Here is a 72,089-nt window from a genome sequence, read left to right as displayed (position 1 = left end):
CCATTTCTGTAACACCCCCAGATCCGGGGTCGGGGATCCGGGTTGTCACGGTCTTTCTTTCCACAATATCACTTCACTTAATTAATAATAAATAACCTCATGCTGTGACCCCATACTAACACACACCACAACCCGTTATAGTCTCAGAGATGAAATTGAAATAAGTACAAGTCTTTGAATCCACAATTTAAAATTATTACAACCCAAAATGATTACTTGATAATTTACAGTTAATTGCCATTATCTGCCACAAGTTATAATTATACATAATTTGATTCTCAAAAGTAGATGGTCTGAACTACAATGGATCTACCTCTGCAGCTATAGCAGCTACAACATCATCGGGAAGACGCGAGGCGCTTCCCACGCGCTTGCGCTGGGTCTGCTGGAGTCTGGCCATCTCTCCTAACTGTTGTTGTGTGATGAAGAAATAAAGCAAGAGTGAGCCTTACAGCTCGCAAGATAATACATAGTGATAACAATAATATAAGTATCTAAATGGATACTCACTAGAATCTTTATCGTGTGTAAGATAATTACTTACTAGATATAATGTAAAAACAAGGAATGAAGTTACCAATACTTCACCACACTTATATCATTTATAAAGCTACTTGAACTACCACCGTTCAAAGTATTATAAGTTTTAAGAAAAACATCCCATAGATGAGACCACAAGTTAAGACTTGAATAGATTCAATCTTTGAAATATTATTGAATGAAAAAGTTATGAGATACTTTATTTAGTCCCGATATATATATATCCACATATATATATCTCTAAAACATTTCCTGGAACCTCTGTTATGTAAAGTATGAACAGAGTTGCAATATCCAATAAATTTGGAAGGAAAAGAAAACCTTTGGCATAAACCAGATATCTTGCTGATCAGGCAAAGATACCCATAAGTAACCTTTTCTACTAGTAGATGGACGAATTCCCCACTGGTCATCACCCTGGTCATAATTAGGACCTTATGCTGGACTGCCACTCAGCCACTTATGCATTTGATGGACTCCCACTGAGCCACTTACACTATCATGGACGCCCACTGAGCCCATGTTGCTTATGCCGACTCAATAGATGGACTTACTTCCCGAACGATGGGCAAGTAATCAAGATGTTTTCTCAAAACAGCAACCTCGTTGCGAATGTAAAATACACCACTGAGCCGGATTCCTCAAGTTTTGAACGAGTATTTAAATCCCCTTTAAAAGGAAGATCTTAAATATAAAAATGAGTTTTGGGATCCGCTCTATCTTTTAAAAATCATTTTGAAGACTCGAAAACACTTTATAGAGTGTTTGGAGTAAAGCTGATTTAATGAAGTAAATCAGTCCCCAGAATATTTAGAAAATGACTGAATATTATTAATTAAATAATATTCCCATAAAGAATAATCTTTATAAAAATAATTGAAGTAGAAGTATTAAAATTTATACTTGAAACGATTATTAAATAACCAAAGATATACTTATATGAAAGTATTATCTTCATTTGAATAATCGAAAATAAGTTTGATTATTTACACCTTATTCTTTAATAAAATAAAGAATATATTTCAGCAAATAATCGGAGTCATAGATCCTCAAATGAATATTCAAAAATATTCATTAAATAATATAAACTGAGTCATAAGCCCTCGAATGAATATTCAAATAATATTCAATAAATAATATAAAAGAGTCATAAGTCCTCGAATGAATATTCAAAATAATATTCATTAAATAATATAAAAGAGTCATAAGTCCTCGAATGAATATTCAAAATAATATTCATTTAATATAAAGGAGTCATACGCCTTCGAATAATATTCGAAATAATACTCAATAATAAAATAAAGTTTAAAGTTATCGAATAAACCTTATTCGATTAATAGTTTGGAAAAACTATAACCATATATATATATAAATATATATATATATATATATATATCCATATCCATATATACAAAATGTACTCGGGATCCTCGACTCCCGATTTTAGAAAATATTTTCACCTTTGGGTCCCTATACTAAGGGTATATGCAAGTTACCGCTATCCTCTAGCATAGGTATTATCAACTGAACCAACAGATATATATTCCAAGAATATGAAACAGGCATGCATATATACCATATCACATGCTACAATATATCGCATCATTTGCTAATTATCCAACATGCATCTATCGCAAGATAATGCAAATACATATATTCATCACAACAACAGTATAACGGATAGAATACTTGCCTGAGCGACTTGGGGGTGAGAAAGGCTCGGGACGAGTCTGATAACCTATAAACAACAAGTAAGTTGGAATTAAACCAAAATCACTTGTAAACCTATACTTTAACTAACTTAGACTCTAACGCTTGTTTTGCGCTCACCGATTCGCTTAAGTCACTCGGGTACCCTCGGCTCCACCATTTTTAATAATTTAACCTTTACGAGTTTTAAAGCGATTCCTTCGCGAATGTCTTACCAACTGCCTAACACACTTACCATAAATGTTTCATACATTAATTAACCCTTTTTGGTCTTTAACCTATGTTTCAAAGTAAGGCGAGGGAAAAAGTTTCGTTCGCGAAACGCCGTTACTTGAAACGGTCGTTTCTCCTAAACCGTGCATCGGAATCGAACGAACTACATATCAAAACGAAGCTCGTAACATAAGCTATCTAAACATGGCAGTGGTCATAATCTAGCAGGGGGTTCTCGGGTCCTAATGCTATGCACAAAAACAGTCCAAAGAAAATCGGACGTTACGACGGCTATGTTTACGCGATTTCCAAATTTTAAACCATACAAAACCAACCACAAACCAACCTCAAATCCAACATACAACCAACATCCATCCTTATCACATCATAACAACCCCAACCAATTCAATTTAATCATTCATACTTATGCTTAAACTTAACTTTAATCATACTTAAGTTCCTTTAAATCAAAACCACAACAATTACCATTCCATTTCACTACCATTCCAAATCCCAAACTCTAAATCATAACAACAAGCTACAATATCAACCCACTAATCAAAATCATCTTATAATATATAGGAATCTAGGGTTTGGAGATGGTATACCTTCCTTGAAGTGGTGGGTGGAGCTAGGAAGCCTTAAGAAGCTTGGAGAAGTCTTAAGAATGCTTGGATCTTCAAGAAAACCAAGAAAAGTTTAAAAAACTTGAAAACACTATTCATTGTCTTCTTCTTTGATTAAATGAAGAAGATTGAGAAAGAATTAATGGCCTAAACTCATGATATAGTCCTAACTAAGCATGAAGATGATTAGGGAATTATCTTACCAATTTAGGAAGCTTGGATCTTTGATTTTGAAATTCTTGCCTTTAAAAAAAACAAGAAAGCCGAGAGCAATGAAGAACTAAGGCCTTGGTTGCTTTTGATTTTTGATGGAAATGATTTTTACTTGGCTTGGTTGACTTGTTTTGTATTTGATTTAGTCAATTACTTTCTTGCCCTTGAAATTGTGTGGTTACAAAGCTACCACACCTCCTTCCTTCCCATGTCATGCTTATGTCATCCTCATGATGTCATCCTCCCTTTCTTGTCCTCATTCTATTGGTTGGATGACATCCTTCCCACTAATCCCTTTGATTAACTTCCTAATCGTTTGCCTAATGACCGCTGATCTGTTATATGGTTCGCTTAACTTTCGTTCTCGTTTATCGTTTGAAGGATCATACCCGGGATCTTATTACTTAGGTTCCCTTAACCTTTCTCAATACATTATATTCCTTTTTATGATCCTCTATTATAATCCTTTAATTTAAATCCTTTTTATCCTGTTACCTTATACTCAATTCTCTCCGTATCTTGTGGATTTCCGGGAAAAACCAAAGTGTTCGGAATTGGATTCTGACGATCTTTACATACACTTATATACTTCATAGAGTACTAATAATATCCCAGAATGTCCATAACAGAACCCCTACATAGTGTGGCGTGAAAAGTTTTCTCATTCAGCTAAAACACTATTCACAAGGGTTACAAAAAGTTGAAAATTTTTGGGGTTATTACAGGATCCTTCAGAATTTAAATTTTTAGAACTATCAAAACTTGGCTTATCACAACTTGATGAATCAGAACTTGATGAATCAGAACTTGAAGAGCCCGTTGTATGTTCTGATGCTTCTTGAGATGTGGTTGTATCTTCAGTATGCTCCCCCTGCACATGTGCATTCTCCTTTGACGTAGTCACCACAGTTTCAATGACATCAGAGTTTAATCCATCAGAGTTTGCAGTATCAGGACTTAGACTGTCAGGATTTTTAGTATCAGAATTTAATTCTTCATTTTCAAATCTCAGCTGATCATGATCATTGAAATCTTCAATTCTAGTAATCTTCTTATCATCAAAAGAGACATTGATAGATTCCATGACCACCCTTGTTCTCAAGTTGTCCACTCTGAAGGCTTTTATGGAAAGTGGATATCCAACAAAGATTCAGCTTTTAGATCAAATTTGGATAGCTGTTCAGGATGAGTCTTAAGAACAAAACACTTGCATCCAAATACATGAAAATACTTCAGATTTGGCTTCTTTTTCTTCACCATCTCATATGGTGTCTTTCCATGCTTGTTAATGAGTGTTGCATTCTGAGTAAAACATGCAGTCTGCACAGCTTCAGATAGGTTGGAAGATTTGCTTCATCAAGCATAGTTCGTGCAGCTTCAATAAGAGTTCTATTCTTTCTTTCAACAACTCCATTTTGCTGTGGAGTTCCAGGAGCAGAAAATTCCTGCTTGATTCCATGGTCTTTGCAGAACTCTTCCATTGTAAAATTCTTGAACTCAGTGCCATTATCACTTCTTATTATTTTCACAGAGTCTTTAACCAATTTATCCAGTTGCTTGACATGATCAATCAAAATATATGCAGTTTCACTTTTTGTGTGCAAGAAATACACCCATGTGTATCTGGCGAACTCATCCACTATGACCATAGCATATTTCTTCTTTGCAATAGACATGACATTTACTGGACCAAATAGATCAACATGTAGTAGGTGATAAGGCTCAAGAATTGATGATCCAGTCTTGCACTTGAATAAAGATTTCCTTTGTTTAGCCTTCTGACATGAATCACAAAGACCATCAGGAGCAAATACTGACTTTGGCAGTCCTCTCACAAGATCTTTCTTGAATAGTTAATTTATATTGTTGAAATTTAAGTGAGAGAGTTTATTATGCCAGTTCCAGCTTTCTTCAATTGATGCTCTACTCATCAGATAGATTGCAGAACCATCAGTTTTGTTGAAAGCTTGGCTTTATAAATGTTACCATGCCTGTATCCTTTCAGAACAACTTTGCCTATAGATTTACTTACAACTTCATAGTGTTCTTCAAAGAAATCCATATGATAACCTCTGTCCTGAGACCAGAGCTACTTCTTTAATGATGACATTCCCAAGATTGATATTGCCATAGCCCAATGTTTTTCCAATGTTACCATCTCCATAAGAAACACTTGGGTCAGCCTTCTCCAGAAAATATGATAGCAGGGCTTTATTTCCAATCATATGTCCTGAACATCCACTGTCCAGAAGTAGGATGTTTTTCCTGTTGCCCTGCAATCACAAAGACCACTAATGATTAGTTTTCAGAACCCAGACTTGTTGGGATCCTTTGGCCTTGTTAAGTTTGTTAACATTTGCAGCGGATTTAGCATCAGAGTTTATGTTAACATTTTTCTTATCAGAATTTACACTATCAGACTTTGAATCAGAACTTACACTAGAAGGAACAATGCTAACTTTCTTTAAAGAAGGTTTTATTTGATAATAATCATATTACAAACTATGATAATAACCATATCAGCATTTGCCATCAAGGCATAGTTTTCCTCACTTTCAGAATCTGAGGTGTATGTCTAGCTTTTCTTCTTTGTGACAAGAGCATTGCCTTTGTCACTCTTCACTTTCTTGCAATCAGGAGATATGTGGTCTTTCTCACCACAGTTGTAGCATTTGACATTTGTGTAATCTCCTCTGTTAGACTTCCCTCCTTTGCCTTCAGATTTTCTGAAATTCTTCTTATCAGAACTTGCACCTTTCCTGAAAAACTTCTTTCCCTTCCAGAATATCCTGTATGCAATCTTTGTGATTCCTTTCACCATAAGAGCACACAGCTTCATCATCTCTTCATCAGCATCCATCTCAGGAGAGCTTTCAGTTTCTAAGTCACCATCACTATCAGAACTTGATGACTCGGTATCAGACTTTGTGAAGAGCACTTTACCCTTGCCTTTCCTTGAGGTGGCTGCCTTGGGAGATTCTTCTTCAGCCTTAAGAGCAACTGTCCTTGACTCTCCTCCTTTCCTATTGCTTCTTTGTTCCATCTCAAGTTTATGAGTCTTGAGCATCCCATAGATTTCATCAAGAGTCGTTTCATCAAGATTATAGTTGTCTCTTATAGTTGTTGCCTTCAAATCCCACCTTTCAGGAAGAGCTAACAGGAATTTAAGGTTTGAATCTTCAAGATCATACTCCTTATCAACCAGTGACAAATCATTCAAGAGTTTGACAAATCTATCATATAAGTCAGTCAATGACTCATTAGCCTTTGAGTCAAAGTGTTCATACTCTTGAGTGAGTATTGTCTTCCTGTTCTTCTTAATCGAATCAGTTCCCTGACATCTTGTTTCCAAGGCATCCCATATCTCCTTTGCAGTTTTACAGTTTATTACCCTATTTGATATTACATTATCAATGGCACTATGCAGTAAGTGTCGTACCTTAGCATCCTTAGCAATTGATGCGATATCTTCAGCAGTGTAATCACTCTTCTCTTTTGGTACAGACTTTGCTGCTTCACCTGCAACTGCAACAGCGAGTTTTGTTGGATTGTGAGGTCCTTCCTTGATTCTATCAAGATATTCTGGATCTGTAGCTTCCAGAAACATAGTCATCCTCACCTACCATATGGGATATTCAGATGGTTTCAATATGGGAACTCTAATAGCCTCATATCGACTATGGATTTGTGTCTTTGGAGGTTCTTCAGTTTTGGTGGGCTTAGTTGGAGTTTCTATTTCAGACATGATTGTTTTTGGATCTTAAATTGTTTGTGTGTTAACAGATCGGCTCTGATACCACTTGTTAGGTCACACACACTATAGAAGGGGGTTGAATACAGTGTATAGCACAATCAAATCGAATTTTAATAACACAAGTAACAAAAAACAGACTTTATTCAAAGCAATAAACTCTGTTACAATATGGAACTGTCCTCTCTCAGTGATGAACAAATATCACGAGAGCTGCTAGGGTTACAATGAATAATATTCTTGATAATGATAACACTTCTAGTGTAAACCCTATGTCTGTGTTTATATACTACACAGTTACAAGATAATCGCTAATTGATATGGAATATAATTCTGCTTCCTAAAATATATCAATCAGATATCTTTTCTTCCAAGTATTCTATTCTTCATAGAATTCCTTCTTTATGCATATCCCTTCTTACATTTGTCTCGATCTTCTCTTCATTCAATCAGCCGCCTTCCGTATCTGAACGTTTCCTTTAAGTCCTGTTATTATCTTCTGATAAATATCTCCTGAACCTTAAGTACTGATGACTTAAGTTCTGACTTCAGTATAAGTGCTGATTTCAATTAAGTACTGATTTGTCCTGTTTAAGTAAGATCTGAAAACTAAACATAAATCATATTAGTCATGACATTATCAAATATATCTAACAGATTATTTATTGTAATTATTTGAAATTTTAATCGGTAGAATTTAGCGTTGGAACCCGTATTAATCGGGTACCCGCGGATTTTACCGCCGTCTGCGATGAATTTCGACGAGCGGACGGTGGACGTTGATGATGTCTATCTGAGTCCTATGATTTAAAAATATAAAATATGAATTAAAACATTAAAAAAATGCGAGTATTAATTGATATTTATTTCTAATTGGTAATTGAGAATTTTGGACTAATATTGATGGTTGAAATCGGTGGTTGGGAATTGGATTGTGATTGGTTGTAATTGACTTGTTTGACGTCGGGATGTTCGACGGGTTAGCCGATAATTAAAGGAGGTGCTACCCAATTTCCGAAAAATTAAATTTCGGAAATGGGAGGTCGTAAATCAGCTTCATTCCTTAACTGAAAGTCTTCCCACACTTAAGTACTGATATGTATCTTAAATTCTGATATTAAGCTCTGACTTCAGTAAGTCCTGATTTCAATAAGTCCTGATATGTCCTGTTGTAAAGTTCTGAAAACTAAACACAAATCATACTAGACATGACATCTCAAATATATCTAACAATCTCCCCCAACTTGTAAATTATGCAAAATATACAAGTTAATAGATTTGATGATGTCAAAAAAAATTTAAGTACAAATGTGATAAGAGTTTAACTAGATAACTAACTACAACTTACAGTCCTTGTAGCTTTTACCAATCTCACTGAGTTAACCTGAATCCATAATGATTCTTGACAAAGCTTGATATCAGCTTTTCTTCTTTAATCCTCAGGACTTGAGAGAGTGTAGTCTTGACTTGCTTCATCTCTTCATTCTGACTTCCAATCTGGTAGATTGCATTCCTTAAAGTAGAGATATGGTTTCTTTCTAAACCATCATTCAGTCTTATTACCCTAGGATGAGAAGAATCTTCATTGTAGCACAAGCATTTCTCATTCATTAACAATTCAAGCTTAGCAGAATCCTTCTTCGTTGGAGTTTCACTTCCATCATTTTCAACAATACTAAGAATGAATTCTATAACTCTTGAACTAGAAATTCTTGCTTTATCTCTGATGGTCTTAATATGAAGTTTGACCATCTCCTGGTAATATCAAACTTTACCTCTAAAAGGTAATGAAAGAATTGAAGTTCTTTCAATGATTGGTTCAGCACATCTGATTCTGACATCTGATATGTCCTTTCATCTTCAAGAAATAGAATCAGATTTTCCTTGACATTGTGCTTGTCATGAGCATCCAGTACCACTTGAACAGAGATTACCTTATCAAGATGTTTATGTGTAACATCTTCAAGAGGTCTGTCAGTCAATAAAAAATGGATCTCTAGTAGCAACTTTAACTCCTGTTTTAATCTTTGCTTCATCAGAATCTAGTCCAGCCCTGTCTCTTGGTTCTCTAGCATTTAACCCAATAGTCATGAAGGTAGACAACAATTGGCTTTGCTTTGGATCTGATGGTTTGACATTTTCCCACAGAAGTTTCTTTTTATCAGCTACTTCCATCTTGTCCAAATCAACTTGAGCACTATCAGAGGTTGACTTGATGACTTTATCAGAACTTGTTGTTTCTGTTATAGCTTGCTGTTCTTGACTTTGAACAACTTGAGTCTTGTCAGAGGTTGTCTTGAATTCTTCAGAAATCTTCTTTCTTTTCAGAGTTTGAACATCTTCATCTTCAGCAAGATTATTATCAGTAACTTGAACCATTTTGCACACTGGCTTTATCGGAATTTGAGGAATTTTCATCTCCAGTGGCTTGATTGGTTCATCAACTTTTCCTTTCCTTTTGTCTTTGGGATCAATCTCAGATTGTGATCTTGTTTTGGGCTTTGATGCCTCAGTTTGTGACTTCTCCTTGATCACAATGCCTTTTACCTTAGGCCTTGGAGGTTTCTTTGCAACAGAAACTTTTGGCTTTAGATTTTTCTTTTCAACTTTAAATCTAGCTTCTTCCTCCTTGAGATTTTCCAAATCCATTCCTGGATTATGTTTCAGAAACAATCTTCTAGCAATTTCCTCATCAAGTGTCTGAATCTTGGGATCCTTGTAGTAGACAGCAGTCTGCTTTCCCTTGAGCTTCAGAGTTTGCATGAACTTTTGAGAATCTTGACTTCCACCTTGTATCAGAACATCAGGCTTTGTCATCAGATTTTGCTCATCAGAACTTGATATCAGATTTTGAGTTTGAGTACTTGCTATCAGATTTTGAGTTTGAGCAGCTTCAGAATTTGTCTTCTTTTGAGTAGAAGATTTGCTTGCATCAGTAATTAGTTTCCTTGAAGATACCTTGTTGCTCTGCTCTTTTCCTTGAACTTGACCTTTACCCTTGCTAGGGTTTCCCTGGTCATCAGCTTCATCATCTTTCTTCTTCAGTATTTGATCATTAGAGCATTTGGACTTAACTATCTTCTCCCCCTTTTTGGCATCATCTGATAGTAGGAGTGAGAGAAGAAGTTCCACTGAAGATTAAATATCATTCATTTGAGCCTGTTGAGAAGTTTGATCAGCCAGAACCTCGGAGATTTGGGTCTGTTGCTTCTCTTGAGTTTTCTCAATTGCTTCTACTTTCTCAAGTGTAACTCAGGATATATCGATTCAAATTCAACATTTGTTTGTCAAATCAGCACAAATTATTAGTAACCACAATTTTAATCAAAACATTCATCAAGAAATACAGTTCAAGTAGATGAATTAAAGATTAACAGGCTTCAATGAGAACATTCACATACACATAATACGAGATAAACAAAGACTAAATCTTGAAATCAAAAGAAATTTCATTAAAATATCAAAAGAGTACATTTTATGAAATTTGTAGATTACATGCAAAAGATTACAAGATAATCCTAGTCTAAGATGGTGAACATTAACAGCCTTGGTCTCAGAAGGAAAGCTATCGATTAGTTCCTCCTGCTGCTGACAACTAGCACTGCAAGACAGATGATTCGTTCTTGCTGAAGAAGAGCCTCTCTCTGTTCTTCTTCCAAGCGATCAAGATGGAGTTGATAGTCCATCTGAAAGAACAAGAGATTTGTCCGAACCTCTTGTGGAACCAAGTTCCATATCTCATCAGGAATGGCAGTGACGTGCCATTCATGTTCCCAGTCACCACAACTGAACTCGACGTTGAAGTTTTCATAGTTCATAAACATGTTTACAAGAACCATTTTTGTGAAGAAGGAAAATGGAGAGAAAAGAGAGAGAATGATTTTGTGTGAGAATAGAAGATGATTAATCTGAGATGAAATATCGGATAAATAGCCAATGGAATACCAAGGGACTAGAAGACTGATTAATGACTAAGTGTAGAGTTAACTTAATGAGCATCTCCCTAGACCGATGTGTAATAATTTAGGCAATATGTGAACAGCCAATAGTTAAAGCAGGAGTTGATGGGCACATGAAATAAGTAATATTACTTTACGCATGCAGTTTTTCAAGACAAACATATTTACCACTAACCCAAATGAATATGACTGTTTTAACTCACCTAATTATATTCTGATTTAATATGACCGTTACAGTATTTACCAAATATAAGTCAGGTAAAAATTAATGCCACGTAAGCATCAGAGTTTCCATCAGGATTTAATATCAGATCTTGACTATTATCAGATTTTAACAGTCATCAGAACATGGCTTCTTAAACTCAAAAAGTGAATGTTTGTATATGTGATTCTTCATACAAATACTGACTTGTTTCTTCAGAGTTTAATCATCAGAACTTCCATCAGAACTTGTCCTCAAAATTTATGCAAATGACACTTAACTTTTTATCTGAAATAACTTAATCACCACAGTAATTTTTATCATTCATATGGAGTAATAGTGTGTGCATTAGCATAATATCAGATAAAGATTAAAGTCTGATAAACTTCAGTACATCTTAGAAATAAGGCATAACTAAGAAAAGTTCTTAAAATCTGTCATTAATAATGAAGTCTACTATAGGATAAATTTGTGCATGAGTCCACCTCAACTGTTTGTGCTCATTTTATGCATCTTTTAGAATTCTTTTTCGCAGTGGCTTCTCAGTGTAAATGAGTCACAACTGTTATCAGAATTTATGTTATTATCAGAGTATTTTCCCAGTAATCAGAGAATGTGAAAAGTCACCAAGAAAAAATTATTTGCTTTTCTAATGCATATTACTTAATACCAGCAATGCACTTGGGTCTTCCCTTCCACATATTTACTCTAGATCTCAAATGAGTACCTTATTTTAATTTTCTTTTCTTTTCTTTAGATAAGTGAGGCTTATAAGCATTTAGTTTCATCCTTAAGATTTACTGACATTAGAATTTGACAGATAAGAAGCAAGAATCTAGTTTGTGACTTAGTAATAAGATACACAAAGGAAATTTGACTAAGCTCAAAATCAGAATTTGCTTGTGTTAATGAGTTTCCACATAAACAACTAATTCAAACATGGGATTTCTAGTATGTTAAAGACTACTAGGTCAGCACCTAGAACAGTAATCCTCATTGGATTGAATAGTCACAGAACACTCAAATCACTATCAGAGTATATAGATCCACATCAGATAACAATCAGCATTTAATGTATTTCAATTTAAGCACAGATTATATGAAGATAAGACAATCTGTAAACACTGATCATAAAGTCTGATGTATGAGAACAAAAACTTAAGCAGATTAAGAGAAAGAACCTGAAACCATTCCAAGTTCATTTACCAGTCTAGTAAAAGTAGCTTCACATAGTGGTTTATGAAGATATCTGCTACTTGTTGATTTGTTGGAACAAAATGCAATTCTACTGTACCTTCCATCACATGTTCCCTTATGAAATGATACCTAATGCTGAGGTGCTTTGTCATTGAGTGTTGAACTGGATTACCTGTCATAGCAATAGCACTTTGATTATCACAGTAGATAGGTATTTTAGAGAATTCTAACCCATAATCCAGTAACTGATTTTTCATCCAAAGAATCTGTGCACAACAGCTTGCTGCAGCAATATATTCTGCTTCTGTGGTTGATGTTGAAATTGATTTATATTTCTTGCTAAACCAAGAAACCAATCTGCCTCCAAGAAATTGGCAGCTTCCACTAGTGCTTTTCCTGTCTATTTTGCATCCTGCAAAATCTGCATCCGAGTAACCTATTAGCTTAAAATCTGATTCTCTAGGATACCATAATCCTAGATCAGCTATACCCTTGAGTTACTTGAAAATTCTTTTCACAACTATTAAATGAGGTTCTCTTGGATCAGCCTGAAATCTTGCACAAAGACAGGTAGCATACATTATATCAGGTCTACTAGCAGTTAAATAGAGTAAAGAGCCAATCATACCTTTGTAGTTAGAAATATCTACTGATGAACCAGTATATTTATCTAACTTGGTTGCAGTGGCCATGGGAGTGGATGCAGTTGAACTATCTTGCATTCCAAATTTCTTGAGTAAATTTTTGGTGTACTTAGATTGACAGATAAAAGTACCTTCTTCATTTTGCTTGACTTGAAGTCCCATAAAATAACTAAGTTCTCCCATCATACTCATTTGATATCTTGACTTCATTAGCTTTGCAAACCTTTCACAGAGCTTGGCATTTATAGAACCAAATATGATATCATCAACATATATCTGTACCAAAAGTAAGTCCTTTCCATGGTTGAGGTAGAACAGTGTTTTACCAATTGTACCTCTGTGAAATCCACTTTCCAGAAGAAATTGAGCTAAAATCTCATACCATGCTCTAGGAGCTTGCTTAAGGCCATAAAGTGCTTTGTCAAGCCTGTAGACATGATTTGGAAATTTTGAATCTACAAAGCATGGAGGTTGTTTAACATACATCTCTTCTTCCAATTCTACATTGAGAAAAGCACTTTTCACATCCATTGAAAGATTTTAAACTTTTTGTGAGCAGCATAAGCCAAAAATATTCTTATGGCTTCCAATCTAGCAACTGGTGCAAATGTTTCATCATAAACAATACCCTCATGTTGAGAGTCGCCTTTAGCAACCAGCCTTGCTTTGTTCCTTGTAATTATGTCATCACTGTCAGTTTTGTTTCTGAACACCCATTTTGTGCCAACAACTGATCTGTTCTTTGGTCTTGGCACTAGGGTCCAGACTTTATTTCTTTCAAATTCATTTAACTCTTCCTGCATTGCTTGCACCCAATCAGCATCTTAAAGAGCTTCTTCCACTTTCTTTGGTTCAGTTTGAGATAGAAAAGAATGATATAGACATTCATTTGATGTTGCAATTCTAGTTCTGACACTTGCTTCAGGATCTCCAATTATTAAGTCAGGTGTATGTGATTTGGTCCACTTCCTTGCAGATGGAAGTTGATTTCTGGAACTGGATCCTCCCCCATGATCCATGCTGTCTCCATCAGTATTTTCTGATGCTCCCCCTGTAGTTATGCTCTCTGACGCTTCAGTATTCGAGTTGAATCCATCAGGATTTGAAGTATCAGGGTTTCCAAAATTATCAAAACTTGGCTCATCAAACTTGATGAGTCAGAACTTGAAGAGCCTATGACAGGTTCTGATGCTTCCTGAGAGTCTTGAGTTGCGATAGGATCTTCAGCTTGCTCCCCCTGGACATGTGCATTTCCCTTTGGAGTTGTTACCACAGTTTCAATGACATCAGAACTTAACCTGTCAGAACTTACATGATCAGAGTTTAAGTCATCAGAATTTACAGAATCAGAATTTAAATCCTCATTTTCAAATCTCAGCTGATCATGATCATTGAAATCTTCAAGTCCCGTAATCTTCTTATCATCAAAAGATACATTGATAGATTCCATGACAACCCTTGTTCTTAGATTGTAGACTCTGAAGGCTTTTGTGGAAAGTGGATATCCAACAAAAATTCCTTCATCAGCTTTTAGATCAAATTTTGACAGCTGTTCAGGATGAGTCTTAAGAACAAAACATCTACATCTAAATACATGAAAGTATTTCAGATTTGGCTTTTTTTTTCTTCACCATCTCATATGGTGTTTTTCCATGCTTGTTTATGAGTGTAGCATTCTGTGTAAAACAAGCATTCTGCACAGCTTCAGCCCAAAAGTAGGTTGGTAGCCTTGCTTCATCAAGCATAGTTCGTGCAACTTCAATGAAAGTCGTGTTCTTTCTTTCTACAACTCCATTTTGCTGTGGAGTTCCAGGTGCAGAAATTCCTGCTTTATTCCATGCTCTTTGGAGAACTCTTCCATGATTGAATTCTTGAACTCAGTGCCATTATCACTTCTTATTATTTTAACAGAATCTTTGACCAACTTATCCAGCTGTTTGACATGATCAGTTAGAGTAGATGCAAATTCGTTCTTCTTGTGCAAGAAATACACCCAAGTGTAACTTGTGACCTCATCCACTATAACCATAGCATATTTCTTCTTTGCAATAGACATGACATTGACTGGACCAAATAGATCAACATGTAGTAGGTGATAAGGCTCAAGAATTGAGGATTCAGTTTTGCTCTTGAATAAAGATTTTCTTTGTTTTGCCTTTTGACATGAATCACAAAGGCCATCAGGAGCAAATACTGATTTTGGCAGTCCTCTCACAAGATCTTTCTTTACTAGCTCATTTATGTTGTTGAAATTTAAATGAGAGAGTCTTTTGTGCCAATTTCAGCTTTCTTCAATTGATGCTCTACTCAACAGACAGATTGCAGAACCATTAGAACTTGTTGAAAGCCTGGCTTCATAAATGTTACCATGCCTGTAACCTTTCAGAACCACTTTGCCTGTATAATTGCTTATAACTTCACAGTGTTCTTCAAAGAAATCCACATGATAACCTCTATCACATATTTGACTTACACTTAGCATATTATGTTTAAGTCATGAGACAAGAGCTACTGTTTCAATGATGACATTCTTAAGATTTATATTGCCATATCCCAGAGTTCTTCCCATATTTCCATCTCCATAAGAAACTCCTAGGCCAGCTTTTTCCACAAAGTCTGATAGCAGGGCTTTATTTCCAGTCATATGTCTTGAACATCCACTGTCCAGCACTAGGATATTTTTCTTGTTGCCCTGCAATCGCAAAGACCACTAATGGTTAGTTTTAAGGACCCAGACTTGTTTGGATCCTTTGGCCTTTTTAAGTTTGTTAGCATTTGCAGCGGATTTAATTTCAGAGTTTATGCTAACACCCTATTTATCAGAGTTTATATCAGACTTTGCATCATACTTTACACTAGAAGGAATAATACTAACTTTCTTTAAAGAAGGTTTTATTTGATAATAATCATAGTACAGACTATGATATTTCTTACAAGTATAAATGGAATGCCATAAACTACCACAATGAAAACAAGGATTTTGTGGTTTAAACCTAACAGACTGACTCTTAACTCCTGATCTAGGAGGTAAAAAGTTTATATCTTTATTCTTCCTGCAAAAAGAAGCAAGATGGTTAGAGTTCCCAAAGTTATAACATTTCTTTCTAGGAGCATTAAGAACAGGCATATAATTATTGTTTTTGTTCACACCTTCCTTTCCATTCCTATTTTTCCTAGCTTCCTTTACCTTGTTGACATTCCTAATCTCTTTTAGCTTATGCTTAAGCTGCTTCTTTGTCATTAAGCCTATGTTGACTTCAGCTGGTTTATCCTGTTTTAATTTGTCAAAAGTTGACTTATCTTTGACTTCTGTCACAGACTCTTTCATCTTTTCAGAATCAGACTTTACAGTTTTTGCTACAAACTTAACAAGATTTACCTTTGGCTTAGTAGTCTGTTTAATAACAATTGGCTCAATTTGTTCAATTCCTTCTTCACTTTTATCATCTCCATAATCTAAGCCCTCTTTCCAGTTTCCACTACTTAATAAATTCTGAGTTGTTCTGCTAGAGTTAGTCCAAGTTCTGATAATCTCTCTTTCCTTTTCTAAGTCAGCTTTTAGAGATTCATTCAATTTTAACACTTCATCTCTAACATATAAAGCATTATCTTTTTCTTTCTTAGTTTGATGAAGAAAAACTAACTCCTTTTCTAAATAATCATTTCTCTTTTTATATGCAAGATTGAAAGGCATATGGCATAGCCTATTTGTATATTCGAGGATATAACTCAACTCAAATAAGAATGTAATAAGTAAATAGTGGATCTATCGTCAGAGAGATCTCACAAAGTAACATCTGTCAAAGGGTTAAGAAATATTATTCATCTACAGACTTGAAGACTTAATTCACTGGAAGAAGCTCAAGAAATTGATCAAGCCTCAGTGATATAAATCAAGATTATGGATTTAATCAAGTGACAGAGATCTCGTCAGGGTATCAATTAATTACAAGGATTTAATCTGAAGAAAATCAAGAGTATCAAGGTCAAGGCTTGAAGAAACGTCACGGAAGTTAGTCACTCATGAACCAGACAGTACATCGAGTGTCAATATTGAAGTGGTGGAATTGATTCATAATTGACAGTAATTTTCAGAAGATTTTCAGAAGGATGGTTGCTGCTCAAGATTAGTATTAATTCTCTATTAATTAATTAAGTCAAATAATTTAATTAAGAAAATAAATTAAATCTGCAAAGATTAATTTATTGATTAATTGAATTAATTGATTAATTGATTAATTGATTAATTAATTCAGAATTAATATTAAGGATTTTCAGAATTATTATTAGATTAAAAACTATTAATAATTCAGTAAGACAATGTGATTTGAACTACTATGACAATCGGTATGACAATTGATAGTCATACCGAAAGTCTTGCTAGTTCATTCTGATTGTCTTGCTAGCTATTGGGATTGTCTTGCTAGTTCAAGAGGATAGTCTCACCGAAAGTCCTACCAGTTCAAATGGATTGTCATACCAGTTCATTTGATTGTCTTGCCGAATGTCTTGCTGAGTGAACTGGATTGTTCTGTTTACTTAAACAACAAAAACACAGTAGAAGATATTCATGCAATAATTCAACAGAAAATACAAGTCAAGAAATCAGCAGAAAACAAAGGCTCAACATTTTATTTTTCATCTGCTTTATTCAAGATCAAAATTCTAGATTGAAAAGTTAAATCCAATCCACTAGAATTATTTATCTTGTTCTTGTGTATCAATCTAGCGGATTAAAATCCCTAGAACTTAATCTCAAATCGCATTTAGCATTTGATCTTTTAATTGCAAAAATAGAAAAAGTTCATGTCGAATTTATTCTAGATTTGTAATAATTGATTTGAGATTAATCCCTTGTAACCGATACCGTAGTTGTAACACCTTTCAAGTTTAATAAAAGTTTTATTTAACTTGAATTTTGTTTCACATTTTTATTCCGCATTTTATTCGATTAAACGGTATTGTTTGCATTCAACCCCCCCTTCTACAAACAAATTGGGACCTAACAATTGGTATCAGAGCCTTCTGATTAACGTACAAATCTAGATCCTAGACTTTTGTGTTTCTTTCACTTCTTGAATTTTTTATTCACTCAAAAAAATTCATAATGACTACACAAAAAGTTGGAACCGTTAAAATTCCACTTTTCGATAAAGAAAATTATGTTATGTGGAAGAAGAAGATGCTACTGTTTTTACAAGTGGCTAATCCCAAATATTTGCAAGTGTTAAAGAAGGGTCCAAAAATTCCTATGGTTATTGAACCAGAGGTAATAGAAAATGATGTGGTGATCACCAAAGCGAGAACTTATGTGAAAGATCCTGAGGATTTCTCTCCTGCTGAAATAGAAGAAGCCTCCCTGGATGCTAGCCTTCAATTAATTTTAGTAGATTCCCTTAATCCCTTGATGAATAGACATGTGATGAATTGTAAAGATTCCAAACATATCTGGGAAACTATTGAGATTATTAATGAAGGCACAGAGGAAGTTAGGGAGAACAAGCTAGAAATCCTGTTATTCCTAGTGGACTAACAATGAGATTTACAGAAGGGGGGTTGAATGTAAATCTCAAAACTTTTTCAAGTTTTGAGCAGTTTATGAAAGTTGTGTGTTCAAGAAGAACAAGTGTGTGAATTGCTTTAAGCTAATACAGACAGATATATATTCAAGCACAAATGTAAAGAACACAACAGACCTTAAAAACTTTTCTGGTGGATTTGTTGTTCCACCAGAGATGGTATTTTAGAAAATCTGTGATTAAACAATGTTGATCACAGCTGCATCCTAGTACAAACTAGATGAATTTTCTCTCAATATTTTTCTAAACAGCTCTGGAAAATCTCTCTTCTAATTACTAGCTTCTACTTGGTTTATATATTACCAAGTGTACAAGTGAAGAACAATATAAAATTCAGTAATAAAATAAGATCTTCACTTGCTTCTTTTCCTGTTCACTCCAGTACTTTGTTGACTATTGCATCTTTGTACTAAAGAAGAACGGCTGCTTTTTCTGTTGTTCCTGAAATTCGGCTACCACATCTCAGTTGTCTCTATCAACCCATGTGCCTCTGTTTGTAGGTACAACTACCCCTTATCAACGGCTAATCATCAGAACATCCGTTGAAGCTTTCATCCGTTGATGCACTCATCCGTTGAAGGATGTTATCCGTTGAAGCTTTCATCCGTTGATGCACTCATCCGTTGAAGGATGTTATCCGTTGAAGCTTTAGAGACATCCGTTGAAGCTTAGCTTCTCATCCGTTGAAGGTCTTTAAGTCATCCGTTGATACCACTTCACTTATACAAAATTACAAGGCATGAAGTATTTACAATTGGCCTTCCTATCTGCATATCATCTAGTAGTCAACATGACTCATAGTTTCTCTCAACTTCCAAGAATTACATTTTAAATGCAGAGACTGAAACATGCTACAACACTAGACTTATTTCTAAGTAAAGCTACACCATCAACGGATAGCCAAAGTGGTCTTATCCGTTGAGGCTACAGACACTAAATTTCTACTTAAGTATTTTGTTAAACATATCATCAAACTAATGCACATACATTCCTAACAATCTCCCCCTATTTATGTCTATAAGAATTGTAGGCATAAATTCAGGGTTAACTTGATGATAACAAAACACTTAACAGATATATGAATTGAAACTAAGTAGAAATTTAAAAATGCTGCAAAAGTGTATGTACTAGGAGATAATTGAAGATTTACAGTGTTTCCAAGGACACTCCTTTAGTCTGAGCAAATCATCTTTTTCTTCTTTGTTCCCTGGTTTTCTTTCCTAGCCTTTTGTCATTTTCCTCAATTTGGAGTTGGAGTTGTCTGAAGAATTCAGCTTCATCTTCAACACTGACATCCAACTTAGATTGCATTTCTTTGAGAGTTTCATTGCTGGCAATCTTGAGTTGGTCTTCAAGTCTGAAAAATCTTCTGACTCCTTTATCATCTCTAAATTCCATCAACCAATGAGGTGATTTGTGAATTTTCATTTCCCTTTCTTGAATGAGTAAAGTCCTGGGTAAAGCATTGGGCTCCCTCCAAGTTTTCCTTATATTGGCTATCTTGTTGAGAATTTCAGTCTTGGCAGTTCTGGTAAAGCCAGAATCCTTTTGTATAGCTGAAAAGACTCTAATCAAGGTAGAGTAGCCTTCATCCAGAATCCTGTGGAGAGGCCATGTTCTTTCCCCAGCTCCTTTATATCTGAACACTAATCTCTCTGGTAGCTGTCTGTAGGCAGCTATTCCCCTTACATCCTCCAGCTCATCCAGATAGAGTTCAATGTCTGAAATTTCTTTTATGTCACAGATGTGAACATAATCATCTTTAGAAATGGGTGACTTAGGCTTAGGTTTTTGTTTTTGAGTGAATTTCTTAGAGGTTATGGGAGGTGTAGATTTTGGTTTTCTTTTCTGTTTCTTTGGTAGTGGAAGAGTGGTTAGAAAGGTAGGCAATTTGATAGTGTCCCAATCAATAGGTTCCTCTTTTGGAATGATTGGTTCACCATGGATGTTTATTGTGGGATCAGCAACAAGGGGTTCAGGTATGGAAGGTAGTGGTTTAGATATAGATTTGGTTACTTCAGTGTTATCTCCACTCCTTCTATGTGCCTTGGCCTTTCTTCTGTTTCCCTTCTGCCATTCCTCTCTTTCTTCCACACTCTCACCAAATATACTCCCTAAAACCTCATCTAGGTTTGTAGTCTTGTCTTCACCCCTGACTTCAATCCCTTTTTCTTTTTCAACTAGACTTGACTTTAGCTGTTGTTCAAGCTTTGCTTGTGCTCTTTTGTCAGCCTTTAATTGCTTGTCTTCTTCCTTCTTGGCTATTGAGAATTTGGGATGTCCTTGCATCACACATATGCTCTTTCCCTCTCTAATGATAATAGCTCTATTTCTCCTTACAGCCTCATCCATGGTCTTTTTGAGATAAGCAATACTCCTGCCTAAAATCTTGTTCTCATCAGCTTTTGGAGGAGGAAAGTCCACTTCTTTTAAAGGATTCTTTGTTGAGTCCTTATTGGATCTTTCATTGGGCTTGAGAATTATAGCTTGTAGTTCTTTGGAAGAAGCTTCTCCATCCTTATGACTCCCTACTGGCATGAGCTCCATGTTGATTGGTTCAATTTTTGTGCTGTATTTCACAGATGTTGATTTGTCTTGTGTAGAACCAAACAACAGTTGCAACCTTTCATCAATTCTCCTCCTTTGCTCTTTCACTTGAATTTCAGCTGCTGCTAGCTGAATCAAATCAATTCCATCAGGCTTGCCCTTGATTTGAATGATTGGAGAAGTAGTGATGGCAGGAACTAGCACTTTAGATATGTTGACTTTTGTAGATGGCTCTCCTTCCCCTTCCCTTTTACTCTCCCCCTTTTTGTTATCATCAAGGAGAGGGGTCAAGCCTTGTGCTTTTGCCAGCTGCATTAGGAGACTGGTTTGAGATTGTTGATTGTGAAGAATGGTGGCCACAGAATCTTCAATAACTTGAACTCTGTCTTCTAACTTGGCCAACCGTTTTTCAGTAACAGATTCTTTCTTCAATCTCAAAACCAAGTCCTGCAATGTACCATAGGGCATGACTGAATCCAATTTGTCTGAAGTATAGGTTTTCAAGTCAGCAATATCCTTCCTGAGATCATCCATACCCAGATTCTGCTTCACTTGCTGCAGCTTCATGAGATGCAGTGAGTCCAGGTGAGCTTGAAGGATAGCCTTGATACTTGCATATGAAGTATTCTGAATGGCCTGTTGAATAGTGTTGATTTGTTTGACTAAAGAGACATTGAATTCCCCTGATCTATACTCCTTAGTCAAGGCCCATTCAGGTAGATTTGGAATTGAACTAGGGCCTTCATCTCCCCCTAAGTTCATGCTTCCATCAAAAGAAATAGAGTCATCATCATCAGAATTTGCTCCAAATTCCTCAGATGGCTCACCAGCTGTAGAAGGCATTTTGTTAATGGCAGCTTTATCCCTTTGAAGAGATTCTGTTGTGTGCACTAGATGTAGTGACCTTTCTGCCTTCTCATTGCCCTGAGCAGCCAACAGTTGATAGGCTGTCACAGGATGAGTAAAAGTGTCAGCATCCAAGGAAATGTTATCAATTACAGCTTTGTAATGTTGCTGAAATTGTCTTTCCTTTTCAGCATCATCCACAATCATTGACTCATTAGCAATGGCTGGTTCCACCCTTGTATCTACTGTACCTGCTTTTCTCTCTTTTTCTCTATGTTCTTGCATCAGGGGCTCCCCCTGGCTCACACATCTCACTCCCTCACCTTCACCTACTAAGGTGGTACTCCACTCACTTACTTTTGCCATGCTGGAAGAAATAGCATGCATTTTTGAGCTCTCAATCTCTCCTTTTGCCTGGGAGCAACCCAGCCTCTCACTCAAATTGTCACTCCCTTCCCTCAATCCTAAGAGTGATTGCACAGTATTCATGTCTTCTACACTTGGGATTAATTCAGTTATTTGTGTAGAGACTGTCAACGGATATGGAATATCCGTTGAAGGTGAAACTGATGTTATCAACGGATAACTGCTGTTAAGCTTATCCGTTGAAGAGCAACCACTTGTCAACGGATGAGTGATATCCGTTGAAGAAGGAAAAGAAGTTGAAATTGAAAGTGATATAACTGTTGAATCTGTGTAGATTGATTTGAGATGTGGTGACACAGATCCTTCAATTATATCTGAAAGAATTTGCGGGTGATCCAACAAATCATCTAAGAGATGATGATCACCTGTATTTGAGTGGGGCTTCTCCCTGAGTTGTAAAGAGGGAGAATCAGGAATTGATGGGAATAACATATCCACATCCAGAGATGGTGATGAAGTGTTTGGTGATTGATGTGTGATTATTGTGAGAGAATGGGGCTGTGACTCCACATTTATTGGAGTCACATCAAACTGAGTTTGAGAAGGCATAGATACAGATGGATGTATCTGTGCAGTGTGTGCACCCTGTGTAGAAGATTGGGTTCTGGCCTTCTTTCTTCTAATAAAGGCTTTTGTTGGTGAGTGTTTGGCTTTAATGTCCCTCCCTCTTTTGTTCTGTGTTCCTGGTTTGGAACTATTTTCAATAGTAACATCCTTTTGGGAGGATGCTACTAGGGATGTGCTAGATACCTTTTCAACCACCACAGCTTTTTGAGAAACTGTGGCTTGGCTAGCTTGGGAAGCACTCAATTTTCCTTCCTTATCCTGGGGGTTTCTTTGATGTTCACCCCTCCCCTCACCACTCACACCCTGTTCACTCACCTCAGGGTTAATAGTTGGTGTTACAACTGTTGTCTTTTGAGAAACAACAGAGGTGGATTTCTTTGTCTTGGATTTTGAAAGTTTAGTTTTGGTGACCTTGGTAGAAATCTGTTGGGGCATCACAGATTTCATGGCCACACTAGAAGATAAAGAAATAGAGAGGTTGGAAGAAGTAGGAGTTGTAGAAGCAATTACCTCACCTACCTGAGGTGCATTCATGATTGGTAAATATACCAATGGCACACTGCTGTTAAGATCCATTCTCTTCAAGTCTGCAAGAACTCTTTTCTCTTGTGCCCAGCACTTGAGTTTATTATTCTCATTGATTATGACTAAACCTTCAGCAACATGGTTAGCCAATAACATAAAGAATCTAGCATAATAGATGTTATTAGGTCTATTAGCTTTGTTACCCAATCTAGTACCTAATTCTAGCATCACATAGTTGCTAAAGTTAAAATACCTATCAGAAACAAGCATATAGAGCATATTAACCAGAGATGAAGTTATGGCATCAAAATTACTAATTTTCCCAGAGAAAACCTTTATAAAGGCATCCCCAAGGAAACTCCATTCTTTCCTAAGGCCTTTTCTTCTAATGCTCCCTAAATTAGCAGAGTTAAGAGAATAACCTATGGAATCTAACATGCTGGATACATCACTATCAGTGTGTGGTGTCATGGCATTGTTCTCAGGCAATTTAAAACATGCTTGTAAATCATCACAGTTAATACAGTGAGTTTTACCTTTGAGAGTGAAGGAGATAGTCATATCCATGGAGTTGAACTCAGCAGTTGTCCAAATCTCCTCAACTACTTCACAGAAAATTGTTGGGGCTTCCAGCATTGCATAGCTAAGTTTACAGTTTTTGATGAAGTCCATCATTTTGTGATAGTCTGAGTGGGCTTCATTCTTTTCTACCAAAGCTATGAAATTGTTCTTTTCATAGATGAACCCAGATTGAGACATAATCTTCACGACTGGTGCCATTGTTGTGAGTAGAAATTGCAGAGAATAACTTGAAGTTTTTGCAGAGAGAAAATGGTAAATGCTTGAAATTTCAAGAAAGCGTAAAGTAAAAATGAACAATCAGAAGGACTTATATGCTTTCTCAAATTAATAAACAAAAATATAAAATAAAGATTTATCAATAAATATGCGTTAGTGAATTTCAGCCGTTTAAGAATAAACTGTAAGTATTCTAAAAACTACCTTTAAAACCAATACATACAGATGTATGTATGAGTATCAACGGTTAAGAGAATAGAATCAACGGCTGTTAAACACCTGAATCGATTGATGTGACATTTCAACGGATAAGGCAAATTGTCATCCGTTGAAAGGTACTTCAGTTTTATCCGTTGACGGATAAAAATTCCAGAAATGTATTTGTCTTTCAACGGATAATGACTATCCGTTGATAGAGCAATTTTGACTTTCAACGGATAGGGAACATCCGTTGATGGAATAAACTATGTTAAAAGTCAAATTTGTTCTTAGCAACTAATATATTTCAGGCTTCAATTCAAATTGCAATAAAGACATGAATTTTAAGAGTAATTAAGCATACCTAGCTCACTTACCAATCTTGTGAATGTTGATTCATCAAGTGGCTTGGTAAATATGTCAGCAATTTGTTGTTCACTTGGAACAAAATGTAGTTCCACTGTACCATTCATGACATGCTCCCTAATGAAGTGGTACTTGATATCAATGTGCTTGGTCCTTGAGTGCTGCACAGGATTCTCTGTTATGGCTATGGCACTTGTGTTGTCACAAAAGATAGGAATTCTATCAACATGAAGTCCATAGTCAAGGAGTTGGTTCCTCATCCATAACACTTGAGAACAGCAACTTCCAGCAGCAATGTATTCAGCCTCAGCTGTAGAAGTAGAGACTGAATTTTGCTTTTTGCTAAACCATGATACAAGCTTGTTTCCCAGGAATTGGCAGGAGCCTGTTGTACTTTTCCTATCTATTTTGCAACCTGCATAGTCTGCATCTGAATAACCAATTAGATCAAAGCCAGATTCTCTAGGATACCAAATACCTAAATTTGGTGTACCCTTGAGATATCTGAAAATCCTTTTGATAGCAATTAAGTGAGACTCCCTAGGATCAGCTTGGAATCTAGCACATAGACATGTAGCAAACATTATATCTGGTCTGCTAGCAGTTAAATATAAAAGTGAACCAACCATGCCTCTATAACTTGTAATATCCACAGACCTTTCAGTCTTATTTAATTCAAGTTTGGTGGCAGTGGCCATGGGAGTTTTTGCAGATGAACATTCCATTAAGTCAAACTTCTTTAAAAGATCATAAATATATTTAGTTTGACTAATGAAAATTCCATCACTAACTTGTTTAACTTGTAAACCAAGAAAATAGGTTAGTTCTCCCATTAGGCTCATTTCATAATTACTTTGCATTAGCTTTGCAAACTTTTTGCAAAGTTTATCATCTATAGAGCCAAATATTATGTCATCTACATAAATTTGAACAAGTATACTAGAGCCATTAACATCCCTAAAGAAGAGAGTTTTATCAACAGTACCTCTAGTGAAGTGATTCTCCAAAAGAAATTTTGATAAGGTTTCATACCAGGCTCTAGGTGCTTGCTTCAGTCCATAGAGTGCTTTCAACAGATAATACACATAGTCTGGAAAATTTGGATCTTCAAATCCTGGAGGTTGACTTACATAGACTTCTTCCTCTAATTTCCCATTTAGAAATGCACTCTTGACATCCATTTGATAGACTTTGAAATTGGCATGGGCTGCATGGGCTAGAAATATTCTGATGGCTTCAAGTCTTGCAACAGGAGCATATGTTTCATCAAAATCTATTCCCTCTTGCTGAGAATAGCCTTTAGCAACCAGTCTGGCTTTATTCCTTATGATAATGCCATTTTCATCCATCTTGTTTCTGAATACCCACTTTGTGTCAATAGGACTCTTGTTCTTTGGTTTGGGTACCAGCTTCCATACTTGGTTTCTCTCAAATTGGTTCAGCTCTTCCTGCATAGCTAATATCCAATCTGGATCCAATAGAGCTTCTTCCACTTTCTTAGGTTCCTCCTGAGACAGAAAACTACTATACAGACATTCATCTTGAGTGGCTTTTCTTGTTTGCACTTTAGATGATGCATCACCAATGATCAGTTCAAAGGGATGATTCTTGGTCCATTTCCTTTGTGGTGGAAGATGTGCTCTAGATGAGGTGGCCTCAGTATTGTCATGATGTGAGACAGAGTGTTGACTAGTTGAAACTCCCCCTGAGTTGTTGGTCCTTTGCAGGGAACTTGGAGTTCTATCAACTGATGATGTAAATCGATTATCCGTTGATGAACTATGATCAACGGATGCTTCATTTTGTACTTCAACGGATGATGCACTATGTCTTTCAACGGATACTACATTGCCTCTATCAACGGATGCAGTATTTTGTGCATTATCCAAGGGCATGTTTTGAATCCCTTTTGAAGTGTCATCTCCATCAGTCTCCTCTTCACTATCATCACAATATATCTCAATGTTGTCAAATTTGAGTCTCTCATTATGTCCCTCATCTGTTAGTCCATCAATCTTTTTATCATCAAACACAACATGCACAGATTCCATAACAATGTTGGTTCTTAGATTGTAGACCCTATAAGATTTTCCAGCTGAGTAACCAACAAATATCCCTTCATCAGCCTTTGCATCAATCTTTCCTTTATGGTCAGATTGATTCCTCAGTATAAAGCATTTACATCCAAAGACATGAAGAAAGTTTAGAGTTGGTTTTCTTCTCTTGAACAACTGATAAGGAGTCATGCCTTTAGCTTGATTGATCAAAGAAATATTCTGAGTGAAGCAGGCACAATTAACAGCTTCAGCCCAGAAATATGTTGGTAACTTTGATTCTTCAAGCATTGTTCTGGCAGCTTCAATTAAAGATCTGTTCTTTCTTTCAACAACCCCATTTTGCTGAGGTGTTCTTGGAGCTGAGAACTCATGCATGATTCCATTTTCTTCACAGAACAGCCTTAATGTCAAATTCTTGAACTCAGTTCCATTGTCACTCCTGATATTTCTAACCTTCAAGTCAGGATGATTGTTGACTTGCCTGATGTGATTGATAATGATTTCACTTGCTTCATCCTTTGATCCAAGAAAATAGACCCATGAGAACTTTGAGAAATCATCTACAATCACTAAGCAATATCTTTTTCTTGCAATAGACAATACATTGACTGGTCCAAACAAATCCATATGTAGCAGCTGTAATGGTTCATCAATTGTTGTTTCAAGCTTCTTTTTGAATGATGCTTTCCTTTGTTTGCCTTTCTGACAAGCATCACACAAACCATCCCTTGAGAATTCAACTAGAGGGATTCCTCTAACTAAGTCCTTTTTGACTAGATCATTCATTGTCTTGAAATTCAAGTGAGATAGCTTCTTGTGCCATAGCCAACTTTCAACTGTGCTTGCTTTGCTGAAGAGACAAGTAATGGATTCTGCATCTGTAGAGTTGAAGTCAGCTATGTACACATTTCCTTTTCTAACTCCAGTTAGAACCACTTTGTTGTCTTTCTTACTAGTGACAACACAGGCTTCAGAATTGAAGGAAACTGTATTCCCTCTATCACATAGTTGACTGATGCTCAGTAAATTGTGCTTGAGACCATCAACTAATGCAACTTCATTAACGATGACATTCCTTGTTGAAATCAAGCCATATCCCATAGTAAACCCTTTGCTGTCATCTCTAAAGGTTATGCTAGGGCCAGCTCTCTCCTTGAACTCTGTGAGCAGGGAGAAATCTCCTGTCATGTGTCTTGAACAACCACTGTCCAAGTACCATAGATTTCTTCCATTTCCCTGCACACCATAAAATCAATCAATTTGATTTTGGTACCCAAGTTTCCTTGGGTCCATTCTTGTTAGCCTTTCTCCTAGACTTCATTCCTCCTGCATCTTTAGACTTAGGTAAGTTTGAGTCAACCTTGGTCTTAGATGTAGTTGGTTGAGGTGTAGGGTTAGTCACAGAATCATTTAGCACATTTGTAAAATTATTAGGCATTGATTGTGCAAACATGTTATTCCACATGGGCATATTGTATGGCATTTGAGGCATACTACATGCAGCAAGATAAGGATTGTTAAAATATGGCATGTTTACAAAATGTGCATAAGGATTTTGATGCACTCATCCGTTGATGCACTCATCCGTTGAAGGATGTTATCCGTTGAAGCTTTCATCCGTTGATGCACTCATCCGTTGAAGGATGTTATCCGTTGAAGCTTTAGAGACATCCGTTGAAGCTTAGCTTCTCATCCGTTGAAGGTCTTTAAGTCATCCGTTGATACCACTTCACTTATACAAAATTACAAGGCATGAAGTATTTACAATTGGCCTTCCTATCTGCATATCATCTAGTAGTCAACATGACTCATAATTTCTCTCAACTTCCAAGAATTACATTTTAAATGCAGAGACTGAAACATGCTACAACACTAGACTTATTTCTAAGTAAAGCTACACCATCAACGGATAGCCAAAGTGGTCTTATCCGTTGAGGCTACAGACACTAAATTTCTACTTAAGTATTTTGTTAAACATATCATCAAACTAATGCACATACATTCCTAACAAATCCTAACCTCTGAGTATGAATACTTTAAATCCAATCCAGGAGAAGGAATCACTGAAGTGTTTGAGAGGTACAATGCATTGATCAACAACCTGAACGTTAATGGTAAATACTATTCCATCAGGGAGGTCAACAAAAAGTTCCTTTTAACACTGCCAACTCATCTCGAACATAGAATCACTGCCATAAGAGAAGCAAGAGATCTGAGTGAGATTTCTTTGGAAAGGCTCTATGGTGTGTTAAAGACTTATGAGTTGGACCAGATTCAGCAGAAGGAAGTTTACGGGAAAGGAAGAGTGGTCAGCACGTCTACTGCTCTAGTAGCTGATGAACAACAACAACAACCACAATATCAACAACAATCTCAACAGTCAGAAAGAATGGTACAGTCTTCCAAGGTTGAAGACAATGTGATAGTAGCAGAATTTGATCCTCCTACTACAAATCAATCAGGAGATGATTATTATTCCTTGGAAGAACTGGAGCAATTGGAGGATGAGTCAATGGCCCTGATTGTCAAGAGATTCTCAAATGTCAGATTCAAAAGGAATCCCAAGTTCAAGTACAAGTCCAACTACAACAGATTCCAGAAAGGTGGATCTTCATCCTCTAACACCAGCAGTGGTGGGTATAAAACAGGGATGGTTGATCGAAGCACCATTCGATGCTTCAACTGCAATGAGTTGGGACACTTTGCCACAGAATGCAGGAAGCCAAAACAAGCAAGGAAGAACTCATACGATTCTAATCAAAAGAGAAAATCTGAAAGGGCTTACCTGGCAAAGGGAAGAAGCTGGGATGATACTGACAGTGAAGATGAAGAAGTTGGGAATCTTGCTCTCATGGCTAGTGATGCAAACACCTCATCGTCAAGAAAAGAGGTAAAATTTACCGATGCTGAATTAGTTTATCATCTAGGAGGTTCCTTAGATTGTGCGCGTCATGATAATGAATTGTTAAATCAACAAATCAAAGACCTTGAGAAAGAGGTCAATGAATTAAGACTTGTGCACATTAATCAAGATAAATTAGAAGAACAAGTATCTTTTCTAGAGAATAGAGTTGACTGTTATAGACAACTTGAAACTATTCTCAAAGACAAGATCACCGGTCTTGAGGCTAAGGTTAAAGCTTACTTAAATTCTTGTTCGAAGTCCAAAGAGTTTTACAATAAGCAAGATATTAATCAAACATCTGGTATAGGTTATGATTACAATGCTGCTATTGGAATATTAGGCATAAACTCCCCTCCTCATGTCTGTGCTAAAGGCAGGGAAGTACCACATGTGCTTAAGGGTGTTGATGAACCCCTCTATAAAGAATCAATTGCTGAACCATTTGATGAGACCTCTTTTATTATTCAAGAAGAAATCCGTGCTGAAGATAATGCTAATGAGAAAGCTGTCTCCAAGTCAAGTGTGTCAAAAGTTCCAGTCAAGGTTGTGAAAGCAACTGAGACTAACTCAGACATACATGAGTTGGATAGCACAAATGCCATGTCTACCATGCATAAGTTGCCTATTGTTAATCCCTCTCATAAAGCATGTGGTGTTCCTGATTGTATGTCTTGTGCTTTTAATCTGATGTTTGCTTATTTTAATAGTAAGCATGTTTCTAATGATAAGACTACTCCTCGTCAGCATGTGAATAATAGAAAGCATGATAGGTCTAAGACTGCTAGTCCTCCTAAAGCTAGAAAGGAGACATTTGTGCCTAAGCCTAAACAGAAATTTGTCAAGGCCGTTCACAAGGTCAAATGTTCAGTCATTGAGAACGTTGAGAATATTAAAATTAAGAATGTTGTTTTGCCTGATAAAGGCCAATTTTACAAGTATGCCGGACCCAGCCAAGCTTGGGTTCCGAAGAAGGTCTAATCCATTTGTATTGCAGGGCATTAAACAGGTACAACCGGTAGTGTGGATTCTTGACAGCGGATCGTCAAGACATATGACCGGAGATAGAGCCCTGCTATCAAATGTGGTTGAGAAAGCTGGCCCAGTGGTTACCTTTGGAGATAACAGCAAAGGTTTAACGGAGGGATATGGCTGTTTGCTAGCTGGAAATGTTATCATTGAAAATGTGTATGTTGTGCAAGGACTTGAACACAATCTGCTTAGCATTAGTCAGTTCTGTGACAACGGCTACAATGTTTTATTCGACAAGCTGAAGTGTCAGATTCTGCACAAGAAAAGTGAAAAACCCTCCTTAATGGGAATCCGGAAAGGAAATCTGTTCGTAGCTGACATGAACTCTGGAAGCAATCCTGAAGTCAATTGCTTCTATGCAAAGGCATCGTCAGATGAGAGTTGGCTATGGCACAAGAGACTTTCTCATCTCAATTTCAAAACAATGAATTCTCTTGTAAAAAGAGAATTGGTAAGAGGTCTGCCTCAGCTGGAATTCTCTCCAGAAGGACTATGTGAGGCTTGCCAGAAAGGAAAGTCAAAGAAAGCAAGTCACAGAGGCACTGACACATCTTCCATAACTGGTGTTCTGCAATTATTGCACATGGATTTATTTGGACCAGTTAATGTCCTTTCAATGTCAAAGAAGTGTTACTGTCTTGTGATAGTTGATGACTATTCCAAGTATACGTGGGTTTTATTTCTTCACTCTAAGGATGAAACACCACAAGTTTTGATTGATCATATCAAGATGATTGAGTTAGATTCTAACATCCCTGTTAGAGCAATAAGGTCAGATAATGGAACAGAATTCAAGAATTCACTTCTCAATGGATTCTGTACAGACAAAGGGATTACTAGACAATTTTCAGCTCCTAGAACCCCTCAGCAAAATGGAGTGGTAGAAAGGAAGAATCGTACATTGATTGAAGCTGCAAGAATGATGTTAAGTGAATCAGGTCTTCCAATGTACTTTTGGGCTGAAGCTGTCAATACTGCATGTTATACTCAGAATCGAACTCTAATCAACAAAGACTTCATGAAAACTCCTTATGAGATTTTGAATGAACAGAAACCTTCTATCAAATACTTTCATGTATTTGGTGCCAGATGCTTCGTGCTCAAGGATGGAGATGAGCGTCGTGGTAAATTCGAGGCAAAGGCATATGAGGGTATTTTTGTTGGATATGGAAGAAGATCATACAGAGTGTATATCATTGATCAACACAAAGTAACTGAAAGTGTCAATGTTACATTTGATGACACTAAACTCCCTAGTATCCAAACTGAAGATCCTTCTGAGAAACTGAAGTTTGATGATATGTCAGATTCAGAATCAGAACATGGTCAAGAACCTGAGGTTGTTGCTGGTGAAGAACTTGTTAATCTTGATGATACTCAAGGTAATAGTGATGGAAACTTTGGCAACAATGGAGATACCACTGCTACTGATGGAGAATCTACAAGTCAACATGGCAACAACTCAGGGGGAGATGCTGAAGGATCATCTAGTAGGACACAACATCCAAATGAGTTTCAAGGCGAATCATCAAGATCAAATCTTCCAAGACAGACTGTCTGGAATAAAGCTCATCCTTTTGAGTTGATTATTGGTGATCCAGATGTTGGAGTCAGAACTAGACGTGCTACTCAAAATGAGTGTCTGTTCTCAGGATTTCTTTCTGAGATGGAACCTAAGAAGATTGAAGAAGCACTAACTGATCCAGATTGGGTGATTGCTATACAAGATGAACTCAATCAGTTTGAAAGTCAACAAGTCTGGAAACTTGTACCTAGACCTACACACAAGAAAGCTATTGGTACTAGGTGGGTATTCAGGAATAAACTAGATGAAGATGGTGTAGTTACAAGAAACAAGGCAAGACTGGTAGCAAAAGGGTATTCTCAAGCTGAACGCATTGATTATGATAAAACCTATGCTCCAGTGGCTAGACTTGAGGCCATCAGGATATTTCTGGCATTCGCAGCATTCTCAAACTTTAAAGTTTATCAAATGGATGTCAAGAGCGCCTTTCTGAATGGAAAGTTGGATGAAGAGGTATATGTAGAGCAACCTCCTGGTTTTGAAGATCCAGATCATTTGGATTTTGTCTTCTTTCTTTTCAAGGCTATCTATGGGCTCAAACAGTCTCCAAGAAAATGGTATGACACTCTCTCTGAATTTCTAATTGAAAATAGCTTTATTAGAGGTGTCATAGACAAAACTCTCTTTTCTAAAAAACATAAGAATGATACTATATTAGTCCAAGTCTATGTAGATGATATAATATTTGGGTCTACTAATGATAATCTCTGTAAGAGATTTGCTAAGTTAATGCACAGCAAGTTTGAAATGAGCATGATGGGAGAGCTGAAGTTCTTTCTTGGATTACAAGTAAATCAAAGGTTAGATGGAATATTTATTTGTCAATCCAAGTATCTCAAGGAACTCCTCAAAAAGTACAATCTAGAGGATTCTGCATCAGCAAGGACTCCATCAACTACAGCTGTCAAGCTTGGACCATGTGAAAACTCCATTAAGGTAGATGTCACAAGCTACAGAGGTATGATTGGCTCGTTACTCTATCTTACTGCAAGTAGACCAGATATTATGTATGCTACATGCTTATGTGCAAGGTTCCAAGCGGATCCTAGAGATATTCATCTCGTTGCTGTTAAACGAATCTTAAGATATCTTAAGGGAACACCAAATCTAGGTATTTGGTACCCTAAAGAATCTGGTTTTAACCTTGTTGGATATACAGATTCAGATTACGCAGGAAGTGTTGTTGATAGGAAAAGCACCTCAGGGAGTTGTCAATTCCTAAGAAGCAGGCTAGTCTCATGGTACAGCAAGAAACAGCAAACAGTTTCCAATTCAACGGCCGAGGCTGAATATATTGCTGCTGGAAGCTGCTGTGCTCAGATATTATGGATTAGGAACCAGCTACGAGACTATGGCTCTGTATTAAACAAAATTCCTATTTTATGTGACAATACAAGTACAATAGCCATCACCAACAACCCTGTGCAGCACTCGAGGACAAAGTACATTGACATCAGGTATCATTTTATTAGAGAGCACGTCATGAGTGGTACTGTTGAACTATTTTTTGTTCCAACAGAAGAACAAATAGCAGATATTTTCACTAAACCACTTGATGAATCCACATTTACCAGATTAGTTGGTAAATTGGGCATGTTGAATAGTTTTAGTGATTAATTTAGTTAATATCTGAGATCTGTTCTTGAATGAATTTACAAATGAATTTTTCATAAATGAAAAATTCATTTGCAAATTTATTTTATCATTTTATCATATGTCTTGCTTATTTCTATGGAATTTTTATTATCTTATCTTATTTATTTACTCAAATTGTTAATTTTAATGTCTCAGAATATTTTATTTTCTCTAAAAATATTTTTCTATGAATTGAATTTGTTAAAATTCAAAAGAAATCTATTTTTGGACTGAAAATATTATTATCTCTGAAATATCTTAATTATTTTAATTTTGTAAATATTTTCTGAATTTCTACTATTTATATAAGACTTTATTTCAGGTTTCCATATTTTCTGTACATATTTGATTGTCTTTCTACTGAAATGACAATCGGCAAGACAATTAAAATTGTCTTGCTGAAAATCATTTCAGTACTTACATATATACATATTAATTCTGTTTGTAAACGTTTTATTTCCAGAATGACAATCGGCAAGACAATTGAAATTGTCTTGCTGAAAGTCATTTCAGTATATAATTGTCATTTTAGTGTTTTTCAGTATAGTTTTATACTGGCAAGACAATCGGTATGACTATCAATTGTCTTGCCAGTTATAAACATTATATATATTTTTTCTTTTATTTTATACTGGTATGACAATCGGTATGACTATCAGATTGTCATACCAGTTATAGTTATTTAGTGTTTATTAAGCTGGTATGACAATCGGTATGACAATCCCGGATTGTCATACCAGTTATACTACTTAATCATTTTTGTGGCTGTTTTAATCTTCATCAGTTCATTTTCTTTCAAAATTTCAACAGTCTCCTTCTTTCTCTCTCTCTCTCTCTCTCTCTCTCTCTCTTCGAACAGCTACTCCCAATTCGCCATTTGATCTTCCTTGCTCGAGTTCTTACTCAGCAATTTACTCCTGTTATATATACATACAAGTATATACATAAAGGAGTGCTGCCAAAATTTTTTTTTTTCAAATTTTTTTTCTTTCTTCTTCGAATCAATTTTTTTCCTTTCAAAATCAGTTTGTGTGTGTTGAATTTGGGTATTTTTTTAATTTTAATTTCAATTTCTGTTTTGTGTCTTTTGGTTTTTCAAATCTGTGTTTGTGAGTTAGGAATTTTAACGAGATACATTCCTTTCTAAATTTTTTGATTATAATTAATTTAATTCGAATTATTAAATTAATTTAATTAATTCGAATTTTCTTAATATTATTCTTAAAATTCTGAAAGTGTGTGTCTTATTATTATTTTAAATGGCTCTCAATTTCCAAATTGTCGCGCATAATCAGGTTGGTTATTTTAATCTGGAAAAATGTGATGTGGAAAAATTTAAGCCTTGGATTAGATTTTTAAATGACCATTCGATTGTTAGCTCTGCTATTAAATCAAATGTGATTTTAAATGTCGATCTGCTTAGACTGATTTGCACAACCTCTACTGTGGCCGATGATTCAAAATCTTTTTCATTCACCGTGGAAAACACACAGTATATAGTTGATGAATCAGTCATCAATCAGGCGTTAAATTTTCCATTGGATAATTTCTGTAATTTACCCTCTGAAAATGATATCACAAACTTTTTCCATGCTATTCACTATCAGGGGGTGATCAATTTAACCAAACTTTCAAAATCCAATTTGGTGTCTGAATGGGATATTTTCTTCGATACACTTTCTAAAGTGTTTGCCAACTGCACTAAATCCAACTTTCACAACATCACTTCCACTCTGCAGTATATTGGTCTTGCGGTTGTTTTCAATCAAAGGATCAATTTTGGCAAACTACTTTTTCCCATTCTCTTGAGACGTCTTACTACTGCTTTACGTGATCATTCTACAAATCGTAGGGTATCATGTTACTATGCTCGTTTTCTCATGCTTATAGCAGATCATCTTCTCACACCTGAACACAAAGCCCTTTTTGCTAACTCTGCAGTAACCGAACCCCCTCCAGTAAGCAAAAAGATTTACACCCGCCAAGGCACAACCTTTAAATTCATGCAAGTTCCAGTACTTGTATCTGCTTTCATGGCCACTTATATTCCTTTACCTATTTTCAATCTTCCCGGTCATGAACAGCAACCTCAACCTCCAGTGGTTCAAGCCACCCAGGCTCCTCCAACATCTGATGCTCTTCCTTTACAGGTAGTAATTCCTCACTCTCACTCCATTCCTACTTCTGTTGAAAGACCCCCAGTGGTTGATAGGGCTGACCATGAAGTTGTAGAACCACAGCTTCAATCCCAGGTCATAGAGCCAAACACAGAGTCACATTCTATCTCAACCTCTCCCCCACTGTCTAAAATGTTACCCAGAAGGTTAATAGGAAGTAGTGCATTGTTAAATGTGAGTGAACCCTCAGCTCTGCCTCCTCCAAAGAAAAGAAGAACTTATACTGAGGCATCTGAAAGCCCATCTTTGTCCTCCCAACAGGACATGGACTTTGAAATGGCCAATGAACAGTTACTAGAGACATTCTCTCAACAGGATGAATCTATTGAAATTCGCCATAGGGCCATGGCATCTTGTACTGAGTCAAGCACAATTCCATTACTCACAATGGAACCATACATACCCACAGATGATACTCAGGACACAGAGCGAGGAGTGCACATAGAGTCTGTTACAGTGCCTGCCATAGTTACGGCAGAAGAGCAGTCACATGCTTCTGAGGGAAAATCTGACTCTCAGCCACCCTTAATAGAGTCATTTTCTCCCCTCCCAGATCAAACACCTCTGGCTCCCTCATGGGATTCTCCACTCACAGATTTATCTGGAGAAAGTGGAGGGCAACTCGGTCAATCTATCCCTGAAGCAATTCAGACATCTATTTCACATGAAATGATAGGTTTGACTGAGGATCGGGACTCCCGAATTCCCATTGCACCACCACTGACCTCTCTTGAAGAGGCTAGGGTGATTTTAACTGCAGGTACAGAAGAACAGCAACAGGAAGACTCCTCACGAGCAATTATATTGAGAGAAACACAAGCACGTGAGGTGAGTGAACCAAACACGAGTGAAATTCAGGTGAGAGCACACACAGACACTGATACTGTAAACCTGTTAGCTCAAATTGCTGCTCTAAAAGAAGAACTTGCTAAAAGTCAAGCTGAAGCTCAAGCATTCAAAGCACAAGTGGTTGAACGGTCTTCTTCTTCCACCTCTGTCAACAATCAGCTGGCACTCATAAGGAATGATATCTCAGATCTCAAGAACACTGTCACACCAAAGCTCAATTCCATTCAGGAAACTCCAACTTTATCAGCTGATGACATTTCTGACTTCTGCTCTCTACATACAAGGATGACTTCTCTTGAAGATTTGGTTGAAATGAATCATTCACTGGATTCCTCTAGATTTCTGAAGATAGAGACAGGTATGGAACATCTGAATGAAGAAATGAAGCACCTGTACTACATGATCAAAAATTCTCACTGTCCCAATGAAGAACAAAGGACTTACTTTGAAGGGCCGTCTGGTGGATGCTCAGGCTCGGGAGGTGATGGAGGTCATGGAGGATCTAAGGGAAAGTCAGTAGAGGATCCCTCAACTAAGGGGGAGAAGAAAGGGAGTAGTGGAAAGGGGAAAGAAAAAGATACGTCTGCTGGGGACAAAGGAAAGGCTGATGATGTCTATTACAGTGGAGAACAGGATGACTTTGATATTTTTGACATTCCCACTGAACCAGTCTTGGAAGATAAAGATGGTTTATTTGAAGCTGAAGAGGAAAGTGATTTTGGAGAATGGGAAGAGGAAGCTACAGTGGATTCTATCTTTGAGAAAGAGTTTCAGCAGTAGCAGTCAGAGATGAAAAGAAAAGAAGCTGAACTCAAAAAGTCTCCCAGATCATTGACATGAGGAAAGACATACAAAGAACAGAAACTCTTCAAAAGCAACGTCTTCATGATATTAAGGCTCAAGAAAGGAGAAGAGATGTCAGACTAAAGATTGGTGAAAAATGGGATGAAGCTAGGAGAGTACTTGATATGCCTCAGCTGAGCACTAACAATGACAGACAGTTCCTACATCTTCTTGACAAGCTGGAAATCTCAAATCCTAACAATGACATGTACATGAATGCTATCAAGACTGAAGTCTCAAGGATCACAGCTGCTTTTGATAGATCCCTAAATGAGATGAGCATTTTTGTATATTGTCAGAGTGAAGGATCTTTCAAGGTGTCACTTCATCTGTTTGAGAATCGTTCTTTGTCAGAGATTTGGGTTCTTCTCAACAAGGTAAAAAGAAGCTCAGAATTGAATGAAGTTCTTCGAGAAAGGCTTAAAGAGTTTGCCAGCAGGGCTAGTCCTCAAGTGGTCAACAATCCTCATCAGGTGAGATTCTTTAAGTCTGATTGTCTTCAAATCTGTCAGCTAGATGTACAATCTCTTAAAGACTACTCAGCTAAGCATCTGGTCTGGATGGAACATCATTTAAGAACTGCTGGATACTCATCCATGTTGAAGACTCAAGCTGCTGATTTGATTCAAGCTTATTGTGAAAAGAATATTAAAAGGTACAATCATATCAAGAATAAGCTGAAGTCAGTTGGAGTTCAACCAATCAGACCAGCAAGCTTCACTTCAGAAAAGGATCGTGTCTTTGATAAAGAGTTGCTTCAAGATTTAGAAGAAGGTGAAGTCAGAAGAGAAGACAACTGAAGTCAATTAGCTCAAAACTCAATGTAATATGATTAGAGCTTTATGAATCAAGATAGTCTAATGTAGTTATATGTTCAGGCTAGAGGAACATCTATCTTGTATTCACTTGTAAATTTCTTTTGGAATCTGGAAAATGTTAAATATAATTCAGAACTTTTCTGCTATTTATTTTGCATTACTGTTTATATCTTTATCTTATTTGTTAGTTGAGTTATCCTCTAGGTATTTGTTGTTATTGTCTAACAAGCAAATAGGGGGAGATTGAAAGGCATATGGCATAGCCTATTTGTATATTCGAGGATATAACTCAACTCAAATAAGAATGTAATAAGTAAATAGTGGATCTATCGTCAGAGAGATCTCACAAAGTAACATCTGTCAAAGGGTTAAGAAACATTATTCATCTACAGACTTGAAGACTTAATTCACTGGAAGAAGCTCAAGAAATTGATCAAGCCTCAGTGATATAAATCAAGATTGTGGATTTAATCAAGTGACAGAGATCTCATCAGGGTATCAATTAATTACAAGGATTTAATCTGAAGAAAATCAAGAGTATCAAGGTCAAGGCTTGAAGAAACGTCACGGAAGTTAGTCACTCATAAACCAGACAGTACATCGAGTGTCAACATTGAAGTGGTGGAATTGATTCATAATTGATAGTAATTTTCAGAAGATTTTCAGAAGGATGGTTGCTGCTCAAGATTAGTATTAATTCTCTATTAATTAATTAAGTCAAATAATTTAATTAAGAAAATAAATTATATCTGCAAAGATTAATTTATTGATTAATTGAATTAATTGATTAATTGATTAATTAATTCAGAATTAATATTAAGGATTTTCAGAATTATTATTAGATTAAAAACTATTAATAATTCAGTAAGACAATATGATTTGAACTACTATGACAATCGGTATGACAATTGATAGTCATACCGAAAGTCTTGCTAGTTCATTCTGATTGTCTTGCTAGCTATTGGGATTGTCTTGCTAGTTCAAGAGGATAGTCTCACCGAAAGTCCTACCAGTTCAAATGGATTGTCATACCAGTTCATTTGATTGTCTTGCCGAATGTCTTGCTGAGTAAACTGGATTGTTCTGTTTACTTAAACAACAAAAACACAGCAGAAGATATTCATGCAATAATTCAACAGAAAACACAAGTCAAGAAATCAGCAGAAAACAAAGGCTCAACATTTTATTTTTCATCTGCTTTATTCAAGATCAAAATTCTAGATTGAAAAGTTAAATCCAATCCACTAGAATTATTTATCTTGTTCTTGTGTATCAATCTAGCGGATTAAAATCCCTAGAACTTAATCTCAAATCGCATTTAGCATTTGATCTTTTAATTACAAAAATAGAAAAAGTTCATGTCGAATTTATTCTAGATTTGTAATAATTGATTTGAGATTAATCCCTTGTAACCAATACCGTAGTTGTAACACCTTTCAAGTTTAATAAAAGTTTTATTTAACTTGAATTTTGTTTCACATTTTTATTCCGCATTTTATTCGATTAAACGGTATTGTTTGCATTCAACCCCCCCTTCTACAAACAAATTGGGACCTAACAAAGATTTTCAGATGTAATCTTTCACATGTTAAAGTCTGATCTCTATAACTAATGAACATGATTTTAAGTTATAATCTCAACTCAGTAGTATCATCAGTATGAAAAGTATAAGTTGTTTGAGGTACCTTTAATTCAGCAGTTTCAGGACTACCATCAGCATTTGCCATCAAGGCATAGTTCACCTCATGTTCAGAATCTGAAGTGTTTGTCCAGCTTTTCTTCTTTGTGACAAGTGCCTTGCCTTTGTCACTTTTTCCTTTCTTGCATTCAGGAGATATGTGGCCTCTTTCACCACAGTTGTAGCATTTGACATTTGAGATGTCTCCTCTGTCAGACTTTCCTTTACCTTCAGACTTGCTGAACCCTTTCTTATCAGAACTTCCACTTTTCGTGGAAACCTTCTTGCCTTTTCTGAATTTCCTGTAGGCTATCTGTATGATACCCTTCACTATAAGAGCACACAATTTCATCATCTCTTCATCAGCATCCATTTCAGGTAAACTTTCAGTTTTTGAATCATCGTCATCAGAATATGATGACTCTGAATCAGACTTTATGATGAGAGCCTTTCCTTTGCCCTTTTTTGAGACAGCCATTTTAGGAAATTCTTCTTCAGCCTTAAGAGCAACTGTCCTTGACTTTCTTCCATGCCTCTTGCTCCTTTGATCCATCTCAAGTTTATAAGTCTTGAGCATACCATAAATTTCATCAAGAGTAGTTTCAGTAAGGTCATAGTTGTCTCTTATGGTTGTAGACTTCAAATCCCAATTTTCAGGAAGAGCTAAAAGGAATTTTAGATTTGAATCTTCAAGATTATATTCCTTGTCCACTAGTGACAGATCATTCAAGAGTTTGACAAACCTGTCATATAATTCAGTTAATGACTCATCAGCTTTTGAGTCAAAGTGCTCATACTCTTGAGTGAGTATAGTCCTCCTATTCTTCTTGATTGCATCAGTTCCCTGGTATCTTGTCTCCAAAGCATCCCATATCTCCTTTGCAGTTTTGCAATTAATTACCCTGTTTGACATGACATTATCAATGGCACTATGCAGCAAATGCCTTACCCTTGCATCCTTGGCAATAGATGAGATGTCTTCAGCTGTGTACCCACCTTTCTCCTTTGGTATGGTCTTTGCTGGTTTATCAGCAACTACAACAGAGAGCTTGGTAGGCTTATGTGGTCCTTCATTAATTCTGTTAAGGTATTCTAGATCAGTAGCTTCCAGAAACATAGCCATCTTCACTTTCCATATAGGATACTCAAAAGGTCTCAGTATGGGAACCCTAATAGTCTCATATCGACTGTGGGTTTGAGTCTTTTGAGTTTCTTCAGTTTTGGTGGGCTTGGTTGGAGTTTGTACTTCTTCAGACATGATTGTTTGGATCTTTACTGTATGTGTGTTAACAGATAAACTCTGATACCAATTGTTAGGTCACACAACACTATAGAAGGGGGTTGAATACATTGTTAATACAATCAAATCGATTTAACACAAGTATGTAACAAAGATTAAGTATATTGAATAAACTCTGTTACAATAAGAACTGTTGTTCTCTCTCAGTGATGTCTAAATTAGGGTATTTCGACTCTGTAGGTTCTAGTCGAAAGGCCCAAGAGTTGGCGTTGGTCTAATGATAGCCTAGTGGACAGTCGACGAGCTCAATAAGGTTCCAACCGAAGGACCTGAGTGTTAAAGTTGAATTCAGGGTAATCTTGAGCGTCTGTGTCGGCTCAAGGTCAATCGATAATATTTGTAAAGCTCTGCAAGGCAAGTAACCCTGAATAAATCTTTTACGGTTCAATATATATGAATAATTGTTGATTTAAATTACCAACTGGAACAGAATGATTTAAGTTACGTATCCCCTCGGTTTCAAATTATTTTGTTAACTTGTGTTTTGGGGGGAAAGTAACTTCTGAAAATAACTATCTCTAAATTTTGAATAAAATAAAAATGTTTTGGAAGTGTGCTGTAATATAATTGTTTTGACAAGAGATAGGTAAGTGATTTGAAAAACTGGATAAAAATGATCAGATAATTGGATGAGTGTGCGCAGGGGGGCCGTAACGGCCTGGAAGATAGTGTAAGAGGCGAAGTGGTTACGCACCCTATTATAACCACCAGCCCAGCGTGACAGGGACCTAGCTAGTCTCTGAGTTCCGGAACAAGTTTTCATAGGATAGCCAAGATAGTGTTATCCTATGGAGATAGCCTGATCAGCTACTATCTCACCAGGGTTCATCCAATACTTTTATATCTGAGAAAGTGATTTTGAGGTTCCCAGGGAGGAACAAGTAATTTTATAGGTCCTGTGATGGGATACGTTTTATGGTTCCCATAACAGAATAAATGATTTTGGGTCCCCGTACCGGGACAAATGGTTTTATGGGTCCTGTGAACGGACAGAAGATTTTAAAATGAAAGTAGCATGCCGAAATTGAACTCTGGTATTTACACAGCACAATTAATGAAATGTTTTATAGAGCATGCTAGCTATTGATAATCCAGTTTTCATCAGTTTCATCGGTTTTCACATGTTTACTTGTTTTATAAACGAGTTATGAATTCTGTTCCTATAACTGTTTATCATAAACTGTTTTTGATTATTATTCATATAATGGTACTGCTAAGCAATTGATTGCTCACCCTTGTAAAATGTTTTATATATTTATTGCAGATACCTAGGAGATTCTTCAGCAGATTTCGGGGCAGAGTTCCAGTTCCTTCCGTGTCAGGCTCCATTGAGGTGGTTGTGACAGACCAGAAATGGTCTGTTGAGTTGCTATATTAGGATAGTATTGTCAAGGTGGTTGTAATGAATTAGTTTTGTGGTAAGTGTAACCTAAATCATACTTAAACCTGGTAAAGATCTTGGTAGAGGGGTTGTTAGGCACAAAATACGCGCTAATAATTCACGCAAGTATACGCATTCGCAAGTAATATAGAATAAATTCTAGTTCATTCCCACAGAGACTCGGACTAATTATGTTCAATTAACACTTACTCACCAATGTATGATTACTTCTCAATGTCAATACAATAACACTTAAATTTGATTAACTAATTATTAACTACAATTAACTACGAGAATTAAACACTTAATTGACACTTAAATTAACAATATTAAACATACATGAGATCATAACTTCATTACTACTTCCTTCAATAGTTATCGTTATTACCCTTAGCATGTAACGGTGATGATATTAATCGAACAACACGAAACTGATAAAAGCCAACTTTCGTTGTACTAATACCATTCTACCAAACATCCACAATTAAGATTGAAGTTGAATAGGCATCAATTATGTTGAGACCCTATATGTCTACAGAATTTGACAACATAACGATTTAAGCATAAGTTATTCTTTATGATTACACAGGGCAAGTAAAACGGTTAGAATTACCCATTAATCATGCCTACACATACATGAACCTATGCTAGCATGGCAAGTTCTAAACCTCAAGATCCGCCGTCGCTTCACAAGAGATTAACAACCTATCTTATATGTTCGCGACGCACATAAGACGAATAAGCACAACCTATGCTAGATATCATACAATCAACACACACTAAGGTATTAAACAACTAACTAAAGAAATCCATAGTAAATCCATTACGATCCCATGATCACGATTAGCCCATGACAGAACTCATCGTCATCACGGGTTCATATGAAAACATGATAATAACACACAATATAAACTAATAAAAATACTTATTAAAACCAGAGTACGTCACAAGAGTAATAAGGTTCAAAGTAAAGAAAACTAGCATCCACTGATACAACGAATAAAAGAATCACAAGAAAACGTATGCTTCCTCTTCTTTGTTGTGATGTGCTAAAACGGTCTCCTTCCTTCTCTCCTTGCTCCTTGCTTGATACCACCCTTTTGTGAAACGTCTCTGAGAACTACTTATATAGAAGCCCACAAGAACCAGCCGACTCAGAAGTCCATCAGAATAAGGATTCTAAAATTTAGTATTAAAATTCTCGTCCCTGAGCGGCCGCCCCAGATTCCTTAGCGGGCGCCCAATCTCCCAAGCGGCCGCCCAGCATCCTGAGCGGGCGCCCAAGCACCTTTTGGAAAATTCTGAATTCTGCTCCTGATTTTGCTGCATTCTACCCCCAACTTTCCACAACCAATGCCAAGCACTTCCCTAGGCTTATTTCTGATGAATTCTTCCTACATACACAAGTTATACCCTGAAATGCAAAAATACTAGAAAAATGCATCAAATACACAAAATACCTGATTTTAAGACATCAATTCAAGCCATTATAAGACGTTCTAAGTGGTATAAAATGCCACTTATCACACCCCCAAACTTAAATCGATGCTTGTCCTCACAATGACTAAACCAACCAACTCATGACATCTCAACAAATGCAATTAGGCGAATAAAGATCAATCAAATCATGCAAACTAACATACAACCAGAAACGTGGTGTGTGCGGATGCTTAATAGATATGCTTCGAAACTAGATCAATTATCATAACTCGATTATCCTCAAGGCAATCACATGATTATATGAAGAATAAATTCTAGGCACAAAATGACTTATAATATTTCAAGATCATTGGAGCTTATTACGGAATCATGCTTTTATTCAACACAACAACAAATGTTTATTTGACCGTGCAATGAGTGAGGTCCACAAAAGACTTATGCAATAGCATCCATTTAGCGAGCGTTAGGTTAGCGGATCCCAGACTATAAAAGCCTTAGGTCACTAGGCACAAAGTCCCCTAAGAACTTAATAACTCGAATACCAAAGAACCCACTCGTGATCAATTATGCATTAACTCTTTATTTTTTTTCTTTCCCTTTTTTTCTTTTTTTCTCTTTTTTTTCTATTTTTTCAAATTTCTGAGCAAGTGCGTTTCGCTCCATCTTGCTCAACCCTAGACTACTCGCATAAAAATATGAGCCGGCTACTAGCCATTTGACGCCTAGCCACAATTAGCAATGAATTCCAATTTTTACTCCAATTTTTTCCTTTTCATGCCTTTTATCATTAAGAGCCTATCATAAATTCTAAGTATAATCAATAGATTAACCTCAAAAACCATCAAACCATGACAACAATCTAGTCCTTAAGCATACTCTAAGACTTAGTGAGATTACAAGTGTTTCTAGCATGCATGTCAACCTACAAGACTCAATCATCACTCTAACGCTATCACTACACTTGCATCAATATCACAAATCAATCGATAAAGCAACGCAAAAGGGATCATGGTATATGCATGAGCTAAATGACATGATAAATAAAGCTATAAAATAAAATAAAATAAAATAAAATAAAAACTATATATGGCAAAAATATGCAATTATATGAACTAAACTATCATGAACATGCAACTACATGACACACACACAAAAATATTCCTTAACTACCACCCCCAAACTTAAAATCTTCACTGTCCCTAGTGAAGGTAGTAGAAAGGAACACAGGGTATACCTACTCGGAGAAATCATCATCATCACCCTCAGAGGGTGGAGTGTCAGGAGGCGGATAAGCAGAGTCCTCACCAAAAACGGGCCACTGGATGTCAGCTCCAAGGCCTCTAAAAGCAGTCACAAGTGCAAGGGTGAGCTCCTGAGCGAACCTACTCTACGACTCATACATCGCATCCATCCTCCTTGACACCCTCCTATACTGGGCATCAGCCATCCCAGCACCTTTCTGGGCTCTAGAAGAGCCTGCCTCATCACGAACCTGACTGGGCCTAGCCATGGTAGCACCAGCTGCTGGACGTCCTCCTGGAAGATGATATCCCAAACCATGCTCCTCGGGCTCTCCACCCGTCCACTCCTGCATCGCATTCAAAGTCGTTGAGTCAATAGGAGCGGCCGACATCTGCAGCTGCTCGTGAGAAGGCCAATGAACTCCCACTGCTCTGCACAGCTTCGTGACAGTAGATACATAAGGGATGTTGCTGTGTTTCGCCCCCCTCAAAAACTTCAAAATCCCTTGGTAGATGAACTCACCAAGGTCCACATAATACTCCTCATTTAAGATCCCCCATAACAACCTTGCTCTCTCGACTGTAACCTCGTGTACATGCGAAGTAGGAAAAATATTAGCACAAATAAAGGCATTCCATGCACGGGCATACCTATTCATCGCAACCGCCGAAAAAGAACGATACTCATTAGATCCCGTCTTGAAATTTCACACCGTGCCCGGCTGACAGAGGGTAGCCACAATCAAATCCAAATCAAAATCCTCGGGGGTCTTCTCATTCCAATTCTCCTCCGTGGGCTTCTGTTGTCGCTGCCCAATAACACGGTGAATCGCCTCCGGCTGATAATCCACAGTAACCCACGAACAACAGTAAACCCATTCTTTTTAGCCTTGGTGTTCGCATAAAACTCGCGAACCACGCTTATTAGAACCGCCTCCGGCGACTCACAAAAAGAAATTCACCCTTTCTCCGCAATCATCGGTAACAACTCATCATCCCTCCCCGATGGTAAAAATCCCCTCTCCTTCAAAATTGGCTTAGTCAGAAGCCTAGTATACTCCTCCTCAGCAGCCCTATCCATCAAACGAGGTCTCGCAGCAGTTCCCCTCAAAGAATCAGCAATAGGAACGGTGTTGCTGCTATCAATAGTTCAGGATCTCTTAGGTGCCATTGAAACTGAGAAAAAGTGTTAAGAGTTGTGTTTTGAGTGTAGGAGAGAGTTTTAAAGTTGAGAATATATGGGAGTGTATATGGAGGAGTTGCGTGTATATATAGGGTAGGAATTAGGGTTAAAATTAGAGTAGGAGTGGAGTTTATGGGAGAGAAAACGTGGAATTGTGGGAGAGAAATCGTGGGTTTTTATGTTTTTTAGGTTTTTCTGATTTTTTTGTGGTTTTTTATAAGGCAAAAAAAATTCTGGCTGAGGGTCCTGAGTGGCCGCCCAGGATTTCCAAGCGGGCGCCCCAGACTCCGAGCGGCCGCCCTAGATTCCTGAGCGGGCGCCTAAGGGGTTTCTGGAAAAAACTTTTTTTCTGCCCAATTTTTTTGATTGTTTTGGGTTTTTTGGATATGGTACTAACTTCTAAAGGTTCCTAAAGGTTAAAGTCTTGGGTTGCCTCCCAAGAAGAACTTCTTTTAAGTCATTAGCTTGACGTAGAGTACTCCGATCAAGTTGACAATAAAACGGCACTAACCACTTCCCGGTTTGCCGTATCCCCATAGTAATGCTTCAATCGCTGACCATTAACCTTGAATGCTTGGTCCGGATCGTTCTCAAAAATCTCCACCGCTCCATGTGGAAACACAATTTTGATGATAAAAGGTCCACACCACTTTGATTTCAACTTTGCAGGAAAAAGTCGGAGACGAGAGTTGAATAAAAGAACTTGTTGCCCCTGCACAAATGACTTAGGAGATAGCTTCCTGTCGTGCCACCTTTTTACTTTTTCCTTATACATTTTGTTGTTCTCGTACACTTAAAGTCGAAATTCATCAAGTTCATTTAACTGAAGCATTCGCTTCTTCCCAGCTGCATCTAGATCAAGGTTCAACTTCTTCAACGCCCAATAAGCCTTATGCTCAAGCTCTGCAGGTAAATGACATCCCTTATCATAAACAAGTTAAAACGGGGACATCCCAAGTGGAGTCTTGTATGCTGTTCTATAAGCCCAAACAGCTTCATCGAGCTTTAAAGACCAATCATTCCTTGACCGACAAACAACTTTCTCCAGAATGCGCTTGATCTCTCTATTAGACACTTTATCTTGACCATTCGTTTGCGGATGATAGGCAGTAGCAACACGATGATTCACATTGTAGCGGTGCATCATAGAAGTGAACTTATAATTTAGAAATGCGACCCCTCATCATTTATGATTACCCGTGACGTTCCAAACCTTGTGAATATCTGCTTATGGAGAAAACTCAACACTACCTTTGCATCATTCGTCGGTAGAGCCTTGACTTCTACCCATTTCGAGACATAATCTACTACCAACAAGATGTACTGATTATTACAGGATGAGACAAATGGTCCCATGAAATCGATTTCCCAAACATCAAAGACCTCGACTTCAAGCATCACATTTAAAGGCATCTCATCCTTTCTATTAAGATTCCCCACTCTTTGGCAATGATCACACCTTAAAACGAACTGATGCGCATCCTTAAACAATGTAGGCCAGAAAAAACCTGCTTGCATAATACGAGCTGTCGTCTTTTCACCACCATAATGTCCACCATAAACTGTGGAATGGCAGTCTCGTAATATCCCCTCCGTCTCACAGAATGGGATACATCTCCTGATGATCTGGTAAGCTCCCTGTCTAAACAAATATGGTTCATCCCATATGTACCACTTCACCTCATGCAGAAACTTCTTCTTTTGAGCTGCATTCATATTAGGAGGCATTATATTGCTGACAAGATAGTTCACAATATCAGCGAACCATGGCTCTTCCTCCTGAACTGCGAACAACTGCTCATCCGAAAAAGATTCGTTGATCAATGTCTTATCATGTGAAGTCGAACCGGGATTCTTAAATCTAGAGAGATGGTCAGCTACTTGATTCTCAGTACCTTTTCGATCTTTGATCTCTAACTCAAATTCATGTAGCAAGAGCACACAGCGAATAAGTCTAGGCTTCGAATCCTTCTTTAAGACCAAATAGCGAATGGCAGCATGATTAGTGAATACTGTCACCTTTGTCCCAAGCAGATAAGATCGAAATTTTCGAAACCAAAGACTATAGCCAAGAGCTCCTTCTCAGTAGTGGTGTAGTTCATTTGAGCTCCATTTAGAGTCTTACTAGCATAGTAGACCACATGAAAAATATTATTCTTGCGCTGCCCAAGAACTACTCCCACTGCATAATCACTCGCATCACACATCATATCAAAAGGTTCTGTCCAATCAGGTTGCCTGTTCTATTTTGTGCAGATTGTTTTGTTCTCGGTTGTGTTGGTTTCCTGTGGTTAATTCGAAGCCTGATTTTCTTTTCGGGTTATTCGAAGTGCTTGCTCGAATTATGAAATTAATTGAATAAAATTTTGATGATTATTTGATTATTTATTGTAATTATTCGAAATTTTAATTGGTAGAATTTAGCGTTGGAACCCAAATTAATCGGGTACCCACGGATTTTACCGCCGTCTGCGATGAATTTCGACGAGCGGACGGTGGACGGTGATGATGTCTATCTGAGTCCTATGATTTAAAAATATAAAATACGAATTAAAACATAAAAAAATGTGAGTATTAATTGATAATTATTTCTAATTGGTAATTGAGAATTTTGGACTGATATTGATGGTTGAAATCGTGGATTGTGATTGGTTGTAATTGACTTTTTTAACGTCGGGATGTTCGACGGGTTAGCCGATAATTAAAGGAGGTGCTGCCCAATTTCCGGAAAATTAAATTTCGGAAATGCGAGGCCGTACACAGTAATTATCGGAATGTCGATCGATTATATATAAGTACTTTATACAAAACCTGATTATGTGTTGTGATGGAATACTTTACTGAAACTGATAACCTTAATTTCGTAAAATGACAAATATACCTATTTTCTGAAAATGAACACTGAACCGACTTTCGAGAACGTGAACCCTAATTGATACATGTATTATAATATTGAGTATGTTACGAGTCAGGTTTTGTTAACGTACGGGTAAATTGTAGCGAAGATATGTCAAGCATAATCGAATGTCTAAATTAGTGTATTTCGACTCTGTAGGTTCTAGTCGGAAGGCCCAAGAGTTGGATTTGGTCTAATGATAGCCTAGTGGACAGTCGACGAGCTCAGTAAGGTTCCAACCGAAGGACCTGAGTGTTGAAGTCGAATTCAGGTTAATCTAGTGATTAGACGTTAAAGCCTGAGCGTCCATGTCGGCTCAAGGTCAATCGATAATATTTATAAAGCTCTGCAAGGCAAGTACCCCTGAACAAATCTTTTACGGTTCAGTATATATGAATAATTATTGATTTAAATTATGTACTGGAACAGAATGATTTAAGTTACGTATCCCCTCGGTTTCAAATTATTTTGTTAACTTGTGTTTTGGGGGAAAAGTAACTTCTGAAAATACCTATCTCTAAATTTTGAATAAAATGAAAATGTTTTGGAAGTGTGTTGTGATATAATTATTTTGACAAGAGATAGGTAAGTGATTTGGAAAACTGGATAAAAATGATCAGATAATTGGATAAGTGTGCGTAGGGGGCCCGTAACGGCCTGGAAGATAGCGTAAGAGGCGAAGTGGTTGCGCACCCTATTATAACCACCAGCCCAGCGTGACAGGGACCTAGCTAGTCTCTGAGTTCTGGAACAAGTTTTCATAGGATAGCCAAGATAGAGTTATCCTATGGAGATAGCCTGATCAGCTGTCTCACCAGGGATCATCCAATACTTTTATATCTAAGAAAGTGATTTTGAAGTTCCCAGGGAGGAACAAGTGATTTTATAGGTCCTGTGATGGGACACATTTTATGGTTCCCGTAACGGAACAAATAATTTTGGGTCCCCATAACGGGACAAATGGTTTTATGGGTCCTGTGAACGGACAGAAGATTTGAAAATGAAAGTAGCATGCTAAAATTGAACTCTTGTATTTACACAGCACAATTAATAAAATGTTTTATAGAGCATGCTGGCTATTGATAATCCAGTTTTCATCAGTTTCATCGGTTTTCACATGTTTACTTGTTTTATAAACGAGTTATGAATTATGTTCCTATAACTGTTTATCTTAAATTGTTTTTGATTATTATTCATATAGTGGTACTGCTGAGCAATTGATTGCTCACCCTTGCAAAATGTTTTATATATGTATTGCAGATACCTAGGAGATTCTTCAGTAGTAGTCGGGGCAGAGTTCCAGTTCCTTTCGTGTCAGGCTCCATTGAGGTGGTTGTGACATACCAGATATGGTCTGTTGAGTTGCTATATTAGGATAGTATTGTCAAGGTGGTTGTAATGAATTAGTTTTGTGGTAAGTATAACCTAAATCATACTTAAACCTGGTAAAGATCTTGGTAAGAGGGGTCGTGATTATGTTTTATCAGTGAAATAAATTTTATATTGTTGGTTGTTGTGTTGTGGATGACGTCAACTCCTGACCCCGGAGTTGAGGCCGTGACACTAAGTAACCTATTTTCGGATCCGATATGTAAATGTAATTATTGAATTATTTAATAAACAAAATATGTGATGGGTCTGTTAGCTGTGTGTTACCTTATTGTTAATTTTGGGTAATTGTTGGATACGAACCTTATTTGTATAATTAATTATTGAACTGTATGGCATTATTTTGTTTTTAAAATGATTTTATTGAATATTTGTTCTCATAAATGCTAAAATTGTTTCAAAATTTTTTTTTGTTGTTTTATAATTTTATTTATTATTTTTAGGAGTTTATAAAATTTAGAAATTAATATTTCATTGATTATTAAATTTTAAGTGATTTTCTGATCTTATTTAATTGTAAATCAGTATTTAATTCCACAATGCTTCAAAAGTTATGAAAATTTTATTTTATTAACTTTAAAATATTTTGAGAGTTTTAAAATTATTCCAGCAATTTTCTGGCTATTATTCGCCCGTACATTTGTTCATTAAATTATAAAACGCGGATATGATTGGCAAGTTAAAAATGGTTTAAAAATTACAAGAATTTTAGAATATTAGTTTTAAATTATCTTGAGAATTTTAAATCTGTTCTGATAAATTTTCGAGGTGTTGTTACTCGTAAATTATTCGTTAAAATCAGTAAGTGCGGTACAAGTCAGGATAATAACAAGAATAAAAGCAAAAAAAATATAAACAAAACCTAACCCCCACCCCCTGTTTGTCACGGCCGTCTTTCTTCTTTCCCTGTCAATCTCTCTATTGCTCTATCTCTCTCTAGAAGTTTCTCGATCTCTCTCACTCTCCTTTCTGTAAATTTCTTTCTTTCTTCCCTCTTTCCCTCCCTCCTCTTCAATTTTCCTCCCTTCATGTTCTCTGTTTCAGCGGTTTCCGGCTGCTGCCTTATTTTCCGGTGGGTTTCTGTTCTGTTCTCCTCGTTGCTATACATATATATTCTCACGTATGTATATATATTTATGTGTGTGCTGCGTGTATTGTGTTGCCGTTGTGTTTTGCCTGATTTCTTTGTTTTCGGCCGCCCGCGCGTGGTTGCGCGTGTCGGTGGCGGGATGGTTTCCAGTTGTTGCCTGTTATTGGGTTCCTGTTAATTCAAATTGATTTTGTTTATATTAATTTAGTAATTGATTTTCTGCAGGGAAATAAATGAATAAATATTCGTGAAATAAAAATAAATTTCCTGCGAGAAATTATATAATTAATCGGTGAAATTTATGTAGGATGCCAAGTATTACGGGAACCCGTGGATTTTACCGCCGTCGGCGATGAGCCTTGGCGAGCCGACGGTGGACAATGATGATTTTTATGTGAGTCCTACATTTATAAATTGTAATCAAATAAAATTAGTTGATAAAATGAATTGTGAAATGAAAAATACGAATAAAAACATAAAAACACAGATGATAATAATTAATAAGTGAGTTGTACCGGTGATTGGGAATGGTGAATTGTGATTGGATATTGTTGTTTGGTTGGATTGACGTCGAATTGCTTCGACGGGTAGGCCGATAAACAAAGGAGACGCTGCCTGATTTTCGGGAAGTTAGTTCCGAAAATACGGGAACGTAACCTATAATTATCGGAGACGTCGAATGAAGATAAATAATTATGTTATACGAATCTAGTTATGTGCGGTAACAAAATATTTTATAATCACCCTACTATTTTCAAACAAACGAGTATACGTACTTTCCGAAAATGAACACCGAACCGAGTTTCAAAGTGAAAGAGATATGTCCAAAGTCCAATCATGTATGAGGATTTAGGAATAACTTTTATGTAATCTGTTTTGATTTCATTGATATTAATAAAAGACTTGTTTTGTTTTTATTGCGGGCTCTATCTATTTAAATGTTTAAATAAGATATACCACAGTTTAGAGTAAAGCTTTTTATGGATTGTGATGAGATCATAATAATGAGACCTAAAAGATGATAACTCTAAACTTAAATAGTTCTTGGTCGTAGGATTACTAACTGGTAATTAATAATCCGCAAAGATCGGTACATACTATGCTTGCTTCATTATGAAGGATGTCTGTTCTCATAGACATTTGTGTGGTGACACTATAGCTAGTATGTAGGTGCTTATTATAGAAATAAGTTCACTGAACATGACTCACACAGCTGAACAACTGATGGAGTTCACTCACGTGTCAGCAGTTGTTCACATAGTGATAGTTGTACAAGTATCCTTAGACTTGAGGTCATCATAGTCATCTTATGTACACTGAACTATGCTTTGGTTTAGTTCTTAGTCTCAAGGGACAATTATAACGGCTCTACTGGGTATAGGAATTTGTACACGAAGATAGTGTATGATCAATAAAGGATCTACCCCTTCCAGTGTAGGAAGAGAATGTTAAATGTTGATCCACTTATGTTAGTTCAGGAATCTCTGGCCAGAGTAAATGAAATTAGAAAGGAGTTTCTAATTTACATTAAATAGAACTAAGCATAGTGAATGGGAAAGCAAGTGATTAAATAAGATAGGCTTGACACAAGTTCCATGCCTTGTATTTAATCGTGACATTGCAGGGTAGAAGGAATTAATTGTTCGGTAACTACTCGCTGAATAGGTTCTTGGTATTCTAAGCAGTGAATTTGTATTATCCGGATAGTCGCGATATGCTGAGAAGTATCCCTCATGATGTAGAATAAATATGATTAATTAATTAATCATATTTAATGAATTAGAGAATTTATATAAATAATGATAAAATAGTTTTATTATTATTTATTTCTACTATCGGCTTAATATTGAACCTACAGGGTCACACCATAAAAGAGAATGATTTAATGGTGGAGGAATTAATTAATAATGGCTGATAATTATTTTTTTATGAAATAAATAATTAATTGGCAAATTTAATAATTGATTAAATGAGATTTAATTGATTATAAATTAATTAAGAAAAGGTTCTTAATATTATTAAATAAGAATTTAATTTTTGGAAATTAAATCAAGTGAGAGAATTATTTCTAAAGAGTTTAGAAAAAGGATTAATAATTAAAATGTGTTTTAATTATTAGTGAGAATAATAAAGGGTTAATAATAATAATATTTTATGGGAAAATTTTCAGCTGAAAATTTTGCCTATAAATATACTATTATAAACCCTATTTTTGACTCAACCAAAAAGATTTACAAACCCTAATTCTCTCCATCTCCTCCTCCTTCATTACATCATTTTCTTGGTGGATACCGGTGGAGTGCTTCACACTTGAGGAGCAGCTGCTAAGGATCTCCGTTCATCATTTTTGGATCGCCATTAAAGACCTTCATCTTTCCATTAACGTAAAGCTTCTTAAGGTAAACATACTGAACAATGAATTAAATATTATTTTTCGCATGGATCCTGCGGAGGGTTTCGGTTTTTTTTTTCAAGATTTTAATTTACGTTTTCACTGCCTTTATGTGCTAAAAAAACCCTTCAATGGCATCAGAGCTACTTGCAAAAAGTTTTTAATTCGTTTATGTGTTTAACTATTTTCGATATATGAGCATGTACGTGATTCGCCATGATTTGATGTTGATATAATATGCTTATATATGTATGGTTTTGAATATATGATATTCATGTGAGTTGTATAATCATAAGATGATTATGTAATCTATATATATACTGATATATACATGATTTATGTTTGTTCTAATTATGAGAATCATATTAGATACGGATTCTGAATTGGTTGCTGCAGATTTGCTGAAATCTGGGTCTGGTGTCCGATTTACGCAAACGAATACCCTATTCCATAGGTAAACGAGCGTCTGAACAAAACCGATAGCGAAAGCTATCAACGACTCATCTGTAAGGCGTTTGACGTCGTTTACTGCCCGTAAACAGTGATTCTTGTTTTTCTGATTTGATTCTGATTTTTCTGATTTTTGTCATATTTTCTTTTTATGATTAGATCATGGATAATATGATATGTTAAGATCAGATTATGTGTTTTAGCATGCTTTTATGTGTTGTATGAGCATGGTGGATGGTTATGGCCTTTCGACCTCAGTGTAATGGTTTTGGTTTTGGTTTCAAATATGACTTGCATGTCGTCAATCTTTGTAATCATAAATCTCGAATGTAACTCGAGTTATTCTTGTAAGTTCATTAGATTAGTTTTACTTTCAATCATGTAATGTAATTGAAGACTCAAGAAGGCTATCCAATGGAGGTGATACAAAGAAGAAGACGAGGCATACAAGAAGTCTAAACAAAGAAGAAGACTTATGTAATAAGTAGTTGTATTTATTTCCATCACCATATTAGATTGACCTTGATCTTTATCATGAGCTTGATAAAGATCACATAGGATGGGGCCATAACCAAACACATTTACTTTATTGCACTTTACATTTACTTGTTTATTTAATTTTATATATGAGATATATGCCTATGTTTACCATGCGATGATAGATTTAGGTGAACTTAAATCAATATAAGGCGTGCTCTAGAAAATCTAGAATAGGAATCGTTTCCTGCCTTAACAATAAATATTATGAATACGATCATGATATTCTTGTGTTTATGAAACACGTAATTGAATATGAATTTTCAATATTGAGAGAAAGGATGATTCTGTCAACAACAGATTTCTATCTGTAAGAAAGGGTTATTAAGTGACGCCTCTTGACAATGCTCCACCCGATCTGGGAATCATCTGATTATCGATTATTGATTTGAAATATTTAATTTAAAAGGAAGAATCTCTTTATAATATGATTATGATTGTAACATAATATAATCCCTCTAAAATTAAATAATATCAAGTAGTAATTGGCCAATGACACAACGGGCTTGTGTCGGTCATAGCCTTCCAACATGGTAGAAAGTGGTTCTTATTTTTAAATCATTGTCGTTTCATGCTACAGCCGAGGGCTTTGATTTCAAAATAAGAAATACTTGTCTATTATATAGAGATGTGTACATTGAATTAGAATCTAAAGGTCGGTACGTGCTACAGCCGTGGGCCGTTGGAGACTGATTCAATTGTACGAAATGTTGGGTTAGACTTGACTTAGAATATTGAGTTTGTCGTGCCACAGCCGTGACTCAATTATTCAAGAGGCTAAACTTATATTAGGGAATAACATAAGATATAATTGACAAGAGTTGTCTGCCTATTGAACATCACATGACGTTTCGTGCCACAGCCGAGGTTGTGTGATGTAATGTAGGATCCCTATTCCCACTAGCATTATGAAAGCTTAATTTTCACTTAGGGGGTTGAAAAAATTAGATAAACTAGTGGGAGACACTTATGAATAAAGACTCGATTCATATAGTGTTTTGAAATGAAATTGAATATTTGCTAAGTGTTGTTATGTGTTTATCATTTACAGATTTACTATATTCCTCATGTCTTCTGCACTATCACTCCGGAGCATACTAGATGCTCACAAGTTGACTGGTCCTAATTTAGCTGTTTGTTTTCACTGTAACAAGTTGGGGCACTGGAAGAGGAACTGCAAGGTTTACCTTGCAGAATTGAAGAAGAAGAAGGGTAGTAAGACTACCGCTTCTGATTCAGGCATGTTCATGATCGAAGTTAATATGTCACTAGGTCAAATTTCTACTTGGGTATTAGATACCGCCTGTGGTTCTCATATTTGCAATTCGTTGCAAGGACTAAAGGGAAGTAAGACTCTTGAAAAAGATGAGGTGATTCTACGTATGGGCAATGGAGCAAGGGTTGCGGCCATATCTGTAGGATCATTTAGTTTACATATGCCTACGGGCAAGACTATTATTTTGAATAATTGTTATTACGTTCCCTCTATTGTGAGGAATATTATTTCTATCCCTATGTTGGATTTAGATGGTTTTTCATTTATTATTAAGAATAATGAATGTTCTATCCTTAGAGATAATGTTCTTTATGGACGTGGTATTATAAATAATGGTCTGTATGTATCTGACGTATAGCATGATTTACTTCAGATTGAACAAACTAATAAAAGAAAATGAGATGATGACAATCTGACCTATTTATGACACTGTAGGCTAGGTCATATTAGTGAAAATAGACTGCGGACATTGCATAAGGAAGGGTTACTTGACCCCATTGATTTTGAATCATATCCTACATGCGAGTCTTGTCTATTGGGTAAAATGACCAAATCTCCATTTAGTGGACATGGAGAGAGGGCTGCAGATTTACTAGGATTGATACACACAGATGTATGTGGACCAATGTCTACGCAAGCCATGGGTGGATTTTCGTACTTCATTACTTTCATAGATGATAGATCTAGATTCGGATATGTGTATTTGATGAAACACAAGTCTGAAGCCTTTGAAAAGTTCAAAGAATATAAACATGAAGTGGAGAAACAAACCAAACATAGTATTATAACTCTTCGATCAGATCGAGGTGGTGAATACTTGAATGGAGAGTTTCTAGATTATCTCAAAGAAAATGGTATAGTCTCCCAGTGGACTCCTCCATATACTCCACAGTTGAATGGGGTATCTGAAAGGAGAAATCAAACTTTGTTAGACATGGTTCGGTCCATGATGAGCTATGCGAATCTTCCAGTATTCCTATGGGGTTATGCATTGGAAACCTCAGCATATTTACTAAATAAGGTGCCTTCCAAATCTGTTCCTTAAACACCATATGAGATATGGAAAGAAAGGAAACCGAGTCTTAAACACGTTAAGATTTGGGGATGTCCAGCTTATGTCAAGAAAGTTGACCCAGATAAGCTGGAATCTCGATCCGTAAAATGTAATTTTGTGGGATATCCTAAAGAGACTTTGGGGTATTACTTTTACACCGATCATCGGGTGTTTGTCTCCAGACATGCTACCTTCTTGGAAAAGGAGTTTATCCTTGAAGGAAACAGTGGGAGCAAAATAGAACTTGATGAAGTTCAAGAAGCACAAACTACTACGGATCAAGTGGAAACACCTGTTCAGACTGAACAACCTTCTGTGGAACAGCCCATTCGTAGGACAGGGAGAGTGTCTCGCCAACCTGAGAGGTATTATGGCCTTGTCATTGAGAATGACAATGAGTTGTCAATCATTGATGATGACAACCCTGTGACCTATAATGAGGCTATGAGTAGTGTTGACTCAGAGAAATGGCATAGTGCCATGAAATCCGAAATGGAATCTATGTATACCAACCAAGTATGGACTCTGGTTGAGGCGCCTGAAGGTGTTAAGCCTATTGGGTGCAAGTGGGTATACAAAAGAAAGATTGGAGCAGATGGCCAGGTGGAGACCTATAAGGCCAGGCTCGTGGCAAAAGGATTCAAACAAAGGCAAGGGATTGACTTTTGATGAAACTTTTTCGCCTGTAGCCCTGTTAAAATCAATTCGGATTTTGCTTGCGATTGCTGCTTACTACGACTATGAGATCTGGCAAATGGACGTGAAAATGGCCTTCCTCAATGGGGAACTTGAGGAGGAAGTGTATATGACACAGCCAGAGGGTTTTCTTTCCAAGGGAAATGAACACCTAGTGTGTAAGCTGCTGCGAACCATATATGGTTTAAGGCAAGCTTCTCGTAGATGGAACATCCGTTTTGATGAGACAATCAAAGAGTTTGGTTTTATCAAAAACATAGATGAACCATGTGTCTACAAGAAGGTTAGTGGGAGTGCGGTAACATTTCTTGTATTGTATGTGGATGACATACTTCTTATAGGAAATGATATACCGATGCTACAATCAGTCAAAGTATGGCTATCAAAGAACTTCACCATGAAAGACTTGGGAGAAGCATCCTACATTCTCGGTATAAAAATCTATAGAGATAGATCTAGAAGAATGATAGGTCTTACCCAGGGTACATACATCCAGAAAGTGCTTAAAAGGTTTAGCATGGAAAACTCCAAAAGAGGTCTCATACCGATGAGCCATGGAGTGTTCCTTTCTGAAAAAATGTCTCCTAAGACACCTGAGGAAAGAGAGCGTATGAGTAAGATTCCTTATGCTTCAGCAATAGAATCTATCATGTACGCGATGTTGTGTACAAGGCCTGATGTTACTTATTCAATTAGTGTGACGAGCAGATATCAGTCCAATCTAGGTGAAGACCATTGGAAAGCAGTGAAAAACATCCTTAAGTACTTGCGAAGGACTCAGGACATTTTTCTTGTTTTTGGTGGTGAATCTGAGTTGAAAATAGAGGAGATGTCAATGTCGAGAGAGTTGACACACATAACAACGTAGCAGACCCACTCACAAAGCCACTTTCTCAGAGTCACTTTGATCGTCATAAAGACAAGATGGGTATTAGATACCAGAGTGATTGCCTTTAGTACAAGTGGGAGATTGAAAGAGATATGTCCTACGTCCAATCATGTATGAGGATTTAGGAATAACTTTTATGTAATCTGTTTTGATTTCATTGATATTAATAAAAGACTTATTTTGTTTTTATTGCGGGCTCTATCTATTTAAATGTTTAAATAAGATATACCATAGTTTAGAGTGAAGCTTTTTATGGATTGTGATGAGATCATAATAATGAGACCTAAAAGATGATAACTCTAAACTTAAATAGTTCCTGGTCGTAGGATTACTAACTGGTAATTAATAATCCGCAAAGATCGGTACATATTATGCTTGCTTCATTATGAAGAATGTCTGTTCTCATAGACATTTGTGTGGTGATACTATAGCTAGTATGTAGGTGCTTATTATAGAATAAGTTCACTAAACATGACTCACACAGCTGAACAACTAATGGAGTTCACTCACGTGTCAGCAGTTGTTCACATAGTGATAGTTGTACAAGTATCCTTAGACTTGAGGTCATCATAGTCATCTTGTGTACACTGAACTATACTTTGGTTTAGTTCTTAGTCTCAAGGGACAATTATAAGGGCTCTACTGGGTATAGGAATTTGCACACGAAGATAGTGTATGATCAATAAAAGATCTATCCCTTCCAGTGTAGGAAGAGAATGTTCAATGCTGATCCACTTATGTTAGTTCAGGAATCTCTGTCCAGAGTGAATGAAATTAGAAAGGAGTTTCTAATTTACATTAAATAGAACTAAGCATAGTGAATGGGAAAGCAAGTGATTAAATAAGATAGGCTTGACACAAGTTCCATGCCTTGTATTTAATCGTGACATTGCAGGGTAGAAGAAATTAATTGTACGGTAACTACTCACTGAATAGGTTCTTGGTATTCTAAGCAGTGAATTCGTATTATACGGATAGTCGCGATATGCTGAGAAGTATCCCTCACGATGTAGAATAAATATGATTAATTAATTAATCATATTTAATGAATTATAGAATTTATATAAATAATGATAAAATAGTTTTATTATTATTTATTTCTACTACCGGCTTAATATTGAACCTACAGGGTCACACCATAAAAGAGAATGATTTAATGGTGGAGGAATTAATTAATAATGGCTGATAATTCTTTTTTTATGAAATAAATAATTGATTGGCAAATTTAATAATTGATTAAATGAGATTTAATTGATTATAAATTAATTAAGAAAAGGTTCTTAATATTATTAATTAAGAATTTAATTTTTGGAAATTAAATCAAGTGAGAGAATTATTTGTAAAGAGTTTAGAAAAAGGATTAATAATTAAAAGGTGTTTTAATTATTAGTGAGAATAATAAAGGGTTAATAATAATAATAATATTTTATGGGAAAATTTTCAGCTGAAAATTTTGCCTATAAATATACTATTATAAACCCTATTTTTGCCTCAACCAAAAAGATTTACAAGACATTAATTCTCTCCATCTCCTCCTCCTTCATTACATCGTTTTCTTGGTGGATACCGGTGGAGTGCTTCACACTTGAGGAGCAGCTGCTAAGGATCTCCGTTCATCATTTTTGGATCGCCATTAAAGACCTCCATCTTTCCATTAACGTAAAGCTTCTTAAGGTAAACATACTGAACTACGAATTAAATATTATTTTTCGCATGGATCCTGCGGAGGGTTTCGGTTTTTTTTAAGATTTAAATTTACATTTTTGCTGCGTTTATGTGCTAAAAAAACCCTTCACAAAGATGTGGACCATAATTGCTATGTGTATTTCAATAATACATATAAATATGAATCGGGTTATGAAGTCGTATGGGTAGAATTGATAGCGATTTGATGTTAAGCTTAAGCGATAATCTGAATTAGGTATTTCAACCCTGTAGGTCCTAGACGAAAAACCCGAGTATCGACATCGGATTAGGAATGATCTAGTGATTAGACGTCGAGATCAACGAAGTTCCAATCGAAGGGTCTGAGTGTTGGGATCGTATCCAAAATGGGATAGTAGTTTGACGATAAAGCCGAACGTTCAAGTCAAACCAAAGTCAACCAGTGATAGCGATTAAAGCTTATTGAGGCAAGTATTCCTGAACTTTCTTTTAAAAATACTGTAATTATTTCTTCGTTCCTATTCTAAGTTCAGAATAGTTAAATGTTTTACATTTCGTTGTAATTACTCTTATTATGCATGTTCTTTTCATTATTATTCCTGTAATTCGATTGCTCTCTTGAGCAAATACCCATTCTTTCGGGTTATTTGTGAACCCTGAATTGGGATGTTTTAAATTCAAAATGATTTGACATCAAAATACTCCATGGGCTGGATAGTGATGTATGGGATTAAGTGTTCTTAATCCTAAGGACCAGGATATAACCGGATCCTTGAGATGGGCCGTAGATCCTGGGTACCCGACTGGATCTATACAGGTAGGTATAGATCTGCACTGTATCCTGGCTGATTAGCAGGATATAGGTGCAAACTAGTGTCCAGTCTAATTTGTTATTGATCGCTATTAACGGCATTCTCTCTCGAAAAGTTTATGATTCCAAAACCGGACAAAACCCTGATTCAGGAGATGAATTGGGGAATCACTTGTCACTTTTGGATTTATAGTTAAAAGCTAGTGACAGCCAACGTTTATTCGCTCAACTCACTCAAATAAATATAATTGTTTAAAATTGTTTAAAGATTTTGTCCAGAAATTTTTCTTTGATATTAATGCTTGAAACTCAAATTATATACTTGCTGGGCATTTTTGGCTCACTCTTGCTTTGTAAATTCTTATTTCTTCCAGAAATAGATAAGGATAAAAGTGAATAGCTTTGATAGACAACAGAAGTTAGAGAAATCTTCGCTGCGAGAGGTTGAAGATGTTAGAAGAATATGACAAGACTATTAGAACAAAGGTATTTACACTTGTATTCAATTTATTGTGAGTTTTAGAAGGTTAGATTCTTGTTTCATACCATAACCTGTAAACGATCCGGATTCAAGGGGTTAATTAAATATTCTTTTATTTTATGTAAAGATTGTTTCGTGACACCAAATCTTGACCCCAAATTTGGGTTGTTACAACAGTAGTACTCATGACCAGCCAATCTATTAAGCATCTGGTCAATGAAGGGCCAAGGGAAGTGATCCTTCCTAGTGGCCTTGTTCAGCTTCCTGTAGTCCATGCAAACTCTCCACCGCATGATTGTTCTTGTAGGAATAAGCTCATTCTTCTCATTTGTTACCACAGTAATTCCACCTTTCTTTGGCATACAATGAACCGGGCTTACCCATGAACTGTCAGAATTAGGATAGATGATCCCTACATCTAGCCACTTAAGAATTTCTTTCTTCACTACTTCCTTCATGATCGGATTAAGTCTTCTTTGCTGCTCAACCGTAGGCTTGCTACCTTCCTCTAGCAGAATTTTATGCATGCAATAAGAAGGGCTGATTCCCTTGACATCTGCTATAGTCCAACCAGTTGCCGATTTGAACTCTCTTAGAAGCCTCAGGAGCTTTTCCTCGTCACAACCTGAAAGGTCAGATGCAATAATAACAGGAAAAGTAGATGCATCATCTAAAAACATATACCTCAAATGCTCAGGTAAAGGTTTAAGCTCAAGAGTAGGAGCTTCCTCAATAGATGACTTGAGGCGTTTAGGAGCTTTGTTCAATTCCTCAATTCCAAGAGATTCAAAAGGCATATCAATCTTCCTCTTCCAGGGAGAGGCATTCAAATATTTTAATTGTTTTTCACCTTCGTCATCTTCACTATCTGAATTTCCCTATAAGGCTTTTTCTAAGGCATCGGACCTTAGCAATTGATCAAGTTTTGAAGTAATTACAGAATCGACCAACTCTACCTTTAAGCACTCCTTATTTTCCATAGGAAATTTCATAGCATTGAAAACATTAAAGGTTACATCCTGATCCATCACTCGCATTATGAGCTCACCCTTCTGCACTTCTATCAAGGTTCGGCCAGTCACCAAGAAAGGTCTACCCAAGATTATGGGAATCTTCTTATCCTCCTTGAAATCAAGAATGACGAAATCAGCAGCTTGATAGCATCTTCAGTCACATCATTGAACTTGAATGTATCGCAGATCTCGATGAAATCCCTTGTTAGGTTACACAACACTGTAGAAGGGGGTTGAATACAGTGTTTATACAACAAATCGATTTCAACACAAGTATGTAACAAAGATTTAGTATATTCAATAAACTCTGTTATAATATGAACGGTTATTCTCTCTCAGTGATGAATAAATATCACTAATAGCTGCTAGGTTATAATGTATAATCTTCTCGATAATGATAACACATATAGTGTAAACCCTAAGCTGTGTTTATATAGTACACAGTTACAAGATAACTTCTAATTGATGTGGAATATAATTATGTCTCTTAAAATATATCAATTAGATATCTTCTAAAAGTCTTCTAGTCCTCGAACTCTTTCCATGCATATCTTCTATTGTTTTAGTCTCGATCTTCTCCTGTAAATCAGCTTCATTTCTTAACTGAAAGTATTCCCGCACTTAAGTACTGATATGTATCTTAAATTCTGATATTAAGCTCGGACTTCAGTAAGTCCTGATTTTAGTAAGTCCTGATATGTCATGTTGTTAAGTTCTGAAAACTAAACACAAATCATATTAGACATGACATCTCAAATATATCTAACAATCTCCCCCAACTTGTAAATTATGCAAAATATACAAGTTAATAGATTTGATGATGTCAAAAACATTTTAAGTACAAATACAATAAGAGTTTAAATAGATAACTAACTATAACTTACGGTCCTTGTAGCTTTTAATCTGACTCCAAAGTGATTCTTGACAAAGTTTGATATCAGCTTTTCTTCTTTATTCCTCAGGACTTGAGATAGTGTAGCTTTGATTTGCTTCAATTCTTCACCCTGACTTCCAATCTGGTAGATTGCAGTCCTTAGTGCAGAGATATGGTTTCTTTCTAAACCATCACCCTGTCTTATTACCCTTGGATGAAAAGAATCTTCATTATAGCATAGACATTTCTCTTCCAGTATCACTTCAAGTTTAGCAAAATCCTTCTTAATTGGAATTTCACTTCCATCATCTTCAACTATGTTTAGAATGAATTATGTAACCCTTGAACCGGAAATTCTTGCTTTATCTCTTATGGTCTCTAATATTGTTAGGAATATGTGTATTAGTTTGATGATAAGTTCAGCAAAACACTTAAATAGAAATCTAGTGTTTGTAGCCTCAACGGATAAGACCATCTTGGCTATCCGTTGAAGGAGTAGCCTTACTTAGCAATAAGTTTGGTATTGTAGCACATCTCACTCTCTGGTTTCAAGCTGTAATTCTTAGATGTTGTTAGGAGATAATCAGTCATGTTGACTACTAATGGATGTACAAATAGGAGGGCTAGTTGTAAATATTTCATGCCTTGTAATTTTGTATAAGTGAAGAAGTGTCAACGGATATTGAAGACCTTCAACGGATAAGAAACTAAGCTTCAACGGATGTCTCTAACGCTTCAACGGATAATATCCATCAACGGATAAGTGCTTCAACGGATAAAGCTTCAACTGCTAGAGCATCAACGGATAAAGCCATCAACGGATGAAAGCTTCAACGGATGCACTGCTAGAGCATCAACGGATAAAGCCATCAACGGATGAAAGCTTCAACGGATGCTCAGTCTCATAGCAGTTGATAGTGACAGTTAACAAAGCTGACAGAGGCACATGGATTGACAGAGATGTGGTAGCCTATTTCAGGAACAGCAGAAAAAGCAGCCGTTTTTAGTCTGGTTCAGAATGGAAAGTCAACAGATAGTTCCATATTACACTGGATAAAAATGGAACAGAAACAAGTGGAGAACTATTGTCTTATTGTACTTTATCTTTGTCTTCACTTATAAACTTGGTGTTATATAAACCAAGTAATAGCTAGTAATTAGGTGAGAATTTTCCCTGAGCTGTTTAGAAATATCAAGAGAGAAAATCATCTAGTTTGTACTAGGAAGCAGCTGTGATTTAGTTTTGAATCACAGATTTTCTGAAATAACACATCTCTGGTGGAACAACAAATCCACCAGAAAAGTTTTTAAGTTCTGTGTGTTCATTACATTTGTGTTTGAATATATATCTGTCTGCATCAGCTCCAAGCAATTCACACACATTTGATCACCCAAACACTTAGTCTTACAAATTGCTCAAAACTTGAAAAAGTTTTGAGATTTACATTCAACCCCCCTTCTGTAAATCTCATTGTTAGTCCACTGGGAATAACAATTGGTATCAGAGCTAGCTCTTAACATACAAAGAGTTTAAAGATCTATTCTGCTAACATCATGAGTAAGAAGGATATTGGTGTAAAGATTCCAATCCTGGAAAGAGATAACTATCATCACTGGAAGGTGAAGATGCATTTACATCTTCTCTCTCAAGATGAAAGCTACATCAACTGCATTGAGAATGGTCCTCACATCCCACACAAGGTGGCCACAGCTGCTACTGCTACAGTTTCTGTTGGACAGTCTATTCCCAAGCCAAAGGCAGAATGGACTGTTGAAGATATTGAAGAGGTCCACAAAGACAAGAAAGCCATGAACATTTTGTTTAATGGCCTGGATCAAGATATGTTTGACAATGTCATCAATAGCCAAACTGCTAAGGAAATTTGGGATACTGTGCAGCTTATCTGTGAAGGCACTGAGCAAGTTAGAGAAAACAAAATGCAACTTCTCATTCAATAATATGAATATTTTCATTTTGAAGAAGGAGAATCATTGAATGATACATTCAACAGATTTCAGAAACTATTGAATGGACTAAAGCTGTATGGGAGAGTGTACCAAGTCAAGGACTCCAATTTAAAATTTCTAAGGTCTCTACCAAAGGAATGGAAGCCTATGACTGTTTCTCTAAGAAATTCTCAAGATTATAAGGACTTCACACTTGAAAGATTATATGGAATTTTGAAGACTTATGAACTTGAGATGGAGCAAGATGAGCTGTTGGAAAAGGGAAAGAGAAAAGGAGGATCAGTTGCACTTGTAGCTGACAGTGAAAAAGTTGAAGCCAGAAATGAGGAAAAGACAATGCCAAGTCTCAAAATTGGCACAAGCAAATCAGAATCAAGCAAGGGTAAAGAGCAAGTTGCTGAGGATGAAGACAATTCCAGTCAGGATGAATCTGATGATATTGATGAACATCTGGCCTTTCTGTCCAGGAGGTTTACAAAGATGAAGTTCAGGAAAAACACAAAGTTCACTAAGCCAAACAAAAACATGGTGGACAAATCAAAGTTCAAATGTTACAACTGTGGCATTAGTGGACACTTTGCAAGTGAGTGTAGGAAGCCAAATTCTGAGAAAAAGAAATTTGAGCAAGTTGATTACAAAAGGAAGTATTTTGATTTGCTCAAATAAAAGGAAAGAGCTTTTCTCACTCAAGATGATTGGGCAGCAGATGGGGTAAATGAAGATGATGATGTGGAATATGTCAACCTAGCCCTGATGGCTAATTCTGATGAAAATGAAACTAGTTCATCAAGCAACCAGGTAATTACTACTGATCTCTCTCAGCTTTCTAAACATGAATGCAATGAAGCCATAAATGATATGTCCAATGAATTATATCATTTGCGTGTTTCTCTTAAATCACTAGCTAAAGAAAACACTAGGATCAAAGAAAATAATGTGTTTTTAAGTGATAGGAATGCTGTGTTAGAGAGTCAGGTAATTGAGCTTGAAAAGATTAAACTTAAATGCTTGACTGTTGAGAGTGAACTAGAAGAAGCTGTTAAGAAAGTAGAAATTCTTTCTAAACAGTTAGAAAGTGAGCAAGAGGTAATCAAGGCCTGGAAAACATCTAGGGATGTTGGTGTTCAAATTGCCAAGGTTCAGGGAATTGAATCATTCTGTGAGGATGCCTGGAAAAAAAACAAAAAGAAGTTATAATTAATTGATGGATTGTCAACAGATGTGGAATCAACGGATGATGAAATTTATCCATTGAAGGAAGAAAAGGAGCATCCGTTGAAGGCTCATCAATTAAAACAGGCAAGTTCTTTTAAAAATAAAAAGAATGATTCAACTCTCAAAAACTTTGTCAAAGAAGGAGCTAGCACATCCAGAGATGTCAGTAAGGTGAATATAGGACACATGACTTTAGATCAGTTGAAAGATAGGCTTAAGTTGGTTGAGGATAAGAAGGAAACTAAAAGAAAATCTAAAAGAAATGGGAAGGTAGGGATTAATAAACATAACAATTACACACCTGATAGGTATGCTCCTAGAAAAAGCTGTGTACATTGTAAAAGTGTTAATCACCTATCTGATAATTGCAAATCTGTTAAAAATGCTCCCATGCCTTCAAATCCCTCCATGCCTAACATGTCTATGTCACCTCTGCATGCTATGCCTGTTATGTCTCACCAGAATCCTCATGCACATTTTGCAAACATGCCATACATTAACAATCCTTACTTTACTGCATTTAGTATGCCTCAAATGCCTTACAATATGCCTATGTGGAATAACATGTTTGCACAACCTATGCCTTATCAAATTCAATCAAATGTGTTAAATGATTCTGTGACTAACCCTACACTTCAACCAACCACATCTGAGACCAAGGTTGACCCAAAGTTACCTAAGTCAAAAGATGCAGGAGGAATGAAGGCTAGGAAAAAGACTAACAAGGCTGGACCCAAGGACACTTGGGTACCAAAATCAACTTGATTGATTTTGTTGTGTGCAGGGACAAAGAAGGAATCTATGGTACTTGGACAGTGGTTGTTCAAGACACATGACAGGAGATTTCACCCTGCTCACAGAGTTTAAGGAGAGAGCTGGCCCTAGCATAACCTTTGGAGATGACAGCAAAGGATTCACTATGGGATATGGCTTGATTTCAAAAGAAAATGTCATCATTGATGAAGTTGCATTGGTTGATGGTCTCAAACACAATTTATTGAGCATCAGTCAACTATGTGACAGAGGGAATATTGTTTCCTTCAATTCTGAAGCCTGTATTGTCACAAGTAAAAAGGACAATAAAGTGGTTCTAACTGGAGTTAGAAAAGGGAATGTGTACTTAGCTGATTTCAACTCTACAGATGCAGAATCCATTACTTGTCTTCTCAGCAAAGCAAGTCCAGTTGAAAGTTGGCTATGGCATAAGAAGCTGTCCTATTTGAATTTCAAGACAATGAATGATCTAGTCAAAAAGGACTTAGTTAGAGGAATGCCTCTAGTGGAATTCACAAGGGATGGACTGTGTGATGCTTGTCAGAAAGGAAAGCAAAAGAAAGTATCATTCAGTAAGAAGCTTGAATCTGCAATTGATGAACCACTGCAACTTCTACACATGGATCTTTTTGGACCAGTCAATGTATTGTCAATTTCAAGGAAAAGATACTGCCTAGTGATTGTAGATGATTTCTCAAAGTTTTCATGGGTTTATTTTCTTGGATCAAAGGATGAATCTAGTGAAATCATCATCAATCATATCAAGCAAGTCAACAATCATCCTGATTTCAAAGTAAGGAATATTAGGAGTGACAATGGAACTGAGTTCAAGAATTCAACCATGAAGATGTTCTGTGAAGAAAATGGGATCATGCATGAGTTCTCAGCTCCAAGAACTCCACAACAAAATGGTGTGGTGGAAAGGAAGAACATATCACTAATTGAAGCTGCAAGGACAATGCTTGAGGAGTCAAAACTCCCAACTTATTTTCGGGCTGAGGCTGTTAACTGTGCATGTTACACTCATAATATTTCTCTAATCAATCAAGCAAAATGCATGACTCCCTATCAATTATTCAAGAGAAGAAAACCAACTTTAAACTTTCTACATGTCTTTGGTTGCAAATGTTACATCTTAAGGAATCAATCTGATCACAAAGGAAAGTTTGATGCAAAGGCTGATGAAGGAATATTTATTGGTTATTCTGCTGGAAAATCATATAGGGTCTACAATCTAAGAACCAATATTGTCATGGAATCTGTACATGTTGTGTTTGATGATAAAAAGATTGATGGACTAACAGATAAGGGACATCATGAAGGACTCAAATTTGACAATATTGAGATATATTGTGATGATAGTGAAGATGAGAATGATGAAGAAGGCATCTTAAGAAGAAACCAGAGTCTGCCTTTGGATAATGCACAAAATGCTGCATCCGTTGAAAGTCTTAATTCAGTTTCCGTTGAAAGAAGCAATGCAGCATCCATGGAAAGACAAAGTGCATCATCCGTTGAAGTTCATAACGAAGCATCCGTTGATCACAGTCTGTCAACGGATAATTAATTCACCTCATCAGTTGATAGAACTCCCAATTCCTTTCAAAGGATCAGCAACTCAGGGGGAGTTTCAACAAATCAACATTCTATCTCACATCATGACAATACTGAGGCAACCTCATCAAGGGCTAATCTACCACCTCAAAGGAAATGGACCAAGAATCACCCTTTTGAACTGATCATTGGTGATGCTACATCTAAAGTACAAACTAGAAGGGATACTCAAGATGAATGTCTGTATAGTAGCTTTCTATCACAGGAGGAACCTAAGCGAGTGGAAGAAGCTCTTTTGGATCCAGATTGGATTTTAGCAATGCAAGAGGAGCTAAACCAATTTGAGAGGAACAAAGTGTGGAAGCTGGTACCCAAGCCAAAGAACAAGAGTTCTATTGACACAAAATGGGTATTCAGAAACAAGATAGAAGAAAATGGCATTGTCATAAGGAATAAAGCCAGATTGGTTGCCAAAGGCTATTCTCAACAAGAGGGAATAGATTTTGATGAAATATTTGCTCCAGTTGCAAGACTTGAAGCCATCAGAATCTTTATAGCCTATGCAGCTAATGCCAATTTCAAAGTCTATCAGATGGATGTCAAGAGTGCATTTCTAAATGGGGAATTGGAGGAAGAAGTTTATGTAAGCCAACCTCCAGGTTTTGAAGATCCAAATTTTCCAGACCATGTGTATTATTTGTTGAAAGCACTCTATGGACTAAAGCAAGCACCTAGAGCCTGATATGAGACTTTATCAAAGTTCCTTCTAGATAATCACTTCACAAGAGGTACTGTTGACAAAACTCTCTTCTTTAGAAATGTTAATGGCTCTAAGATACTTGTACAAATTTATGTAGATGATATTATATTTGGATCTACAGATGATAAACTTTGTAAAAAGTTTGCTAAATTAATGCAAAGTAAATATGAAATGAGCATGATGGGAGAGCTAACTTACTTTCTTGGTTTACAAGTTAAACAAATTAGTGGTGGAATTTTCATTAGTCAAACTAAATATATTTATGATCTTTTAAAGAAGTTTGACTTAATGGATTGTTCACCTGCAAAAACTCCCATGGCCACTGCCACCAAGCTTGAATTAAACAAGGCTGAAAAGTCTGTGGATATTACAAGTTATAGAGGCATGGTTGGCTCACTTTTATATTTAACTGCCAGTAGACCTGATATTATGTTTTCTACATATCTCTGTGCTAGATTTCAAGCTGACCCTAAAGAATCTCACTTAGTGGCTATTAAAAGAATTTTCAGATATCTCAAGGGGACTCCAAATCTAGGAATTTGGTACCCTAGAGAGTCTGGTTTTGATCTAATTGGCTACTCAGATGCAGATTATGCAGGTTGCAAAATAGACAGGAAAAGCACAACAGGCACCTGTCAATTTCTAGAAAACAAGCTTGTATCATGGTTCAGCAAGAAGCAGAATTCTGTTTCCACATCAACAGCTGAAGCTGAGTACATTGCAGTTGGTAGTTGCTGTGCACAAATACTGTGGATGAGGAACCAGTTATTTGACTATGGTATAACTGTTGACAAAATTCCAATATTTTGTGACAACACAAGTGCCATTGCCATTACTGAAAATCCAGTGCAGCACTCAAGAACCAAGCACATTGATATCAAGTACCACTTCATTAGGGAATATGTGATGAAAGGTACAGTGGAACTTCATTTTGTTCCAAGTGAAAAGCAGATTGCAGACATATTTACCAAGCCACTTGATGAATCAACATTCACAAGATTAGTAAGTGAGTTAGGTATGCTTAACTATTCATAATCTATGTCATCTATGTAATCTGTCTTGTAGCCTGAAATGAATTTGCTGCAAGAACAAAGTTGGCTTTAATCAAGACTTATCCTATCAACGGATATTCCCTATCCGTTGAAAGCCAAAATTGTTCTATCAACGGATATTCATTATCCGTTGAAAGACAAATACATTTCTGGTAATTCTATCCTTCAACGGATAAAATAGTGTTGCTCATCAATGGATAACTGTTTACCTTATCCGTTGATGTG

This window comes from Apium graveolens, chromosome 10, assembly GCF_009905375.1.
Source record: "Apium graveolens cultivar Ventura chromosome 10, ASM990537v1, whole genome shotgun sequence".
Classification (NCBI taxonomy): Eukaryota; Viridiplantae; Streptophyta; class Magnoliopsida; order Apiales; family Apiaceae; genus Apium; species Apium graveolens.
This window is presented reverse-complemented; position numbering follows the sequence as displayed.